This window comes from Mytilus edulis, chromosome 10, assembly GCF_963676685.1.
Source record: "Mytilus edulis chromosome 10, xbMytEdul2.2, whole genome shotgun sequence".
NCBI lineage: Eukaryota > Metazoa > Mollusca > Bivalvia > Mytilida > Mytilidae > Mytilus > Mytilus edulis.
In genome coordinates this window covers 36,657,468-36,729,556 of record NC_092353.1, presented here as the reverse complement: position 1 = coordinate 36,729,556, position 72,089 = coordinate 36,657,468, and the positions used below count along the sequence as shown (strand labels likewise).

General features: G+C 34.1%; 1 protein-coding gene and 1 long non-coding RNA gene across 2 annotated transcripts; one reads left to right on the top strand and one right to left on the bottom strand.

The window, feature by feature from the left end:
- Positions 1-9,958: 9,958 nt before the first annotated feature.
- Positions 9,959-11,680, bottom strand: LOC139491049 (uncharacterized). The gene is made up of 3 exons (XR_011656454.1): positions 11,614-11,680; positions 11,029-11,096; positions 9,959-10,266 (listed from the first exon to the last, which is right to left on the bottom strand). It is a non-coding gene; the product is annotated as an uncharacterized lncRNA (long non-coding RNA).
- Positions 11,681-44,653: 32,973 nt separating this feature from the next.
- On the top strand, positions 44,654-62,432 carry LOC139492743 (uncharacterized). The gene is made up of 2 exons (XM_071280895.1): positions 44,654-46,163; positions 62,242-62,432. Exons 1-2 carry the CDS (start codon positions 44,654-44,656, stop codon positions 62,430-62,432), a joined length of 1,701 nt encoding a protein of 566 aa, XP_071136996.1.
- The last annotated feature ends 9,657 nt before the right edge of the window (positions 62,433-72,089 follow it).

Sequence of the window (72,089 nt, the reverse complement as noted above, 5' to 3'; positions counted from 1 at the left end):
TCAAATTTTAAAACACTTTAAATGAATGAATTGTTAAAGAATAATTCCATGGGACAGCAGTTAAGTTAGCGCATTAAACATAAAAAATTATAGAAAAAAGATTTCAAACCATACCTGATTCTTTTGACTTTTGCATATGATATAGCTGTTCCCAGTAATCTAAAATATTGTTTTGAATTTTTATATTACTTCATGAAAATAGCTTTTACGTTTTTATGAACTATTTTGAATCGATAGTTTTGTTCTCAGGTTGAAACAAATATATTTTGAATTTTATGTAGATTTCTGTAAGTACTATTATATAGTACAATCGATCTCTCAATCGATTTATGACTTTTTAACCGCGGTATACTAATATTGCCTTTATTTATATAGACGAATCTTTTGAACTACTGTTTATTACATAATGAAATGCTTTCCACATACTACTTCTGATGTCTTTACATCGCTTAAATTTGTTTAGGTAAAGACATTGATTTTTAAAATGGGAAAGCACATTATTCTTATTTGCTGTTAATTGACTTAGATCTTGCTTTCAATAACATTGTTGTTTGTGCTTAAAACCGGACTATCGTTTCTGATCAATTGTAGTTAAAGTTTGCTGTAATGATGACTGAATCATCATTGTTCGTGAGACAAATAAAGGGAGCCAAAACAGATATGTATTACCCCACAACATTCTGTTTGTGCTTACCCAAAGTCAAGAGCCTGAAGTCTAGTAGTTGTCGATAAGTGATGTTTGCCGCATTTGGTTTTCGTTGAATGTTATTAGCTAAAATCAGCCTTTTTTTTTTTTTATCTATAGTGAATTATTGCACGTTTTTGTGACCTTACGCCACGTATTCCTAACTATATTCATTGTTGAATGTTCGCATTGTAACCTGTAGTTGTTCATCTTTGTTCGTTGGTCTTTGAAAAGGAAATGTCTGATTGGCAATAATATTACACCTCCTTATTCTTAATTCAATTCAATTTTAAGTTAATGTAAGGTCGATATACTAAAAAAAAAAACACCCAAAAACAAGCTTAAGTGATTTTTCACACAGACTACATAACAATGTGTACGCACCTATATACACAAGTCATATACAGACGGCATACTTCAAGACTTTTAATGCATGGTATTAAAATAAATATAAATAAAAACTAACAATAATGAACTTAACAATCTTAAAGTTGTGAAAAGTTGAACAACCAGAACCAAATATAAAAAAGAAAATGTGGTATGATTGCCAATGAGACAACTGTCCACAAGAGACCAAAATGTCAAAGACATTAACAACTAAACTATAGGTCACCGTACGGCCTTCAACAAAAATCTTTCATCAACAAAACGCAATATGTTCATTGAATTCCAATTCAGTAATAATAAAGAAAGACTCCAGTATTGCTTCGATTGATTAACCAAGGAAGTGATGCTTATAGCCACCCCTACACATATACACTCACAAAAACAAAACCAAAAAATCATTTCATTGAATGTTATTAGCTAAAATTAGGCCAATTTTTTTTTCTATTTTAAATATGTTTCAAGTGTTGATGTCAATAAGCCTTTTCTACCTTATTATATTGGTTATTGATCATCGAAGGACGTATGGTGACCTGTAGTTATGCATATTTTTGAACTTTGACAAAGACAAAGATTTGAAGGACAATTTATAAACTTTATATATACAGTGATTGCACAACAGCAGAATAAATCTCTAAATTATCAATTAGCCTATATAACAAAACAAAAAAGAGAGAACAGTTTGAAGGATAATTCCTAAACTTTGTATAGGGGTTAGGGAGCTCATTCAATATTGAGAAGCATTATAGAGAAAAGATTTCAAATCATACCTGATAGTTCTAATTTTTGCTTTTGAAACTGCTGATCAAAGATATCTAAAAATATAGTGGTAAATTTGTAAATTAATAAATCTAGCAAATAACTCTTTTTATTATATACTTAGTAGTAAATACAGATAAATTGTATGTGTAATACAATCATTGGCAAGCGTGCTGTATCAGCCTCCCGTGATGATATCGATATCAGCACGGTTGGAAAAGCTTTATCACACCTTTAATCTGTATGACGTCACGTCATCGATTGCAGTCACTGTTGCAAAGGCTTTCAAATCCCTAATCTGTATGACGTCATGTCAAACCTATAATCTGTATGACGTCATGTTACATAAAAAATATCTACTTGAGGTATATATAATAAAGTGTATATGATATGGCTTTTTCAATATCACACACCATATAAAACCCTCAACCAATATAATCCCTCGAGCAGAGCTCTTGGGATTATATTGGTGTCTCGGGTTGATACGGATGCGATATTGAAAAAGCCATATGAAATTCTCTATTTATTACATTGGTTGCAATAAGTTACATTGATTTCCCAGTTAAATAAAAACCGATAATTTCACATGTGAAATAAACGTGGTTATTTCACTCTCTGACGTCATACAACAATAGGCGTTGTCAAGACGTCGATAATGGCGGATCAAAACAAATTGTGAATGCGTAGAAAAAAGATATAGTTCATTACATGTTTTACATTAATTCCTTAAAAAAAAGCCATTTGCCAATGTAATAAAAAGAGGAACTAATTAAAGAATTCAAATAGAGAAAAATATTCAACTCGTGACCGAACAACACTGATAATTAACTCATGCGCTACGCGCATTCGTGAATTAATGTGTTGTTCGGTCACTCGTTTTTTTTACATTACATTTCTATTGCAAAAGATATGTTTGCACTACAGTATTGACTTGTTTTATAAAGTATCACTTTTCACTGACATTAAGCTTTATCCTTTCGAGGTTTATTGATGGTTATTTTAACTTCGGAAAACACAGTCTTCGAATGGAATTTAGCTTTACGATGAGTTCAACCTTTTTCCAACTGAATAGAATGAAATTGAAAACAGTGTGGCTGTGGCCATTGATTGACACATTAAATTCATCCATTGACTGGGACAATTTAGGTGAACGTTTGTATGTAACGACCACTGCTCACTATGTACTTTTTAAAGACACTTAAACTACTATGGGGTCACCAAAGGTTCTCAACACCTTAATAAAGTAATTCGAAAAACTAATCAGAAATAACACGATGTTTTGATTTATATCAATTATATAAATATCAATTATATAAATCAAAACATAAAGGTTATTCCTGATTAATTTTTTGAATTATTTTATAGTTAAAGGCGTTAAGAAACCTTTGGTGACCCCACAGTTTAAATGTCTATCGTAGGTACGTCGTGAACAGTGGTCGTTACAGACAAACGTTCACCTAAATTGTCCCAGTCAATGGATGAATTTAATGTGTCAATCAATGGCCACAGCCACACTGTTTTGAATTTCATTCTATAAGTTTGTACTAATATTGTACTGTTAAACAATTTTGTTTTGTATGTGCTGACCATAGTCAGGATGAGTGTGGTGTTCGTCGTTGGGCGCTGTCTGTCACATTTGGTTTCGTTGAATGTTATTAGCTAAAATAAGGCCATTTTTTTTTCTATTTTGAATCATTTCATGAGTTGATGTCTAAAGTTTTTCCTACCTTATAATATTGGTGTTGCTAAGTTATGAAAGACGTATCGAAATTAATATTAAACAAAGTAAAATAGAAGCAACAGTTGTATACCGCTGTTCGAAATTCATAAATCAATAGAGAAAAAACAAATCCAGGTTACAAACTAAAACTGAGGGAAACACATCAGATATAAGAGAACTACGACACAATAGAAACACAACACTAAAATTTAACACACACAGAAACTATAATATAACAATGACCATTTTCTTGACCTGGTACAGGACATTTTAAGAAAAAAAAATGATGGGTTGAACCTGGTTTTGTGGCTAGCCAAACCTCCCGCTTTTAAGGCGATATTAAATATAACACGAAATTGACAACTTTACATGACAGGACTACAATACAAATAAATGGAAGAACATACAGGACAGAGAAATACACAAATAAACAAAAAACGACAATGCAATACTCATAGAAACAAACTATACGATAACAATTGTCATTTTCCTGAATTGAAACAGGACATTTGTTAGAACAAAGATGGTGGATTGAACCTAGTTTTGAGGATAGCCAAACCTCGCACTTTTATGGCAATGTTAAATGTAACTCTGAAATGACATCATTACATAACAGGAATACCGTACAAATAAATGCAAGATCATTCAGGATAGAGAAGTACGCAAATAAACAATACAATATTGTACATTTCGACAACGAAACAACAGAAACACTGAAGTGCACAAAAAATAAACGACGATGCAACACAGATAGAAACAAATTATACAATACCAATTGCAATTTTCTTGACTTGGTACATGACATTTTATAGGACAAAAATGGTGGGTTGAACCTGGTTTCGTGGCTAGCCAAACCTCGCACTTTTATGGCAATGCTAAATTTAACATTTAAATATTACAATATTACATGCAGGACTACAATACAAATAAATGGGAGAACATATATGACAGAGAAATACACGAATGGTAGCTATCAAAGGGTACCAGGTTTATAAATTTGTAATAAAATTCCTAAAATTACTGTAAAATAAAGGCGAAAATACTAAAGAGATATCAGAGTTCATCAGTCGATGACAAACGGACAACAGTATGTAGAGAAATATGCAAAAACGACAAAAAGACAAACAAGAGTCTAAAGAACACAACATGGAAAACTAATGACGGAGTAGCATAAATCCCTCCAAAAAACCGGCTGTGTTTCCACTGTAAATTCTTGAGCACCAATTTTACTTATTTAACTTATTTTATCAACATGCTTTTAAAACTTTATAACATGGCGAATGTCTTTTTTAAGTATACTAATTTAAAACAGATAAATAATGGCCTTCTGTAAATATATCCCTTCACCACGTTTTCTTTTAAATTAATGTTTAATATAAATATAAGTTCTATATTTTACTAACGTGTGACACGATGCTGCATTGCGGAGGAATTTACGAAGAAAAGAAGTTACATATACTCCAGAAGGATAAAGCAAATCCTTCCAAATATGTAGAAATCGTCCTATTGCTCATTTGTTTTCTTAAATTGTCCTGTACCAATTCAGACAAATGGCAGTTGTTATCTTATTGATCGTTATGTGTGTGTGTTGCATTGTGGTTTGGTTTTTGTTGCATTTCAGTGTTTCTGTTGTTTCTTTGTTTTCCTCTTATAGTTGATGTGTTTCCCACAGTTTAAATTTGTAACCCGAATTGGTTTTCTTTCAATCGATTTACGACTTATGAAAATCGGTATACCACTGTTGCCTTTATTCATGTCAGTACAAATTCTATGAGAAGTCTTTTTCGTAAATACTTCACTTGAAATATGCCACTTAATGAAAAGTTGAATGACACATTCTCGTGTTGTTTAAAAGAAATAAATGTCGTTTATATGATTGCTTTATTAAAGAGGAGATACTAATGATATTGTTTAGTTGAGAAAAATCTGTTTTACACAAAATATATTTGATAATCTTTAAAAAGAAAATCTAATGAAAAAAAATAGCAGAACAAATAAAAAACCCATCACAAAATACAATATACAATGCATACGCTTTACACCACATGAATTGCTGAAAAGACGATACCACGTGACAGTGATTATGCAGCTCGTATGAGATTCGTAAATAATCAAAGCGAAAGCACTTCAACCCATACCTTGTAGCTCCTGGAATAACTTCTGCTTCTTGTTATCTAAAACATTATTCTAAATTATAATTCTTATGAATTCAGGAAGATAATGTTGAATCTAAAGAAGTTTCAAAATATTTAAAAAAAAAGAAACCAAGTGATTTCACCAAATTTCAATTGAAGGTTATTTTGATTTTGTTTCTTGTAATTTTTCGTAAGTACTATCATAATTTACAAAAATAAATGTAAAATATCTTCCCCTACATATTTTTTCTTACTGCAAAAGTGTCAAGTAACAAAAGGTAATTATTTGTACATACTGCATTTGACGTCTTCATACTTAATTTGTTGTTGATGTATTTATTGATATTGTAGTGTTTTTTTAAACATGGTCTTCTTAGAAGGCGGAATTGAGATTTTATATATCTGTCGAGTTATGCGGGTACTCATGGTACTGTGTGTCTCCATCATATTAAAAGATGATTTGAAATGATTGCGTAGTAAGCTCTTCGGTGTTGACATACATATCAATTATATGGTCATTTTTATAAATTTGTTGTAAAAAAACATTGAATTTTTCGAAAAACTAAGGATTTTCTTATCCCAGGAATAGATTCCGTTGTTTGGCAATTTTTTTTAATAGATATATGAAGGACAATTCTTAAATATTATTAATAACATTGCTGGATAAGAGAAACACAAGCAACTAGAAATTATTTAAATTAATCAGTCAAAGATATACGGGGACCGTCATTTGTTAAATTCTGTGTCATTTGGTCTCTTGTGGAGAGCTGGTTCATTGGCAATCATACCACATCTTCTTTATTATATAAACAACATCATGTGATTTGCATTATATTGTATGAGAATGCATAAAAAATAAAATAGCAGAACAAATAAAAAACCCATCACAAAATACAATATACAATGCATACGCTTTACACCACATGAATTGCTGAAAAGACGATACCACGTGACAGTGATTATGCAGCTCGTATGAAATTCGTAAATAATCAAAGCGAAAGCGCTTCAATCCATACCTTGTAGCTCATGGTATAACGTCTGCTTCTTGTTATCTAAAACATTATTCTAAATTATAATTCTTATGAATTCAGGAAGATAATGTTGAATCTAAAGAAGTTTCAAAATATTTAAAAAAAAAAGAAACCAAGTGATTTCACCAAATTTCAATTGAAGGTTATTTTGATTTTGTTTCTTGTAATTTTTCGTAAGTACTATCATAATTTACAAAAATAAAAGTAAAATATCTTCCCCTACATAAAGATTTTTGTTCTTACTGCAAAAGTGTCAAGTAACAAAAGGTAATTATTTGTACATACTGCATTTGACGTCTTCATACTTAATTTGTTGTTGATGTATTTATTGATATTGTAGTGTTTTTTTAAACATGGTCTTCTTAGAAGGCGGAATTGAGATTTTATATATCTGTCGAGTTATGCGGGTACTCATGGTACTGTGTGTCTCCATCATATTAAAAGATGATTTGAAATGATTGCGTAGTAAGCTCTTCGGTGTTGACATACATATCAATTATATGGTCATTTTTATAAATTTGTTGTTACAAAACATTGAATTTTTCGAAAAACTAAGGATTTTCTTATCCCAGGAATAGATTCCGTTGTTTTGCAATTTTTTTTTAATAGATATATGAAGGTCAATTCTTAAATATTATTAATAACATTGCTGGATAAGAGAAACACAAGCAACTAGAAATTATTTAAATTAATCAGTCAAAGATATACGGGGACCGTCATTTGTTAAATTCTGTGTCATTTGGTCTCTTGTGGAGAGCTGGTTCATTGGCAATCATACCACATCTTTTTTTTTAAAATAAACAACATCATTTGATTTGCATTATATTGTATGAGAATGCATAAAAATAAAACGTTCTCAGGTGACCCATTACAGTTCAGATAGTTTGTGCGACAATTTTCATTCAAAATATTTCAAAACAGTGATATTAGAAATGATGAACTATCTAAATATTATAGTTTACCTTTGGAGAAGCACACAAAGTAGTTTTGGTCATTTAAGTGGTGAAAGTAGTAGGGTGTGAGGAGTTTTAGGCACCCCAAAAACGCAGGGCGCGAGGGCGCAGCCAAATATGGCCAAGCCCCGCCCCTTTATCGAAACGTCCCCTCCGGTTGATCAAATATGGTCAGCTGACTAGGACGACTGACCATATAAAGAAAACATGTCCAAATAAGGTCAACACTTTATTTTCACTCAGAAACCGAGATAAACGCACATGACCATATAAGGAAATAAGTCAGAGTATCAAATGACCATATTAGGAAAATATGTCCAAATAAGGTCAACACTTTATTTTCACTTAAAAATCTAAATAAACACACATGTCCATATATGGAAGTATGATATGACCATATAAGGAAAATATGTTCAGACAATGTATGTCATTCAAAAATCAACCTCTTGAAAGCGATGGAGAGGGGAGGCAACTGGGAAATGGGAGATAACTCTAGACGAACCGACATTGGTCTATGATGTTTTATGCAACCACAAAAACGCAAGGCGCTAAGGCGCTGACGTCATATGAACAGTATGACTCACGTAGATCTTTGCCAATTCTAGTATGAAGGGCTATATATCAAAACGGAAGCACCAGATGTCGGAGTATGACTCTTGGACCACAATATGATGAATTCCATATATGGAAAGCGACCACAATACCCTATGACCATATATGGAAATTATGACCAAATTTGGTAAGAACCTTATTTTCACTCAAAATAAACATACATGACCATATATGGAAATCGACAAAACAACCTATGACCATATATGGAAATCATGACCAAATTTGGTAAAAACCTTATTTCCGTTGAAAAATCAAAATAAAATACATGACCATATATGGAAACCGACCAGATACCCTATGATCATATATGGAAATGATGACCAAATTTGGAAAAAACTTTTATTTTCACTCAAAAATCAAAATAAACATATATGACCATATATGGACAACAGGTCACGTGATCGTATCGAGGAACGTTAACTCTGGTACAAAACAAGAGAAGCAACTCTGTATATATATCTCTCGTGGAGTGACAATTCAACGAGACAAGGTCACGTGATCGTATCGAGGAACTCTGATACAAAAAAGGGAAGTAACTCTTCATGATGTGAACATCAATCACCGATTAATCGTATCGTGTTCGGGGCAAATAGAAAAAATACTAACGCAGATGTCAGTTTCATATATATTTATTACATTCATTCGTACAATGCAAGCAGTTTGTCGTCGTTACTCATCAAGACTCTAGACGAAAAATCTTTCACAATGTCTTCCATGCTAATGTTTCTATATCTCATCTTCACGAAATGTACACAGTAGAGTCCGCACGTATCGGATGATCCCGGTTGCACTTGAGTCGTACTGAATCTGTATTGAGGTCCATTGGCGATGAGCACGTTCCTGAAGCGACGAAGGTAATACTCCGGAGAACGTCCGAACGAATCGAAAAATTCGACGGGTCCCTCTCGCGGGAAGTGGAATGCCACCCAGTGAATGCCCTTGCCGTCGCAGTCGTCCGTGTTGACGACGAAACTGCGGGGCCTGTTCGAGACTTCATCCGGCAGTTCATCGACACAACACACGGTCGCCGGCAGGTCTTCGAGATAACACTCCAGTTCGTATCCGTAGGTTCCCTCCACGCCGTCGTCTTCCGTTCTGCATCGTTTGGCGGATGGTTCGTCGCCACAGTCCCTCTCTTGATGGATCGCGAGTCCGCGGGCGTGCGCAAACACCAGTCCGCTTGCGCGGCAAGCCATCAGGTCCGATTCGCTTCCGACGTCTTCTTCCCCGAATTCCATGGTGTTCGATTCGCTTCCGGTGGAATCGACGTCTTCGTCCTCGGCTTCGGCGTCGTCCTCGCCTCCGCCCAAGACGTCGCTACGTAATCTCAAGTGTTCGGGTGTAGCGGCCTTCAGATCCACCAGAAGATATCCGAAGGGTCTCATCGTGGCCTCTCGGAACGTTTGCATCAAGAGGTGTCTCTGATTCGGATACATCTGGGTACAGATGCGCATTAGTTTTTCCATAGGCCGTAATGGTAACGTTTTCTTCTGTTGCTCAGTCCATATCGTTAACTTGGATATGTGTGATGGCTCGTTTCGAAGCTGAGACATTTTGACATATGTGGTTAAATTTTCGGGGTACGAAGTGAGATTACTTTTTCCGTAAATTAGCAAACCCCGAGTATCCTTTTGTGATGCGGCTCCTCATGGTAAATAATCCCATTTTTAACACAAAAAGTTCTTTGAAAATTTAATACTTTGAACACATTTAATAGCTCCATAGATTTTACACATTTATTCTGTGTTCCCCTACTTTCTAAATTAACTCAAATGGTTAAGCTCAGTCACTTGTTTATCATAGAAAAGTGTCAAATATCACTACACAGAGAATTTTTGTTTACACGTGACTTTTGAGTTCCTCATTTTAAGGCGCATTAGGGATCTTGTCCCATATTGAAATCCATACTTCTGATTTTTTCCAAATATTTTTATGTGATCTTCATCGGTATAACATTCTGAATAAATCTGTGTATTTTTGTCCATTTCTGAAAAAAAAATAAAGTTGTTTTAGCACTATAAGGCAATGACACTTTCGTCGCTATATTCATTTATTTTGAATACAATGAGTATGTATAAGTAATTTCTTCCAGAATACCTTCACTAGTCAAAACAAGGACAAAACTTCTGATTATAACCTCTTATTACAATACACAGACCCTGTTAAAGCATTCTACAAAATTTTCTTGTGCCTTAAAGTGCATTTTGACAGAGAAATTATGCAAAAATGAAGGTTGTATAAAAAAAACCCCACCAAAATAATTATTCTTACTAGTGGAAATCTGGTATTAAATACTGTTAAAACCACTCTAAACTACTTGGAAATCATCCATATCATATAATTAGAGTACAATATAGTGCAAATTTTCAAAACTTGTCCTTTCACATAATTCTATTTGAGAAAAAAATGTTTTTTACATGTATTTCAGTGAAAACCTTTTATCAGTGAGAAATCCACAAGAGGTATTAACGGAAACATTGTGACATCACATGTATAATGGCGTCATTAAATAACGACAGATCAAAGTAGTGCTAAATATAGTTTGCAGTGTTACATGAGAAACAGTTGCCGCAAGATTTAACTCGAAATATTGAGTCGTAACGATCTGTAACTAAACCTTTTCATTTAATACCAAGACCATAGCAACAGTTTTCATATAAGCATATTTTTAACATACCGACTGTAATTTCAATTGCACAAATATCATAAAAAACAATTTAGAGCTTGCCTAATAAAACAAAATGCTTACCAGTTATTCAGGACTTTTTAAAACCTCTAGTTTGCCATCTCAGGTTGAAAATAATGATACGTCTGGAACTGAAATAAGACCAAAAAAATACTCAGGCTTTGTTATCATTTGATTTAAATACATAAGTATTATTGAGAGAGAAAAATCTTATTCTTGAAAGTTTAATCACAAAGAAAGACAAATGCTTCTCGCTTGTGGCTTAGCCACCTCCATTTAAACCTTTTGTATTAGAAGCAATGGGTAGTATCTAACTAGCTTAATAATTGAATAGGTGCAGAAATATTGTTTTCAAAAAAGTTTGACCCTCCCCCTTTTTCAGTGCTGAGAAATGACAATATCTTTTGTTTTGCTCATGTGCATTAAAAATAATAATTCATGATTTTCTTAAAGCATGTAAATGTTTTTTCTGTTTTTTATGCATATGATATCTACTGACCAGGGGTCAAATCATTGGTTAAAAGCACATGCGATGATGTATCTCACTTTACTCGTATGAAGTGTGTTATCTCCCTTGATTATCAGGTATTCCTGTAGACCAGAGTGATAATTACATAACAAAGACTATATTGTGTCATGTTTACTTACAATTTAATAATATTTAAAAGTTATTTCTTGCCTTTTCAATGTAGCAAACAAATTCCTTTCGGATCTCTCGGAAGTAAACAAAGTTATGATTGTGCCTAAAAAAAGTGTCCAGCCCCGTGCCAGTAATGTATTTTAAAAGCAAAAATTTCCTTGAGTTTTTGCTGATCATTATCAATAATATTTATCTTAAACCATTTATGATAACTAGGTATAAATAAAAAAATACTAACCATAATTTTCGGTGGTGTACAGGTGAAATCATCCATAAATCAGTCCGACAACTTCTGGAATTGAGCTTCTAAATTGGGTACAGATGCGCATTAGTTTTTCCATAGGCCGTAATGGTAACGTTTTCTTCTGTTGCTCAGTCCATATCGTTAACTTGGATATGTGTGATGGCTCGTTTCGAAGCTGAGACATTTTGACATATGTGGTTAAATTTTCGGGGTACGAAGTGAGATTACTTTTTCCGTAAATTAGCAAACCCCGAGTATCCTTTTGTGATGCGGCTCCTCATGGTAAATAATCCCATTTTTAACACAAAAAGTTCTTTGAAAATTTAATACTTTGAACACATTTAATAGCTCCATAGATTTTACACATTCATTCTGTGTTCCCCTACTTTCTAAATTAACTCAAATGGTTAAGCTCAGTCACTTGTTTATCATAGAAAAGTGTCAAATATCACTACACAGAGAATTTTTGTTTACACGTGACTTTTGAGTTCCTCATTGCAAGGCGCATTAGGGATCTTTCCCATCTGTCTACCTAGCGTGGCGACGGGCTGGCGATCGACTGGATTGTCGAAGAGGACCAGGTAGTGACAGTTTCTCCTCTGAGTCGGATCCTTCCCGAAATACAGGTTCTGATTCACAGCCACCACCGACAGGTTCCGATGATGCGATCCTTCCGTGAACTAGTCGTTGATGCGACGGTCTTTGGCCGAGGTCGACATCAGGTCGTCCAGCACGAGTAAGTTTCTGGTCCGTGCATCGAAGAAGTGATCGGCTTCCAACTCGATCGGGATACCGCGAACGAATTCCACGGTGGGCACCACCGTCTTTCGAACCTCGTCGTAGAGGGGTTGCCATCGTCGGTACAGCCAGACGATCCTTTCCGGCACCGGGTTGCACGTGGATCTTCGCAATGCTTCCTTCACGAAAAACGTATTGCCGCAGGAGGTCGGACCGGAGACGATCATGGTGAACGGGTGTTGAAAACGAAAACTTTCTTCCGTTGCATTTTGCGGTGGCGGCGGCGATGGTTATAAGAGGAAGAGGATCGAATGCTTAATCAAAACCATGGACGAGTTTTACTTATTCGTCAATAGTGGAGAATCGCTCCAACTTTTTCCCCAAAATAGGGGAGGACAGTTCAGAATACGTTTACCTAGATCACACTTAATGAAAGGAACGTGGGAGTGTGCTCTGTTGGAGATGACCTTTGTACCGGCTTTTGAAACGTCTACGCAGAGGATGTACGTGTGTTGCGATCTGGTAAGGGATTAATCTTACGTCAGAGACACTTACCTGCCACTGCTTCAATCCGTAGCCATCAGAAAAGAAAAGACCACGGAGATAATTTTCGAGAGACCGCTCTACCTCGCGTCGAGGGGAGGCGAGATGGAAATATTAGAAATCACCTTGAGAGACGACCGACTTCGCGTGTGCCGTTGCAAAGATGATCACGTGTTCTGCTTGCTTCATTTCCGACAAAAGTTATAAGAGGGAAAGTTCCACCCTTGAAGTGAGGATGGAGTGTCCTAGCTGTCAAAGAATGTTTTCGAGAAGAGACGTCATGTTGAGACATCATCGAAATAAGCATGGTACTAGCGTACCACCGCCGCCACCGCCGCCATCGCAAAATGCGACGCAAGAAAGTTTTCGTTTTCAACACCCGTTCATCATGATCGTCTCCGGTCCGACCTCCTGCGGCAAGACGTTTTTCGTGAAGGAAGCATTCCGAAGATCCACGTGCAATCCGGTGCCGGAGAGGATCGTCTGGCTGTACCGACGATGGCAACCCCTCTACGACGAGATTCGAAAGACGGTGGTGCCCACCGTGGAATTCGTTCGCGGTATCCCGATCGAGTTGGAAGCCGATCACTTCTTCGATGCACGGACCAGAAACTTACTCGTGCTGGACGACCTGATGTCGACCTCGGCCAAAGACATTCGAATCAACGACTTGTTCACGGAAGGATCGCATCATCGGAACCTGTCGGTGGTGACAATCCAGTCGATCGCCAGCCCGTCGCAACGCTAGGTAGACAGATGTATCCGAATCAGAGACACCTCTTGATGCAAACGTTCCGAGAGGCCACGAGGAGACCCTTCGGATATCTTCTGGTGGATCTGAAGGCCGCTACACCCGAACACTTGAGATTACGTAGCGACGTCTTGGGCGGAGGCGAGGACGACGCCGAAGCCGAGGACGAAGACGTCGATTCCACCGGAAGCGAATCGAACACCATGGAATTCGGGGAAGACGTCGGAAGCGAATCGGACCTGATGGCTTGCCGCGCATGAGGACTGGTATTTGCGCACGCCCGCGGACTCGAGATCCATCAAGAGAGGGACTGTGGCGACGAACCATCCGCCAAACGATGCAGAACGGAAGACGACGGCGTGGAGGGAACCTACGGATACGAACTGAAGTGTTATCTCGAAGACCTGCCGGCGACCGTGTGTTGTGTCGATGAACTGCCGGATGAAGTCTCGAACAGGCCCCGCAGTTTCGTCGTCAACACGGACGACTGCGACGGCAAGGGCATTCACTGGGTGGCATTCCACTTCCCACGAGAGGGACCCGTCGAATATTTCGATTCGTTCGGACGTTCTCCGGAGTATTACCTTCGTCGCTTCAGGAACGTGCTCATCGCCAATGGACCTCAATACAGATTCAGTACGACTCAAGTGCAACCGGGATCATCCGATACGTGCGGACTCTACTGTGTACATTTCGTGAAGATGAGATATAGAAACATTAGCATGGAAGACATTGTGAAAGATTTTTCGTCTAGAGACTTGATGAGTAACGACGACAAACTGCTTGCATTGTACGAATGAATGTAATAAATATATATGAAACTGACATCTGCGTTAGTATTTTTCTATTTGCCCCGAACACGATACGATTAATCGGTGATTGATGTTCACATCATGAAGAGTTGCTTCCCTTTTTTTGTATCAGAGTTCCTCGATACGATCACGTAACCTTGCCTCGTTGAATTGTCACTCCACGAGAGATATATATATACAGAGTTGCTTCCCTTGTTTTGTACCAGAGTTAACGTTCCTCGATACGATCACGTGACCTGTTGTCCATATATGGTCATATATGTTTATTTTGATTTTTGAGTGAAAATAAAAGTTTTTTTCCAAATTTGGTCATCATTTCCATATATGATCATAGGGTATCTGGTCGGTTTCCATATATGGTCATGTATTTTATTTTGATTTTTCAACGGAAATAAGGTTTTTACCAAATTTGGTCATGATTTCCATATATGGTCATAGGTTGTTTTGTCGATTTCCATATATGGTCATGTATGTTTATTTTGAGTGAAAATAAGGTTCTTACCAAATTTGGTTATAATTTCCATATATGGTCATAGGTATTGTGGTCGCTTTCCATATATGGAATTCATCATATTGTGGTCCAAGAGTCATACTCCGACATCTGGTGCTTCCGTTTTGATATATAGCCCTTCATACTAGAATTGGCAAAGATCTACGTGAGTCATACTGTTCATATGACGTCAGCGCCTTAGCGCCTTGCGTTTTTGTGGTTGCATAAAACATCATAGACCAATGTCGGTTCGTCTAGAGTTATCTCCCATTTCCCGAGTTGCCTCCCTTCTCCATCGCTTTCAAGAGGTTGAATTTTGAATGACATACATTGTCTGAACATATTTTCCTTATATGGTCATATCATACTTCCATATATGGACATGTGCGTTTATTTCGATTTTTGAGTGAAAATAAAGTGTTGAACTTATTTGGACATATTTTCCTAATATGGTCATTTGATACTCTGAGTTATTTCCTTATATGGTCATGTGCGTTTATCTCGGTTTCTGAGTGAAAATAAAGTGTTGACCTTATTTGGACATGTTTTCCTTATATGGTCAGTCGTCCTAGACAGCTGACCAGATTTGGTCAACCGGAGGGGACGTTTCGATAAAGGGGCGGGGCTTGGCCATATTTGGCTGCGCCCTCGCGCCCTGCGTTTTTGGGGTGCCTAAAACTCCTCACACCCTACTACTGGTGAATATGCTTATAGAGCATCGATCGATTAACTTAAAGAAAGGTATGACAAAAGTGAAGTTATAGATAACGTCTTAATCAAGAAAGCCTTTGATTGGTCAACAATGAGAGCTGGTGATTTGAAAGTTTTAGATAATTTATCACTCTTTTTTTTTTTTAAATTGAGTGAGAAAACGCCATACATATGGACAACAAAGTTCTGTCATATTCCTGATTTGGTACAGGCATTTTCTCATGTAGAAAATGGTGGATTTAACCTGGTTTTATTCTTAGCTACACCTCTTACCTGTATGACAGTCGCATACATTTTTTGTTATATAGACAATGATGCGTGAACAAAACAAACAGACATAATAGGTAAAAATGTCAAAAATAGGGCTACAGCATTCAAAATTGAGTTATTATTTGAAGTAAAATAAAAACAGATAAATGTGTAACCAAACATTTACCATGGCACAATAACACAATGACGGTATATATAAGTACAAAGCCACGTCATATGTAACAAAGAAACACAAAAAGGCATATAGACAAAGGATATATATTAGCAAAAATGAAACACAAGAATACAAAAACTATCATAGAACAATAACACAATGACGGGATGTAAAAGTACAGCCCTTTACTAATTTAACTTAATTAGGAACGCTAAAAGACTAATAATTGAATGTAACGGATGAAAGAACCGAAACAGTAGAGATTATAGTATTTGTCTCTGAAAACGGACCAAAAAAATATTGAGAATGAATTGCAGCATAACACGAGGTGCAAAATTCAGGCGTTTGAACTCAGTTTCAGACTGGAGGAGGAGTTAGATACTGAAATTGATACTGCTTTTTTTAAATATAAAATGACATAGTTCCTCGGGGGGAAGTGGGAATGTTCAAGCAATTTAGTAATAGCATCCATGAATACACTATGTACCAATAAAGTGTCACATTTGTCAGTAGAAAACTGTAGATGGAATTGATTACAAGACAATGAGATATTTTTCAATTTCCTGAAATTACAAACCATACAAACAGGTGTATACTTCCGTAAAAGAATCTGAATATACAGTCCGTTCTCATTTTTCCCGTAACTATCGTGGACCTGGTCACCCAACCGCTCGCCCGACCGATACCGGCATACTATTAGACAAGTTTTATCATACCCAACTATATCAGTCATATCCAGGACCGATAACTCTGTCGATAGATAGTATAGGGTATACAATATTGTTGAAATCAGAGCAATCGTATTATAGGTCTCTGTTTAAATGTAATCAATAAATTATTTTTTACACATGTTAAAACTTTATATCGATTCATTGAATGCCTGGATTGAGCTTAAAATATTGTATAAAAAAAATCTATTAAATTATATGCAATGAAATCTCGTTGAATTTCCTATAAAATAAAAAAAAATCCATTTGAATTAAAATTTGAATCATAACATTTCTTTAAAATGATTATGGAAAAATAAAAAATATTTGAATATCTTTTAAACAAAAAATATTTTTTAAAGACATTTTCATAATATTCATATTTTCTTAAAGTTTATTATGATAGATACTTCTTCTGATTTGAAACGGGAAATGAAGAGAAAGTTTATTTGTACATTTATGAAAACTTATGTATATCGCCAAATTTAAACTCTGGTAATACATGTATACACAGGATGTTTAATGTCACCTGGTTGCTTTTGGTTTTCATGTCTACCTGACAATATATTGTTATGTAACATAACAACCCAAGTCAGAGTTCACCTGTTCTGTGAAGGGATGAAATTTTAAAGGTATAGAATATTCATCTATATTAAAAGTTGGGCATTGGGTTTTTTTACTCTAGGGATGAAAATATTTTTTGCTCTAAAAGCGATGTATAAATATATTTCCAAAGAAAGATAAAATATACAGAAAAACACCTTTGAAAAAAGAGGAGAAAAATTTTATAACAATTTTATTGTAAACTATTTTCTGGTAACAGTATATCCTGGATATCTGTCAAATAAATGCTCCCGTGTCACACTTAAAATACTTTGTTTTTTATCAAGAAATTTTGAAATCAGTCATAACGAAATATCACCAAAGAAAAGAACAGAAACATCAGAGAGTCTGCATGAAAATATTAATATAATCTAGGAAATTCTTATTATACAAATCCTTGATTTGTTGCAACATTTCCATATTATGGGATATACATCATCCGCCATTTTGAAAAATCGCGAAAAATTCCATTTTTAAATAGACATTTGACCGACTTTGACTTGAATTTAAACTGTTTTAAGTAGTATTCTTCGCCAGATGTATGTTTAAATATACTTTTAACGATTCGCAAAGTTTGTTTTTAATGTACGAAATTTCTTTATTTGTTGTACAAGTAGACACTGGTATCGGTAATTTAGCATGGAGGCAACGGAAAAATGACTAGAAAAGAGAATGTTTTTACAAGTCTAAATTGACCTTCTTTAATCAAAAATTAAACTGTTGGGACCAACATTGTTTGATAGAAATATGTTTGAATATCAATGATTGATTTGCAAAACTTAGAAAACGGGTCAGGTTTATGAGAAAATTAAACATTATTGAAGCATCTATGCTTTTTATATGGGGAATATAATACAAAATGGCGGCTTGAATACGTCACAAAAGTCACGTGATGTCTAACTTTGTTGGATATGATAACATATACTAACATAGGAATAAGGAACATCATTATGATCTTCAGTATACTTTTCAGATATTAATTGCCGAATATTAGACATTATATCTTTAAATATAACGTAAAAAGAAAGAATAGAAAAAACAAGAACGCAAATTCAATAAGCGCCAGGTAGTTTCATATTCCGGAAACGGTTTTCCGATGTGTGTTTGACATTAAACATGTCTGAACTCTCTCTCTTCCTGTTTAACGATTATATAAATTGACATGTTTTACTATGTTAGTCAATAAATAGACAATATCTCAAGTCGTACATTTGTGTAGTGATTTTCCTTATTGGCGTGGTGGCAGCGAGATAACGTCCCACGTTCTTCGAACAAATGTGTGTAAGTCATTCTGTACTAAAAACATTACTGTGAACGCAATTGAACGACAACCTAAATATTATTATAAACATAAAATTGAGAAAGGAAATGGTGAATATGTCAAAGCGACAACCACCCGACTATAGAGCAAACAACAGCCGAAGGCAACCAATGGGTCTTCAATGTAGCGAGAATTCCCGCACCCGTAGGTGTCCTTCAGCTGGCCCCTAAAATATGCATAATAGTACAGTGATAATGGACGTCATACTAAACTCCGAATTATACACAAGAAACTAAAATTTAAAATCATACAAGACTAACAAAGGCCAGAGGACAGGCGCAGGCGCAAAATTGCGGCGGGGTTAAACATGTTTATGAGATCTCAACCCTCCCCCTATACCTCTAGCCAATGTAGAAAAGTAAAAGAATAACAATACGCACATTAAAATTCAGTTCAAGAGAAGTCCGAGTCCGATGTCAAAAGATGTAACAAAAGAAAATAAATAAAATGACAATAATACAGAAATAACAACAGACTACTAGCAGTTAACTGACATGCCAGCTCCAGACCTCAATTAAACTGATTGAAAGATTATGTCTTCATCATATGAATATCAGGTACAATCCCTCCCGTTAGGGGTTTAGTATCATACTATCATAAAATATATGAGAAGAACATAACCCGTGTCATGCCAACAACTGTTTTTTTTTAGAAATAAATGTGTTTAGTTCCGATGCAAAGACCCTATCAGTGAATCAATGTTAAAGCCAAAATATGCAATCTTTAATGACCTGACAACAGTATCGTAACTATATCCCCTTTTAATAAGTCTATTTAAAGGTTTTGTTAGTTTCTGAGGAGAATACTGACATTTTTGTGATTTATAAAGAATATTTCCATAAAATTTTGGATGTGAAATACCTGAACGTATAAGATGTCTGCATGTTGAGTTATATTTACGAATTATTTCCTTATACCGGTGATAAAATTGAGTAAATGTTTTGACCAGTTTGTGATATCGAAAACCCTGGTGTAATAATTTTTCAGTAATACATAAATTTCTCTCGCTAAAATCTAATACATTGTTACATACACGAGCGAATCGTACAAGTTGAGATATATAAACACCATAAGATGGTGACAAGGGAACGTCACCATCTAAAAATGGATAATTAACAATAGGAAATGAAAAATCATCTCTTTTATCATAAATTTTTGTATCAAGCTTCCCGTTTATGATATAGATATCAAGATCGAGGAAAGGGCAGTGGTCATTGTTATCATTAGCTTTATTTAAAGTAAGTTCTACAGGATAAATTTCTTTAGTATACATACTGAAGTCGTCATTATTTAGAGCCAATATATCATCCAAATATCTAAAAGTATTGTTAAATTTTTGTATCAAATGTTGTTTTGATGGGTCTTTGCTAATTTAAGTCATAAATTGTAACTCATAACAATACAAACACAGGTCCGCAATAAGTGGTGCACAGTTAGTCCCCATTGGAATTCCAATAACTTGACGATATACGGAATCTCCAAAGCAAACAAAAATGTTATCAAGTAAAAATTCAAGTGCATAAATAGTATGAAAGCATGTCCAATTGACATAGTTCTTTTGTTTATTGCTACTAAAAAATGATCTAAAAGAGTTTGAACATATGTACTCGCATTCCGACTTTTTAAATGCCCAGTTAATTAGGGATGTGAATTTTTTCTTAATAAGAATATGAGGCAAAGTGGTATATAGGGTAGAAAAATCTAAACTTTGAACAGATTCAAAATCACCAATATATGCGTGCAATTTATCAAGTACTTCCAACGAGTTTTTGACACTCCAAAAGTAATTAATTCCACTATTTTCAAAGGCCTTATTTGAACAATTTATTATCAGGTTTTTTATTGTACCAAGTGTACTAGTAAGTAAAACAGACAATTTAGTAGTTGAACAATGGCTAGAAGATGAAATAAATCTATATTTGTAAGGTTTTTTGTGCAGCTTCGGAAGCCAGTACATAGTTGGGACTTTCATTGTGTTTCATGGCTAGCTCCACCCGGGGACCGCAGCAGTGATGCTTAACAAAGATTGAAACTGTGAACACTTTTGAAAACTGGCGCCAGAACCTTATATATACATTATCTTTAGACAAAAACTTTGCACCTTTCCTTGTGTCTGGAACAAAACGGGAAAAGAAAACAAAAATCAAAGAGCTGAAGAGCTCTGAGGGAAAAGACGGCAATTGTTTATTTCCTCTTCTTTTTTAGGGGGGGGGGGGGGTATCTCTGGGTATCTTTTGATAGTCCACATACAAAGAATGAACAAAAAAAAACCCAGCTAGAACATGTAGAAAGGTTGACAATAGTGCAATTAATTGTTGTTTGATGTTATTTCCTTTCCTAGAAAGTTAAGAATTCATCATGGAGTCAATTTGGACCAATGGAAGAGATCTGCACCTTCTCAATCAAACCATTTGATTAAAGTTGAAAGTTAATTATGATCTAAAATCAACTGAATTCTATCATTTAACAACATTTTAATTGTGTACCACTGAACAGCAGGATAGGGTCATTCTCCATTTGTTGTGACAGTACTTTCAGATTTTTAATCTTTTTTCTCAAGAAAGTGAGGACTGAAAAATCTATTTAGTTTTAAATTTCCATTGATAAAGTTCCAGTTACAACTCTCATCACAGGGATACATGTACTTATAAAAACCAATATGATTGATATAAGCTGTGTGAAGCTTGTTTTCAGATCCTACATTTCGATATCTTAGTAAATTTCATGAATAAACAGGTTTAAACTACAAAGTGAAACATTTTTAATTTCTTAAATTTTTCACCGTTACAATGATTATGTTAGTACACAAATTTTGGTTTAAATGGCTGACTACTTATCATATACTTAATGTCACATTTTAAGTGTTCAGATACATTTACTTTTACAGAAAGAATAAAAACTGCCGTTTCTCTCCCCAATCTCATGTATCCCCAGTAGTTTGACCTAGAAATTAAATCATTGTATCATGTTGATGTTTGAATCATCTACAGAAAACATACATAATTATGTTTATTGTAAACAAATACCAATTTTAAATTAGTGCATGAATTCTGAGAATGATTTTAATATTCAGTAAAGGATATCCCTGCTTCTACGTAGTGTGGCATTCAAACACTGACGTCATTACAATAAAAATTAGGTTGGATATATTTAGAATATTTCTAAACATAGATTTTTCCGGATTGTAAAAGAAACGTATATAGTGTAAGGGAGAGCTCAAAATACAACAATTTCACAAGAAACAGAAGGGAAATGTGTGAAAAAGTGTTTAAATTCAAGCTTTAATTTTTGTGTCTCATTCTCATCAATCTCAGAGATTTTTTGTTTTTTTTTCCAAACTCAAAACAAAACTATTGACGTGAGGGCTTGTCACTCTGGCCAACCCCATAGGGGATTGACGGCTTGAAGCCGTCTTTCCCCAACAACAACTCACAGGGGGTTACCGTTTGCAAATGATGGGGAAGAAGTCTCAGAAGCTAACAGAAAAACACGAGAGCAAAAGGTTAGCATGCTAGAGCTTATGTTAGGAAAGATTGCCAACTACTGCCCAATAATTTCAAGGAACACCATTGTTAAAAACTCCACATCGATCGACGACATTAGGCAAACCATCCGCCTACACTATGGTTTTCAGATTACGGGTGCACATTTTGTTGACTTTGATGCTATTCACTATGATCCAGGCGAGAGACCTGAAGATTTGTACCAACAGTTAATGGCCTTGATTGAAGACAGTCTGGTAAGAAAAGATATGGGTATAAATTACCATGATGAAGACATAGAGGACGACGAGGAACTATCACCTACCTTAGAAAATCTCGTGATATTGACATGTCTTCGTCTCATCCATCCTGAGCTACCTAAACTTATAAAACAGAGATATGGTACAGAGCTTCGTGCAAGAACACTAGCATCTATAAAACCAGAAATATCACAAGCTCTAGAACCACTTTTAGAAGAGTTACGTACAACAGAGGACGCCAAATCCATGAGAGCAGCCGTCAAACGCTTTCCAAAGACAAGACAATCTTCGTTTGTGCCCCGCTCAAACTTCAAATCATGTCCACTGTGCAAATCAGCAGGACGACCAGACCGTCATTTTCTTAGTCAATGCACATACTTACCACAACAAGATCGACAATTTATGGCTTAAGCTCGTGCTGTATCTGAAATTCATGATGTTGATGAATGTGATTTAGATAACCATGTTGATAATGATTCAACCTTTTCAAGACCAGTTCCCTGTAGCATCTAACAGAATTCAGATTCAACAATCATCTTATATTGATTCTTATTATGGCCACAATCCTACAAGACTTACCATTGACAGTGGTGCTACTGGAAATATGATACGTGCCTCCACCGCTACCAAACTTAACGCAAAAATAACCAGCAGCTCACAGTCAGCCCATCAAGCAGATGGATCATCACCTCTAACTGTTGTGGGAGAAACTAGACTTACATTTACGAGAGATAAACATCAGTTGTATTTTGAGGGACTAGTAGTTGAGAACTTAGATTCTGACATCTTAGCTGGTATCCCATTTATGGAGAAAAACGATACATCTATTCGTCCCGCACGCCGACAGGTACTTATAGGGAATGATTGTGTTTATAAGCATGGTTCATCCGCTAACGGAACTTCTAATTGCGCTGTGCGCAGAGCACATTTGGCACGAGCACCATCCGACGCCACAACTATATGACCAGGAGACTACATAGATGTAAAAATACCTACAGACATGGTTTCAACTGATGACATATTTTTCATCGAACCTCATAAAAATGATTCTTATGAAAATCTCAGTTCTTGGGCTAAACCCAGCCTAGTTTCTAGCGTTGCAGGAAACCTACGAATACCTAAAATCACTGATGAACCTCTCGGTTTGAAACGTAATGAGCATTTCTGCAATGTACGTTCTACATATTCACCGGATCTATACTATTAAACGAGAAGACCTCATTTTGTGTGTCGCTTCTCTTCCTCCCACAATAAATTAATCATCATGTCTCTGTATCCTATAGGTACCATGCATAGTCGCATTTGTTATCCATTCTTATGACTATTCAGTGTGGGTTATTTTGGGAGAAAAACGAAAATAAATGCATCCGAATATTGTTTCCGTCATCAAACCGACTTTTATGTTTTATGTTAGACATGACTTCCGGTTTTTACACTGAGAACCAAGCGTAACAAAAATGAAAAATAAATCAGCCAATCAGAGCGTTGGCCATATCGTGGTTTTTATATCGTAAGAACCACTACTATTATACCTCGGTTTTAACTTACACATAATTTTCATAAATACTCAGACGGGAAAAGGACAATTATATTCGCGTTTATCTGCATATAAAAAAGAAGATGTTGTATGATTGCCAATGAGACAACTATCCACAAAAGACCAAAATGACACAGACATTAACAACTATAGGTTTTTTGTTTAAACATATTTTATTTGTTAAAGTACAAATTGGATAAGACACAAGTCAAACAGACTTATGAAGTCTTCTCCATTTAACATTTATAGCAATATAATACAAAAATATATGTATGAGCATGCATGTATAGAATGGTATATCTATTTAGTAAATATATATATAAATATGGATCAAAAGACGGAAAATTGAAGAAAAAGAAAACAATAATAATACAGGAAAAAAAAAATAAAAAATAAAAATATATAAATAAATAAATCATTATTTAGAAAACAGAAACACAAAAAAAAAAAAAAAATAACAAAAAAAAAACAAATAATAATAAAAAAAAACAAAAAAAACCGAAAAAATAAAAAGGACAAAAAAGGGGAGAAGAAATTTTACTTAGATGATGATGTGTGTGCGATCATGGTTTGCTACCTAGACAATTTGAAATCTTTCCGAACTTTTTTAAAATAAACTCAAAGACATTTTTGAAAATGGTTTGGTTTTGCTCTAGAGAAAGAAGACAACTACCCGAGGTAAGTAGTTCTATGTTAATTTTACAATCATTTGGAAGCCAGCGCAGACTTTCAAACATTTTATTTCGTATGTCTGAATATAATATACATTTAAAAAAGAAATGATAGGAATCTTCACGATTAACACCACAGCGGCAGGAAGGGTCAGAAATAATATTGACCCTATATAGATCATAGTTTAAGGATGATGCAAAACATCGAAGTTGGGTGAGAATTATATTCAATTTTCGATTTCCAAATTCATATTGCTTCGGTACAAATATATTACTCTGAGGATAACGGTTTTTTAGTTCAGTTTTAAATTTATTAATTGATTCCACATCACGAGTTGAATCCTCAAGATTATTCCAAAGACGTATGGTTGATGGAATAAAAGAATCATTAGTTAATGCTAGTCTGCAGAATGGAATAATGATGTCATTTCCATTACGTAGAGGATAGACCATCATACTTTGTATTTTTTGGGGAATTAAATTTGACAAATATTCTGGAACATTATTATTTTGAATATTATAAAACATTTGGATTTTTCTTCTCTCTCTTCTTTCAGCTAATGTTTCCCATCCAAGTTCTTCATAAATAATCCTTGAGCTTGTGAATATAGGTAACCCCGTAACTATCCTAGCAGCTTGGAGCTGTAATTGCTCCAGTTTATTGACATAACCTACCCCAATATTTTCCAAAACCTCACTTGCATACTCAAATAAAGGTCTTATAAAAACTAAATAGAGTTTTCTAAATTTTTCCTGCTCAGTTTATATTTCAACTTCCTTAGCATATTTATATGTTTAGACGTGCTTAAGATAATATTATCAACGTGGGCATTCCATTTAGAATCATTGCTAAATGTAACCCCTAAATGTTTATGAATATTTGTAATAGGTATATTTTTATCATTGAATATAAAGTTCATTTCTGGGGTTTCAACATTAGAAAATAACATAATTTCTGTTTTATCTGGATTAAAAGACATTAACCATTTTTTGGACCATTCGTTCAGCTTTTTTAGATCATCATGGTTTATCACAGTTTCTATCTGAAAAGCATCACGATCCGCACAGCTAAACGATGTGTCATCTGCGAAGAGTCTGCACAGAGAAATAAGTCTTTCTGCAATATCATTAATATATATTATAAAAAGTAATGGTCCAAGGACCGACCCTTGAGGAACTCCAGCTGAAATACTGCAAAGTTTTGAAGAAGATTGCTTGATAACCACCCTTTGTTTTCTATCACTTAAGTAGCTTCTAAACCATTTTAACAGATTTCCATTTATACCATAAGCCTTCATTTTATGTAATAAACCATCATGCCAAACTTTATCAAAGGCTCTAGAGAAATCGCAAAAAACAAAACAACTTATCTCTTTCTTTTCAAGTGAGTTCAATATGCAATTATATATTTCTAACAGTTGGTGAACCGTTGAACATTTAGGAAGAAAACCCGATCGATACTCATAAATTAATAATAAATTCAACTATAGGTCACCGTACGGCCTTCAACAATAAGCAAAGCCCATACCGCATAGTCAGCTATAATAGGCCCCGATAAGACAATGTAAAACAATTCAAACGAGAAAACTAACGGCCTTATTTATGTAAAAAATGAACGAAAAACAAATATGTAACACATAAACAAACGACAACCACTGAATTACAGGCTCCTGACTTGGGACAGGCACATACATAAATAATGTGGCGGGGTTAAACATGTTAGCGGGATCCCAACCCTCCCCCTAACCTGGGACAGTGGTATAACAGTACAACATAAGAACGAACTATAAAAATCAGTTGAAAAAGGCTAAACTCATCAGATGGACAAAACCACAAATAGACGTGGCCGGGTACTTACACATCCCGACACAAAAAGACGCAATCAACAGATCTGAGAGTACTCGCAGTTATATGACAGCTAGTTCAAAGCCACTAACAACTAATAAAAAATCATGCATCTAAGACTAAACAATCAATCCGTACACATCCAACATCCAATGGATTTAGCGTAAAGACGTCATAAACAGCCAGAGAAAAACACGACCTTGTGCAATGCCAAGTTACAGGTATCGACAGATTGTAGATCCATGAATATATTAGTTGCATGTATACTATGCTATACTATACTATACTATAATATACCACTTTAATATATAGAGACTCTAGTATTAATTGCAGTGAGTTTCCGTCATCAAACCGACTTTTAAGGGTATACGATACAGTTTTGAACCTGTATTTACAAGTTGATGAAAATTTGCATGTAGGCTATTTTTTATCTGATTAAATCAAATATGTAATAAAAAATATACCTTCATGTGCTACTTTTTGAGTAAAATGAGGTCGAAATTTTGTATATTTGCTCAAAATTCAGATTTGTGTCCGCATTTTCTTTTTCGAAAGAAAGACATAACTTTTTTGTTTTAAAAGATAAACACAAATTGTTTTTTGTTAAATAATCGGTAATTTCTGTATTTTATAAGTATCATTAAAAATTATGCAATTTTTATTCCGAAATAACTCTATATTTATCAAATGTTCATGAATAGAGGAAAAAACGTCATTTTTTGCTGCATGTTTATCAAAATTAAAAAAAATGCGCTATTTACAGTTTTATAAAATTTGGGTCACATAATCTCCTTGCAAAATGAAACAAATTGCTGTTTTAAAAAATAGGGGTCCATGCACTCGTTTTCAAATTAAAACAGTTTGAATTATAAAAATCAGTCGAAAAATGCATCTTTTCCCGATATGTCATAGTTTGACGTCGCGAAAATAACATTTTACGTTAGCAACGTCATTACCTTCCCTGTAACTGTATCGTATGCCCTTAAGTCGGACATGACTCCCGGTTTTAACATCGAGAACCAATCGTATATGATAGATAAATAAGCCAATCAGAGCGTTGTCCGTATCCTAATTTTTATATCATAAGAACAACTAATAATATACCTCGGTTTTAACTTGCACATAATAAGTACTCGGACGGGGACAGGACAATTATATTCGCGTTTATCTGCAAATAATGGAATATAACTGAAAACAAAATAATATCGGACTTTGAAAAAAAGAGAGGGCTTTGCAATATTGCTTTTAAGTCAAACAGGACTTCCGGTTTTAAATTTGCACACAAATTCATAAGAGTACTCGGGAACAGGACAATAATTATTGTGTTGATAGAGATTCCATATAATATAGCAGTGATCGCCTAGGAGAAGAAATTGATAGTTAATGGTAAATACACTTTATTTATAGTATACGTAACTATGTTCATAATAAACAGAAACGCGACAATAATAGAGAAAAAAATGGACTTTAAAAACAAGGAAGAGAGCTTAAACTGTTTCCAAGTACCTATGAATTTTGATACCCTTTCTGAAATTCTCCAGACATGAAATCTTTTACTGAAATTCTCCAGACACAAAATCTCGCAAGCTCTAAATGCCCGATTTCGCGGGTGTGTTCTAGTAATATTGAAATTAAAAGCCCGGATCATACAGTTGCTACTAAATCTCAACTCAATAAGGCTCAAGTACTACATTCCGATCTTGTTCGAGTTGATCCGGATGGTCTATTACAACCATGTATTAAGGAAAAATTTAAATCTTTACTTAGACAGTATGACAATGTTTTCAGTCCAACGTTAAAAAGCTACAATGGAGCAGTTGGAGCTCTGGAAGCAAAAGTTTACATGGGACCAGTTCAACCTACACAAAGAAAGGGACGGATACCACAATATACAAAAACGCAGCTTGTTACTTTACAGAAAAAATTCAATGAACTCGAAGACATGGGTGTGTTTAAAAAACCAGAAGATATAGGTGTAACAGTAGAATATCTTAATCCATCTTTTCTTATCAAAAAACCGAATGGAGGTTTTCGACTTGTAACAGCATTTGCTGATGTTGGCCGCTACAGTAAACATCAACCCTCATTAATGCCAGACGTAGATTCTACACTTCGACAAATTGCTCAGTGGAAATATATTGTGATTTCTGATTTGACTAAATCTTTTTATCAAATACCGTTACATGTCGACTCGATGAAGTACTGTGGTGTCTCAACCCCATTCTGTGGTGTAAGAGTATATGTGAGATCTTCAATGGGGATGCCTGGATCGGAGACAGCATTAGAGGAACTTACTTGCCGTGTACTAGGCCACCTAGTACAAGAAGGAGTCGTAGCCAAAATTGTGGACGATCTATATTGCGGCGGCAATTCACCAGAAGAACTTCTTACTAACTGGGAAAAGAGTGTTACAAGCCTTACAGAAGTGTAGCCTCGATTTATCAGCTACAAAAACAATCATTGCACCTAAACAAGCTATAATTCTCGGTTGGATTTGGGAACTTGGATTAATCCGTGCAAGCCCTAACCGCATTGCTACACTTTCAAACTGTCAGCCTCCAAAGACCGTACGTGCACTTAGATCATTTGTGGGTGCCTACACAGTGTTGTCTCGTGTAATTAAGAACTCTTCTGGACTTCTGTCACTTCTTGAAAACGCAGTAGCTGGATCTGAGTAAAACGATACAATATTATGGACCGAAGAGCTTAACTCAGCCTTAACAAGTGCACAAAACGCACTTTCGACCAATCGTTCGATTGCTCTCCCTCGTCCAAACGACCAACTTTGGATTGTTACAGACGGAGCTTTAAAAACATGCGGACTTGGAGCTACTTTAAACATTAACAGAAACGACAAACTTCCTCTTGCTGGATTCTTCAGTGCGAAACTTAGACAAACTCAACGCCAGTGGTTACCGTGTGAAATTGAAGCCTTATCAATTGCAGCGTTTATCAAACATTTTAGTCCGTACATTATTCAATCTTTATCTACAGCATGTGTTCTAACTGATAGTTAACCGTGTGTTCAAGCCTTTGAAAAGTTATGTAGAGGTGAATTTTCATCAAGTCCTCGGTTTCTACTTTTCTGTCGACTGCGAGTTGCTTCCAAGTATCTATAAGACAATCATGTTTCTGGATTGGCAATACTACCATCTGACTATTCAAGCCGTAACGCACCCAATTGTGACAATCCCGCCTGTCAAATTTGCAATTTTATACATCTTCTGGAGGAATGCGTTGTGCGTCACGTAACAACTACAGATATTCTAAACGAATCAGTAAAGCTTCTCTTTACAAGCAGAGCAGCATGACTTTCAAACCAGACCGAATGTTCTGACCTCCGGCGAACGGTTGCTCACTTACGACAGGGAACCAGACCCTCTAAGAAACTCACAAATATAAAGGACATGAAGCGCTACCTGAATGTAGCTTCGTTAGCTAACGACGGACTATTAGTAGTAAAAAGAAACCTTCCGTTTACACTTTGTCGTGAATTAATAGTTGTACCGCGGCAAGTATTAGATGGATTAACTACTGCAATTCACATAAAACTAGACCATCCGTCATGTCACCAGATGAAGTCCATATTACAACGATACTTTGACGCATTAGACATGAACAAGGCTATCGAATCTGTAACTAGTAGCTGTCATCAGTGTGTTTCATTGTTGAAGACCCCAACGGTCCGCGAAGAGCAGAATTCAGAAGATCCACCTGAAACTGTTGGTTCTTCATTTGCCGCAGATGTCTTAAAACGTGAGCGTCAGATATAGTGTTTGTTTTACGAGAATGTGTAACTTCTTACACCTTTACAAAACTATTAGATACCGAGCGCCATCACGATTTACGAGATGCAATTATTCAACTGCTTGCTGAAGTCCACCCTCTAGACGGCCCATTTGCTGTTATCAGGACCGACCCTGCATCTGGTTTTAAAACTTTAGAAAAGACGAATTGTTAGCTAGACAACGCATCACTCTAGAATTAGGCCGCCCCAAAAATGTAAACAAAAAACCCGTTGCTGAAAAAAGCTATTCAGGAACTAGAAGATGAAATACTTCGTTCGAACCCGTCAAGCCCAGTATTAACACCATTAACGCGTTCCCTTGTCACAGCTCGACTGAATACACGTATTCGAAATCGAGGATTATCCGCACGTGAAATGTGGACACAGAGAGATAAGTTTTCCAAATACCGCTCACCGATCAAAACCTTATTATCGCCCAACACTAACAAAGATTAAAGAATATTCCACACAGCGAAAAGAAATTCAATGACTATGTTATGATCTGTTATGTACTGAGTGAGTGTAATGGAGAGATTCCTAATTGTATTTAGAACAGTTCATTTTTATTTAGTTTTACTTATTGCATTAAAGGGGCAGAATAATCCCCAACACCAGAGGGCAGTCTACCCTGTGAAGGGTTCATAATTGTATAAAAATAAAGGGGGAAAAAAGCGATAACGCCAGGTAGTTTCATATTCCGGAAACGGTTTTCCGATGTGTGTTTGACATTTAACATAAACTCTCTCTCTTCTTTTTTTTAAAACGATTATAGGGAAAACGGTATAGTATCAGGCCTTTTGTGTACCCAAGGCAGGTGAAGGAAGTCAAATTAGGAGCGCTGTGATTGGATGTAAGGGTACCATATATTTTTTTATTTATCTATGAATAACTGCACGGCCGACACTCGGCTAACCGAGAGATTGGTCGGTTAATCCATATTGAGTATGCGGCTATATGGGCGATTGGTCTGTTAATCGGGTTGGTTATACGTCTGTTAAGAGTAAAACGCTTAATTTAATGTTAAACTCTATTAAATATACAGATTTTTGGCATGTTATAAGAACCAAATCAAAAAAAGAAAAGTGTCTGACAAAATGATATCTATCATAGAACATTTTGAACTTGTAAAAACATTTCTTAGTGTGCGCAGTTTTCAGTAAAACTAAAAGGTGTCGCGCAAGTATGTAGTATTTAAGAGATAACTGTATTGTATTTGAAGCTTTAAGGACGTCCATCGGTAGTTTTACTGTCGCAAATAACACGTTCTCATCTAAATTTAGAAATTCTCATATGCCACTTAACTTATTTTTGTGTGAAAAGGCTACAACATTTGGGATTATTGATATATTTCGCGTTAAAAACTCACTGTATAGCATTAACAATATTTGTTTGTCATCTTTTGGCAAGATTTGTGATCTTTCTTTGTAATTGCGAACCAAAATTTCATCATTTTATCATAAACCTTTTTCATAGGATGCTAGAATGAACTATTTTAACACCAAGGAAATAGTTCAAGTAAATAAACCCTAAAAAGATACTCATTCTGCATTTTTGTTATACTTTTATGTCATTTTTGAAATATATACATAACATAGCATTTATCCATCTTTATTTCAGATGTTTCAATGAAAAGAATGCTAAATTAAGTTTTTTTTCTCTTACTTGTATTTGTCAGGTCTGTATGCCTGCATACCACCCTGGTGTATGCTAAAACCTCACTATATGTGTATACTAGAATTTGTCAGGTCTGTATGCCAGCATACCGACCTGGTTAATGCTAAACTCTCGCTCTATGCATATACTAGCAATTTTCATGTCTGTATGATAGCATACCGACCTGGTTAATGCTAAACTCTCACTCTAAGCACATCCTAGTATTTGTCAGGTCTGTATGCTAGCATACCGACCTGGTGTATGTTAAACTCTCACTCTATGCATATACTAGCATTTTTCAGGTCTGTATGCTAGCATACCGACCTGGTGTATGTTAAACTCTCACTTTCTGCGTATATAAGTATTTGTCAGGTCTGTATTCCTGCATACAAATCTGGTGTATTTAGAACCCTAAATATATTTATTTTGGCATAGTTAAGGTCTGTATGCCTGTATACGAACCTGGGATATGTAAGCCGATTTTTTTAAAAATTTATTTTGGCTTTTTTTTCTGCTAGGTACTTGTATGCCTGCATGGATTCTAAAATTTTATTCTGGATTCATGTTTGTATTGGCAAGTCTGTATGCCTGAATGCTGTATATTTTTACTGTGTAGTAACATTTCTTATTTAATTATGTTTGCATACCTCCCTTAGAAAATAAGGAGATGTGTATGATTGTTAAATGAAAAGGTCGAATTACATGGATGTAAGGAATTCGAATTACTTATGTATAGCCTTCAACTTCATTTGAATTTGAAAGAAAGCTCCTAATTCTTAACTGCAACACTCAGGGGTTTATTCCTGTATACCAACCCGCTTTTCAATAAACCCTTGTAAAACAATGGAATTCATGGGTTTGATTGTCGGCATACCAACGTATAATCCTATACACATTGGAACATAAAACTTTGCATATTTGTTTGACATTTTCAGTTCACGGTATTCTTGCATACAACACTGGTGTACGGTGAAAGCTTATTTTTCTTGCATGGATACATACACGCTTTAATTGCTTGTATACCAATCTATGTTTTATTGAATTGCAGTTTTACATACATTCTAGTATTGTCAAACCAAGCTTGTGTTCAGTAAGCTTGTGTTATTGTGTATGGTTTGCCCCAGTCTTAAATGTCTGCATATTTGGTGGCACTTATTAGATATTAAGCAAGCTGAATGGTTTGCATTCCAACCAGCCTTATATTGTATTCATATTTTGAATTGCAAAACTATCATTTTTCATCATTCTCTAAGTTATAGACTTCAGGAGGGGCGAAAGATACCAGAGGAACAGTCAAACTCATAAATCGAAAATAAACTGACAACACCATGACATGAAATATACAAATTAAAGTACACAAGAAACAGCATAGAAAACAAACACAGTCTGAGCAACACGAACCCTAACCAAAAACTGGGGATGATCTCAGGTGCTCCAGAAGGGTAAGTAGATACTGCTCAAAATGTCCAACAGTGGCACCGTCGGGTTCCTTATGTTTTTACAAACCCGATAACTAGCTTTATACAGTAAGTCAAATTCATGAAACGGGAAGGGGATTGTAGTTATGACGTGAGAAACATATACGATATCATCTGTGAAACGGTTATTCAATAACGGTCAACCATCTATATACTATGGTAACAATTGTGTATACACTGGAGTTGTAAAAACAAATCCTTCAACCAGGAAAGCCAAAGAATTGATGCCTTTTCTAGTGAAGCCATGCATACATTATTAGCAGGAACAGCAAAAAGACTGGTGTTGTTCATTGGTGTCATAGTTTTCTAGGAAGGCATTGGTTTAACCTATCCAGTCACTAAGAAGTGTTACAATTAAATTCATAAGCAACACATAAATAGTTACATGAAAGGTATAGCCAATGTTGGAAAAATGCTGAAACGAGAAATGGAAACTACATATTATATACATATACATATGCGAGTAAATATTTTACACTTCACAAATTTAACATTGATGTGGCGTGGTCAACTACATCAAAGATTTGATGGTCAATTATACTTAATTTGTTGAATGATCTTTCATCTTGATTATTAAATGTGACAGTTTGCATGTACGGTACATTAGTTGCACAGTAGAATTGTAATAACATTTGGACGTTTATCAAAGCAAGGTTTAATGTAATTTAAGGACAGCGGTTCATAGCACGATTTTGTAAGAAACTTTTTGCATTGATCACGTATATTGGTGTAGTAGCTTGAAGTAACAATTAAGTTGCGATATAGATTATAATGAAGTAACATGTTGTTTTATAGAGTTGGAACTAAGTAACGTTTTGTATTGGAATTTATAACTGTGAACCTGGGCTGTGAACCTTTTAAATATATCATATATATACATGTACTTTTATATGATTAAACATGTGAACATTAAACAGACTTCGTTACTAGTATATAGACGGTAGTGAGTCTATATATATATGGTGAAATATTTAATAGCTATTTCCTTATGTAAACGGGCAAGAAGGATTAGATCCCAGATACATATATATCCAAAATAATGACTGTCCAAAATACACAGAACAAAGACCCGTTTAGCGTTACATTTATATCACAATTACTGATTTTAAAGTTTATATGAACTAAGGGTTCTTTATAGTGGTTGAATTGAACTTGTTCCCTTGAAAAACAAATTGTCGCCATGCATGTGATTGATTGAAGATCAATGAAATATGTCATTTCCTTAGTAACATTCATTTTCCCAATTTGAACACTCTTGACAAATAGACAAGATGCAAATTATTGCAAGAACATAGTGATTAATTTAAGTACTTCATCTTGACAGTCACTGCATGATTTTCAAAAAAAAAAATAACTTACAAGACCAAGACGACCCCCTACTGACGAAGTGGTTGTCTTAAAAGTTTACATTACAGCAATTTTGCACCTGTCCTAACTTGTAGCAAGGAACCTCTGGCCTTTTATTTTTCTTATAATGAATTTTGCGCAATAATTGCATGCTTTGTAAATGACACAAAAATGGAAACAAACTACAAAACCTTCAAGACACAGACATTAATATACTTGATTTTTTTCAAATTGTCGAGTAAAAAATGCTTCTTTTTCAGAAACGATTTTTAGTGGCAGGAAACGCCGGCCAGAATGCAGGATTTTAACGCTATGAACCCCAGAGCTTGTGGGGGCTCAAGGCGGCCCCCATACCCTCTGCCGTAAGACGCTGGCGGAACACTTCCGTGTCCCATATGTCTAATTTGCCAAAAAATGTACCATTATTTATGGGCCTGATACGCCTATGTATTAGTGAAATAAAGTATCTGAAGTATCTTAAAACAAGATCTTCATAAATTACCCTGTTACAGTATTGATTTAAACAGTCTAGTGGCGGATTAAGATATTTTCATAAAGGGGGAGGGGGTTCCAGCCAAGGTTCAGTAATTCCTATATAATCAACCAAATTTTTCTCACAAAAGGGGGACAGGTACCTTTTGTATCCGCCTATAGGACCCAGCATGAAAAATAAGAAATAATAATGTATAGCAAACAATTTACGAAAAAGAAAAACCGGACTTGGAAAGGCATATAAAGACTATATAGTGTGGCCGGTTTTAACATGTGAGCGCTCAGCTTCCCCCTTTTTTTACCTGGGAAAGTTGTTTCCCTAAAAGTTGTAAGAATAAGACATGAATATCCAGAAGTTTCATAAGGGGGATGAGATAGGGAGGGCACTGCATGACTTCTTTAGAGATGGACGCTTCAGTACTGTTTCCCTCAATAAATCAACTAAAGTTTTCCCACAAAGCACTGGTATAGCACCCCCTTATATAGATTCTACCTCTTGCTACATGTGAACATGTTCAAGTCGACCTCCAAAAAAGAGGGTGTTGAATGAAATCGTGAAAAAATGTACAAAAACAGCTAGGTTTACTTACCATAAATATATCCGACATTCTATTTTGCTTCTGGTTTATTCAAATCAAGATAATAGAGCGTATTTTTGTCCATTTTCTTCTCCGTGAGGGGAACTCCTTCATTGATCATTCAAATTGTTTACATTTATAAATGACGTCATCTAGATGGAGTGCGTGACTCCGCAGATAAATAGTCCTTTTTTCTTTGACTTTTTAATAATTACCAATAAACAAAACACCGGTAAACAAAACAGGTTGTTTTGTAATCAATTGCTATTATTCTAATTAAGTGTACTGGTAAGTAACTTGTGTAAGTCAAGGCTATCCGTCTATATCCCTCCGCCTCACGTCAGAAGGTCCCTGACGTCATATAAATTTTTGTCAACAACTTCGAACTTGGAACCTTGTACAAATTATGATCGCCTCATTTTTCCGTAATTTTAATTTGCAAACAAAACAGATAACTGCTAGGTCAATAAAGCGATCATAGTCATGGAACTTGAGAATTTGTTTTCATTTATAGATTTACAACAGTGAACGCTTTACCGGTTTGCCTTGCAAATTAATCGGCGCTTTTCTGTTTACCAACGGGAGAAAATAAAAAGGTCAGTGGTAGGCTTTTAGTTTAAAAAAAAACTTGAAATCGGAAATAAAGTAAAACCACAACTATACTGACGTAAAGGATTTTTTTAAACACCCAGGTTCGTATGCTTTCATACAGACCTGTGAAATACAACATCTGATTCAATATTTGCTGTTCTGCACACACCAGGTGCGTATGCTAGCATACATACCTGAGAAATACAATCATGTATTAATTAAATGTAGACATTAGCATACACCAGGTACGTATGCTAGCATACAGGCCTGAGAAATGCAAGTTAATTTATTACAATTCAGTTCAGCATACACCAGGTGTTAAATATGCCAGATTCACGATTTCCAAGTGCTTGATAAAATAAAAATGTGTTTTTTCCTTTATTTTTCTCTTTTTGCATAAGTTTGTCTTATGAGCAATAATTCGACCTATTTGAGTACGAATTATGACAAATTACCGTTAATGAGAATTTCTAATTTTAGATGAGAACGTGTTTAATTTAGTTTAACTGGCGACTAAGGAATCCGACATTTTGAATTTCGAAATGTACTGACATGTTATTTCTACAATAATAAACAAATAACTCAATTGTTGCGCCTTAAAATCTTCTTTTTATCAAATTTTATTACATTCTGAAGCGACACAGAAGCCAGAAAACGCCCGGTGTTTATGTTTGACACCGGAAGCATACCTATGACGTCACGTAGTGTAGGGACCAAAGAAGATAACATCTTTTCGCGGAATTTTCTTTAATGAAGATTTTTGAACAGATATATCATGTTAAGGAGGGGTTTTTGCGAAAAATACCAGTCGAGAGAATGTTAAATTTCGAGAGCCGTAAGGCGAGGGAAATTCATTCTCAAGACTGGTATTTTTCGCAAATACCACTCAAGAACATGCTATATCTGTTTAATTACACCGTATGTCTAAAACGCATTGATGATCGTGACGTTACAAGCGTCCAGTCGGATAGAGTATTTTTTGGCAAATACCACGGCAGAGAGGGTAAAAAAGGCATATCCTTTTTGCATATACCCCGGCAACGTTAAAAATGAACGATATTCATTTGATAGCAGTAAATTGGTGAAAAATACACTGGCTATCAACCAATCAAAACCCAGGATTCCTACATAAGGTGTAATTAACACTGAAATTATGATTGAAATTTAATTATGAACTTGTTTTGTATTAGAATAGAGATAACTGTATTGTATTTGAAGCTTTGCGGACGTCCATCGGTAGTTTTACTGTCGCAAATACCCGTTTACCTGTCTCCGCTCATATTCTATAGGGCGAAAACGCGAAATCGTAAAAAGGCGAAAACGCGAAGTCGAAGACGCGAAAACGCGAAGTCGAAAACGAGAAATCGGTTTCGCGTTTTCGACTTCGCAATTTCACGTTTTCGCCATATTATAGAATATGTAAGGCGAAAACGCTAAAGCGCTAAAACGCAAAATAGCATTAACCTGCCACCATAGTTGTCCGCATGTAAACTTCTAGAATTTGTCACCAATATAAGTACATCGCAATCCGTTACTGTTTCAACAGCCATCGGTGTTTCATGTGTTTATTCTTAAACAAGTATTATGTTTCTCGTTTTTAGCAATGCATCACTCTCTACTGTCCTTACATGTTGTTCTATATTCTGCGTTTCCATCCAGATTCTCGTGTATACCATGAGGGTCCGTATAAGGGGAATTGTTTATTTCTGTATTTTTTAAATTGTTATGTTATTTTTTTTCTACATTTTATTTATCTTACTCATTATTCTTTCTTTATTTTTCATATTTTGTCATCCCAATATATTTTACTTACTGATGTTTAGTTACATTACGACGTTTATCTCTGATTTATATACTGGTTACCAATGTAGATGACAAATTTGTGTCATTCATGACAATTAAACAGAATCAACATGATATATGCGATCATACTTGGATGAAATTAATATTACTTTAATATTACACTTTTTGAAACCATTTTTATCAATTTTCAATTTCGTGTGTTGTTTCCGTATATGTTATGTTTCATTGCTTATGTGTTGTTTTCGTATATTTTAGCCGCTCGTCTTGAGACTACTCATTTGATCCGATAACACCCCATATAGCAATAAAATTATACTTTTATTGCCATTCATAACTCTTAACAGACCAATTAACAGACCGGGTTTTATACATCCAACCCATTAACAGACCAGGTTTTAAATAATGTCACCAAAATACAGATTTTCGTGTAGATTTTTCACCCAATGATATCAATATGGTTAACAAACATAATGCTTTTCTTTTTCGATGTTCAAAATATTGAATGTACATTTTATGTGTGTAAAATGTGTATAAATTTATTGATGAGTAACCCGCCTTTTCATTTTATAGATCGTACATCGAAGCTAGAAAAATAATAATTACACCACTGAATTCAGTACATTGAATTGTTTTGTTAGACATGAATACTTTTTATGATGAAAATATATTTAGAAAGTTATACAAATTTAAGAAACATGCTGAACTTTCAATGATTTTCTCGATAACACCTGATTAACAGACATTAGCCAACCCGATTAACAGACCAACCGCCGATATAACCTCATACTCAATATAGATTAACCGACCAATCTCTCGGTTAGCCGAGTGTCGGCTGTGAACTGCAGTATGTATATTTACAATATAAATTTTGAACCCTATTGAAATATTTTCTAGAGAATTATTCGAAAAGACTTCCAAAATTTCATAAATTTGGTGCAAAATAACGGTGGGCATGGATAACATAAACAAGCTCCGTTGGAAGTTGGTCATGATACTATTTGGCTTTAATTTTTAAAACAGAATAATAAAGTACTAACACAACATATAACTGTTTTATCCAGGTTTTTATTTTAAAAAAAAGTGGTAAATTTAGAAAATGTTACTATTGTCGCCTATGGCAGAATAAATAGTACCGTTTTCCCTATATAACTTGGCATGTTTTACTATATAGTCAATAAATAGACAATATCTCAAGTCGTACATTTGTGTAGTGATTTTTTTTATTGGCGAAGTTCATACCTTTTGTCAATTGTCCACCATTTGTTGATATTGTTTCACAGTCTACACTTTTCTTTCTACTTTTAAACTGCCCAATATTACACTTACAGCCTTCTTCGCGACACACACAAACGCAACCAATACTAGCAAAGATACCCATTATACTTCCAATTATAATAGCAACTTTCTCAGCAATTGATCTGTAATAATAAAAAAAGAAGCAGATTTAAATAATTAACCGATTTATTTTCGGTTTGCTTACAATTATTTACCTCACATATTGTTCAAAATAATAAGGATTTTTTTAAGCCAGGAAAAGCTGTTTTTGTCAAACTTATTTTGAGTCAACAACCAGACGTAATTTACCATAACGAAGGAGACCCCATAATTTAAAAAAATATTATTTATCAACAAATTAAGAGGAACACTCACCATTTTAAATATTTTAGATAGTTCAGGAGTAGTTAATAAGGGATCTACCATTTGATTTTTATGGGGGGGCTAGGATGAAAAATTTTGTCCTGCATTTTTTTTTAGCTGTAATCTCTGTCCTGCCTTTTTATTTTTCACTCCGTTCGGTCCTGCCTTTTTTTTTTTAGTTTATCCTGACTTTTTTTTACCTACATTGTCGTCCTGACTTTTTTTTTATGCAAGTGTCTCATCCTGCCTTTTTTTTTTACTCAAAACTCCTGTCCTGCCTATTTTTTTCAAATTTCATCCTAGCCCCCCCCCCCCCCCCCCCCCCCCCCCATAAAAATCAAATGGTATCTCCCTAAGCAATCTGGTGAACCTCTGTACGATCACCGCAAATAATTGGATTACATTGGATTACAAAATAACAGACACTTTCGAACTATTTTTGTCTTAATGGTTTTGTCAAGGATAAGTAAGATATCGAGAACCGATTCTGTTAGATATAGGTTCTTAAAAATAGTTCCAAATGGTGAAGTTGAAATCATCCCTTCGTAAATTTTACGGATGCCATCATGAGTTGGTTGACCGTCATGGAATAACCGTTTCACAAATGATATCGGATATGTTCCTTACGTCGGAACTCCAATCCCCTTCCCTTTCATGAATGTGACCTACCGAATTAGACTATTTACCGGATTTTTTATAACATGATCAACACGACGGGTGCCACACGTGGGGCAGGATCTGCTTACCCCCCCGGAGCACTTGAGATCACCCTTAGTTTTTGGTGGAGTTCGTGTTGCATATTCTTTAGTTTTCTATGTTGTGTCATGTGTATTATTGTTTGTCTGTTTGTCTTTTTCCTTTTCAGCCATGGCGTTGTCAGTTTATTTTCGATTATTGAGTTTGACTGTCCTTCTGGTAGCTTTCGTCCCTCTCTCTTCTTTTATTTAAAAAATGCACGTTAGCAGTTCCCATCGACGTCGACTACATCGCAAGAAGAGACAATATTGTACAAATATTCCGGGCCTAATGGCTATTTAAAAAAAAACAATGGCAGACATCATCTGTTTTTTACCTGTAAAATTACATCAGATATCCATTTTGCAACAGTAAGTATACAACCGTGTAAAATTCCATATTGCTATTTTTATGGCCCCGCAAATTACGGGCTTTGGACTTTGAAAAAATTGTTGAAGATCACAGTTATACACACTTTTTTCTATACGCCTTCAAGTTTTGAGTTGATTTTTGATATGTATGAATAAAATCATGTTTGTGTCAACATGCATGGGTTGTTGAAATTGTCAATTTTTTGAGACGGGGCCATTCGTGTCGTTTTGACACATCTAGTTTTAAATTGTTTTAAAAAAATGACTCCTATAAAGATCACAAAAAAAAAGGTTTTGAAATTTTTAATGATCATACTGTAACTGAACAGATTCCTGACTATTTTGATATTCCTGATTTCTCTATTTATGAGAAAATCCGAATAACATGATAGTCATACATTTTGTAACTATGTACTGTATACCGAAGCTGTAAAACACCTTACATATTACATATATTTCTTCGTCTTCAAGCAATTGTTCCTCTATTGAATTTTCTTTTCTATTTATTAGAACCATTGATTAAATCCCGTAATTTTGGCAATATTTTGCATAATGGAATCTCCCGATTACTTGATCTGCAACTCATCATAGTAGACTCAACATCCGTATAACTGTTATTTCAAAGAACTTTTCATTTCAAAGTCCAAAATTTTGGCTAAAATGGGCGAAGCGAAAAAACCCGCTAACTCAATCTGTAAATCATCATACTAAAAAAAAGAAGCTCAATACGTATGTCCAGGCTTATAGAAAAAAAGCCCGTATAATAGAATTTATGATTCAGCATAAATTCGGTTATTATAGTGTAAGCAATGCGTGTCATTGACCGTGCTACTTTTTGTCTAATGTGGGTTATCATTTATCCGATTGATCACGCGCAGTATGACTGCGAATGGAATCTTTTCAATAGCTACATTTGACGAAAGCAGACGTATATTTATTTTGAGGATTTAAATAAACCCACCCACCCACCGCTATTTGTTTATAATATATTTGGACAATTTTTGCTGTGTCTTGATGTATTTTTTCAGAATGTTCCTGTTACAATTAATGTTTCGAGACGTCAACTAAGCAGTCAACTGTATATGGAGCGTATCAGTGAGATTGCAGATAATGGCGGCAACTAGTAGGACGTGAAAAGTACTAACACACATTTTGTACGAAATGTGATATTTTTATGTGTGCCTTGGTAACGAAATTTACTAGAATGTATTCCTAATATATGGTACTATTCAGACTTTCATTGGTATGTCACTATATGCGTTAATTACTGGAAAAATATATGATTTGTTGATTCAACCCTAGTTATAAACAAACAAAATGTCCGCCACAAGTGAATCAAAATGTCAAACTCCTGAGTCTTCAAGCCTTCTTGGTGGTAGTAACAGAGGTAGAAGTTCCTCGAGAAAACGTCAATTATCTTCAACATCAGAAGACCAAATGAAACCCCCACCAACCCGTCAAAGATCTTTATCTGTTCAACGTCAATCTAAAGTACAGTCGAGTGGTCCCCCATCGAGTCCAGTTACCTTCAAAACTCATGGTGAAAGCTTTAATATGGCAAAACTTGTTCAAACAACCTTATTGAAACCTGATGTATTTCAATCTATTGTCAGTGAAATAAAAACAGAACTTATTTCAGAATTAAAAACATCTTTAAAATCAGCTATTACTGAAGCCATCCAAGACGCTATCAAACCACTAAATGCCATTATTAATCAACAACAACAAAAAATTACATCCTTAGAAACTGAAAATACTCAACTAAAAGAACATGTTGACAAAGCACTTTCCGATGCTAGTGAAAGATATGAGAAATTTAGAAATTTGGGCACTGCAATTTTTAACAGTATGGCTGAAAACAAGGGTCTAAAGGAGGAAGTGGCTACTCTAAATGCCTATATTGAAGAACTTGAACAATACGGTCGCAGAACATCGCTCAGATTTCATAACGTTCCTTTGAGTAAAGAAGACCTCCAAAATACAGATGATATTATAGTTAATATGGCCAACCTAAAACTGGGCATTTCACCACCTCTCTGTGTCAATGACATTAACAGGTCTCACATCATTGGTAAAATTGAAGATGGGAAAGCGCAACTCATTTGTAGGTTCCGAAATTGGAAAATTAAAAACTTCATCTATATGTCCAAAAAGAAACTCAAGAACAATTCGGCTCAAATATTTATCACAGAAGATCTAACTAGAGACAGACAGGAACTCATCAAAAGGCTAAATCAACTTAAAAAAAACCAAAAAGATTCACTCGTTTTGGACCTTTGATGGTAGAGTATTCACAAAGAAGAATTCCGGCTCGGACAAAATCTTAATAAAATCCTTTCAAGATGTTGAAGATCTTAAGACTGAATAACTTGTAACAAATATGAAAACTAGAACGACTGTTACCATTGTTTCTTATCTGAATTAGTTCTGAAATAACATATTATTATCATCTTATTGACATTTAGTTGTACGCAAATACACAATATAAAGACAAACAAGATATATGTAAAGTATTATTTCTATTTGTAGACATTGATAATAAATAAATTAACTTACCTGTAACGAAATAAATGAACAAATTCCTGAATTATTAATCAACGATTCTTACCACGTGTAACTGTTTATTTACCAAAACTGTTCAAGCGTGTAAGGTATGTGACCTCAAAAAAAAAAAAAAAAAGGTTCACTCGAATAACAATGTTGAGTTGCAAGTAACAAATACGAAAATCTAATTCAAAATTAAAAGTTACACTAATTTTTTCTTATTCTGTTCATTCAAAAGAATTAAAATATTTAGTATGTAGTATTTTTTTATACTTATTTTTCTTTGCGCTATGTAAAATCGTACAACAATGTGTTGTTTTAGGCTGTTTTTTTTTACCTTTCTTTTTCATTACAATTGGGAAAAAAAATCAGATGTATCATGCATTTATTTGCTTTCTCTATTTTTTATCAAAGTTTACTCATCAAATATTTTTTCATCCACAGCCTGTACATTTATTCTCACAATCTAAACTATTGTACATATGTTTTGTTATGTTCTTGACTGGAGTGACGAAATATTGTTTAGATGTAGTTATTGTATTGTTAGACCTGTCGAATTCGTGTATAACTATGTTTGTTTTTAACAATGGGTAATGATATTCAAGCTTATCGCTCGTCGATAGGTCAATTCTACTGTAAACTTAATTCAGTATTCTGTAGGAAAATGATGTATTTAAGAAAAAGACACAATTATTTATTTGAACTGTTCTTGCTTATTATGAAATGCAAATGTTTGACGTCGGTATGCTATTCTATATATCTTGATTTGTTTCTATTGAAACCAATGTTAACATTTGTGATATTATTATTGATAATGCTAAGTAATGATGTAGAAGTTAATCCTGGTCCTTTAGGTGGTTTTTTCTCAATTTTTCACCTTAATATTAGAAGTATGCGTAACAAAGTAGACTATGTTGAAAACATTAGTAATGAAGCTGATGTGATTTGTTTAACCGAAACGCATCTTGACGAAAATATAAAAAATGAAGATATTCTTATTGAGGGTTATAATAGAGATCCTTATAGAAAAGACCGCAATAGCTCAGGAGGAGGAATTATAATCTATATTAGTAAATTTATTCAAGCCAAACCGAGACCCGATTTGGATTTTGATAATGAAGCATTATGGCTTGAAATTACCTTCCCTTCTAACAAATTACTCCTTTGTGTTGTATATCGACAACCTTCAAACAACAATACTTTTTGGGATAAATTTCATGAATCTATCGAAAATGCAATGAGCTATACTCCAAATGTTGTTATAACGGGTGATGTAAATGTAGATTTTCTTACTGGCCATTCACATAAAATTTTTGATATTATGAGACTAAATGGCCTTAAAAATGTTATAAACGAACCAACCAGATTTTGTGCCACACGCCAGTCCTTGTTAGATCCTATTTTGGTATCAGATTCATGTGATGTCTACGATTCCCATGTAATACAAATAGATCGTACGTATAGTGATCATGACGGAACTATTATATTCTTGAATAATCTCACTAGGTCACAAAATAATACTACTTATAAAAGAATGATTTGGGACTATCGAAATGCCGACTTCGACAAATGTAACGAGCTCATTGCTACTTTTGATTGGGAATCAATAATTAATGCTGAAAATAGTATGGATCAAAATTGTAAAAATTTTACAAATAAATTTCTTGAATATATTAATGACTGTATCCCACAAAAAGAAGTAACTATACGACCAAATGATAAAATATGGTTTAATTCTGACCTACGGAGAGAAATACGTAAACGTGATAGACTACACAAACAAGCTCGTAAGTCCAATAGTATTCCAGATCTGAATAAGTATAAAAAGCAAAGAAATAATGTGAATAATTTAAAACGAAACACAAAAGATCAATTTTACTTAAACGCAAATAGTTTGTTGGACGAGTTTGCATCTGGTAATTCTAAATCGTATTGGTCATTAATGAAAAAATTAGCTAAGACATCGGGTAATTCTACTCATATCACTCAACTTAAAAATGAAAATGACGAATTAGTCACTGAAAATTACGATAAAGCATGTCTTTTGAATAAGTATTTTTGTTCCATATCTACTATAAATGAAAATAATGATAAATCTCCAGAATTTCTGACTAGGTCAAATTCTAAAATAGATATTTTCTTTATAAACTCAAATCAAGTCATTGATATTTTGCAGACTTTAAAATTGGGAAAAGCATCAGGTAATGACTCAATTAGTCACCAAATGCTAAAAAAGACAAGTTATACTGTCAGTGTACCCTTAGCATTGTTATTTAATTTGTCATTTGAAAAGGCAGAGTTTCCTAGTCAATGGAAAACAGCTATTGTCATGCCGTTATTCAAAACCGGAGACAAATCACTGGTTTCCAATTATAGACCAATCTCATTATTATCAGCAGTGGGTAAAGTTTTTGAAAGAATTGTGTTTAAAAATGTATTTAATCACTTAATAGCAAACAATTTATTATACAAATTTCAATCAGGTTTTATTCCAGGTCATTCTACCGTTCACCAGCTAATAGAAATTTACTATAGGATACGCATGTCACTTGATGATCGCTGTATAACATCTCTTATATTATGTGATATCTCGAAAGCTTTTGATAGGGTATGGCATAGTGGCCTCTTAATAAAACTAAAAGCGTATGGTATTGATGGAAATCTGTATAAATGGTTTGAAAGTTATATTTCAAATAGAAAACAAAGCGTTTTTGTTTCAAATGCCTATTCGCCTTTTAATAATACTAATGCAGGAGTTCCGCAAGGCTCTGTATTAGGTCCCCTACTATTTCTTATTTATGTAAATGACATAGCTGATAATTTGACAAGTCTAACTCGATTGTTTGCTGATGATACATCTCTTTCTTATTCCAGCAATAATCCTTACACTATAGAGGATGTCTTAAACAGCGATTTAGAACAAATTTCAGTATGGTCTAAAGATTGGCTTATTAACTTTAACCCTAATAAGACAAAGGCTATGATATTCTCCTGCCATACTTCCCCAGATGATATTGAAATAGAATTTCAAAACCAATTAGTAGAATTTGTCTCCTGTCATAAACACTTAGGGATTACTTTTGATTCCAATGGTAAATTCCATACACATATAGAAAATATTTTAAAGTGTGCAAGCACAAGATTAAATGTTCTTAAAAAATTGAAATATGTATTGAATAGAAATTATCTTGCTCGTATATATTTAACTTTTATAAGACCCGTTATGGAATATGCATGTGAGTTATGGGATGGTTGTACTCAACAAGAAGCCGACAATTTAGAACATGTTCAGTTAGAAGCAGGGAGGTTAGTAACTGGGTTGCCCGTGTTTGCTAGTCGGGAAGCTATATATTTTGAAACTGGCTGGCAATTGCTTGTAGACAGAAGAAAATCCAGAAAGCTCAATATGTTCTATTCTTTACATAATGGGACTGCCCCTGATTATCTATGTGATTTAATGCCCCCGCTTGTTGGTCAAGTATCTAACTACGATTTGCGAAACAGTAATAATTATGTAGTACCCGGTTATAGACTAGACATAACTAGAAAATCCTTTTTCCCATCCACTACTATTGAATGGAATACCCTTCCCCCCCGACATACGTACGTCCAAAAACATAAATATTTTTAAACGAAAGATGAAGTCCAAATTGATACAGCCACCTTCCTATTTTAGTTGTGGGGATAGAAAACTTAATATCATTCATACACGTTTGAGAAATATGTGCAGTTCTTTAAATTCAGATTTACATCGTGTTAATATTAAACCAAGTCCCGCATGCAGCTGTGGCCACCCTGTTGAGGATAGTATACACTATTTTTTAGAGTGCGCTCTTCATAACGAAGCAAGAGAAATACTGTTTTCAAAATTAGAAAGTTATGCTATATCCATTGAGCTTCTATTAGCTGGTGACGGTGACCTTTCTTTTCAGCAAAACAAAGACATTTTTGAGTCCGTACAATCTTATATCAGAATAACACAAAGATTTAAAACAATCAATTAACATTCTAAATTTCTACTTTACAACCTTTCACTCCAGTCTAGTTGTTTCATTATTATTCCTTATTATATTGTATTTTTTTTCTTTTTTCTTTTTATTTCTAATTTTTGTTTGAAGTATGTATTACATGCATTACTACTACTATGTTGTATTTTTTCTTTTTCGCCATTATCTAATGTACTTTGTGTTTATATTTATATTGGGAGAGGACGTCTCTAATGTTGTTATAACTTGTGTCCAATCCCTTTTGCTACTTTTGCAAATAAAATATGTTTAAACTAAAAAGCGTATCAGTTTGGTATCCAGTGCACTTGTCTTAAGTCCGTATTTTGCTAGTTGAAGTTTACCATCTTAACGTTATGTGCGTCTTCCGTTTCAAGACTAAGTATTTTAGAGACATTTCGCTGCGTTTACTTTAGATATGCGTCATTTTGTCGCATATTTCAATTAGCATCCAAAACATTTGATATTGGGGGTCTCTGTATCCCAGGACCATCCACACAAAAAATAATGAATCTCTGTATCCCAGGATTCATTTTATTTTATTTGATGCTTTATTTATTGTAAATATTTAGTTATCTGTCTAGTTAGTTATCTAGTTATCTTTTGTAGTCTGCCAATATGAAAGGTGACTACGTTCATTTAATTATCTATCTGCTTGCTATATATATATATAAAGCAAATTTACAGATCTAACATTGTTGGGTTGATGTTTAGACGAGTTGTATATACATTATGTACACAGCCATGTATCACCATCATTGATGGCGATCCGATGGATACATCTGTTGTAGGGTTGTCACTGACTCAGACGTACTTATATATATATATAAGTCTGAAAATTACACCAAACAGTGTTAGAGTTAGATTTTATACTGACAAATTTTTGTCCGTCCCTCAGCGGGATTCGAACTCACACCTTTGATACACTACAGCACCAATCGCTTAGCCTCATGTCCAGCGCTCTAGACCACTCGACCACATCCGCTATATAAAAATATAACTTCAATAGTCGTAGTGTTACCTTGTCACGGAAGGTGAATCTAGAGATAGACATGAGACACGTGTTTTTTAAGCGTGTGTAGATGTTATATTATCATGTTATATTATGTTAACATCTACACACGCTTAAAAAACACGTGTCTCATGTCTATCTCTAGATTCACCTTCCGTGACAAGGTAACACTACGACTATTGAAGTTATATTTTTATATAGCGGATGTGGTCGAGTGGTCTAGAGCGCTGGACATGAGGCTAAGCGATTGGTGCTGTAGTGTATCAAAGGTGTGAGTTCGAATCCCGCTGAGGGACGGACAAAAATTTGTCAGTATAAAATCTAACTCTAACACTGTTTGGTGTAATTTTCAGACTTATATAAATATTTGCATTAACCTTGTATCTATATCACTCTTAGATCCAGTGGACATGTATATTGTATGGTTTGTCACTTGTTTAGACTTGTTTGTAAAATATATATATATAAATAAGGTAACACATGGCCAGCGAAAGCTCTTTTTTTGAGAGCCCAGGTGGTCGTGTGGTCTAGCGGGACGGCTGCAGTGCAGGCGATTTGGTGTCACGATATCACAGTAGAATGGGTTCGAATCCCGGCGAGGGAAGAACCAAAAATTTGCGAAAGCAAATTTACAGATCTAACATTGTTGGGTTGATGTTTAGACGAGTTGTATCTTAACTGTTTATCTAGTTATATGTGTTTATAATTTTGTAGTTTGTAATAAAGCTGTGGCCAAATACTGCCAAAACTGTGTTTCTGATATTTGCGCATCAATAATAACTCATCTGATATTAACAACGTTACTTTTTTAAACAATGTTGAATTGATTTTAAGAAGAATACCAAAAAAAAAAATATTAAAAAAATAGAGTTTTAAAAAAGTGCCCCTTCTCAACTCTTATTTCCTGTTCATATGTAATCAATCATCAGTTTTATCACTTCATCAATTATGTGCGTTACATGCATATTTGAATTGAACCATCTGTGAGATATAATGTTTAAATTGCGACTTTCATTTTCGACCCCTTCCTACAAAGTTTGCGAAGAGTGTAAATGTATGAAATTTGACCAACATAACTTATGTTTTTATTTTAATACAAACGGATTAAGGATTAAGAAAACTCAAGCAATTTTATGCGTGTTGTTAACATTATTTATCTTTTCAGTATGTAGTATTAAAATTCCTATCAACTATGCATTTTTTTTTAATGAAATTCCCCAAATACAAGTGCGGACACTAAAATATGTCTTTTCCTTGAAAAGTTGGGTTGGCACCGGAGAGATACAAGTGTTTAATTTTATAATACACCTTTAAATGTAGTATGTACAGATATATAAATAATTGAACAACTTCAGCCTGTGACATGAATTAGAGGTTGAGACTCCAGAAAATGTTGAAAAAAAATTATGGCAGTTTCTGTCATTCAAACTCTAGTGTTATGTGTGTGTTTTTCTGAACCATATATTTCTTCGTTTTCTTTGACTAATGGCTGTCACTGTCTGAACTTATGGGTTTTGGTTTTGACCAATCCTTATTTTCCTATTTGTAGATTTGTTTTTTTGCTTATAATTATAATTTGTACTGTTTACAATTTCAATTTATCTGCGAAATGTTTTGACCAACACATTCAAATAGTAAGCATCGTCCAGCTATGTAAAATTAATGAGAAAACAGATTTCGAATTACTGAGGTTTACTGTAGTAATTTTGCATTTATACATGAAAAATTAGGCACATAGTTGACATTTGTGCCATTTCTGAAGGGTAAGCAGTAGGTGCTTTGCTTATTAGAGTGATTGAAAGCAGTTATGAAAGTGAATTCAACTTCAAGTTACTCTGTATTGTTATTATCTGTGTAACATGTAAACATCTCATTTGTTCAAGTTAATGGTTTGAATCAAAAATGGGTTTTTTAAGACTGTTTGAAAAATTTTCAAAACCATTCTGTACCATTTGGGCTGATCACTTGTGTAGTTACGGATCCAGGATCGACGAAAGGTGTGCAATAGAAATAATAATTACACCTCAGTATGTTTTTTTCTCTATATAACAAATAATGAAATAATTGTGCTATTTCATTCCACAGACTATTGCCAGTCAATAGTTTTAAACAGTCGGAAAGCAAACCCTTAGAAACGACCGTTGTTGCTACGTTCTTAGGTAGCAATACACTGACAGTTAGGAGTTCAGTTTCGCATTTTGGCCCCGCTGGATTTTTCAAATATGAAAGTTATTGTGTAATCAAACTCATTTTTAGACAGCTGAGTACTAATTTAGCCTTCAAAGATGGTTTATAAGATCATCAAGATGATTTTTTACGTGTTTTATTGGCTATTTTCTGTTTGACTCTCCGTATTTTCATATCTAGACCAGCCATCGGTCCAGAAATTAATGTAAAGTTTGCAAACACTTTTTTTCTACACGAAGTTTTTGACGCATTTTTACAAAAAAATGAGACGAAAGACATATGATTTTCATTGGATTAACTGAAAGATATATGTAAACAGCTTCAGAAAAGGTATTACTTCCAGCGATTATAATTCTACTTTTAGTCAAATTTTAGGGAAATATGTGACATCTCCCCCCCCCCCCTTTTGCAAGATTTTAGTGCAAATAAATGCAGATTGTTGCCATGAATACATTCAAAAGAAACTATATTTTACCATTTAATATACTGGATATAAAATCTATGGAAGATTCTGATTACATACATATGCACATATATGACACAAAAAGTAAGCTTAATATTGCAAGAAAGCAATGAAAAGGAGATCGTAAAATTGATGAGGGCATATTTTGACATTTTTTCCTAACTGTTTATTGCTACCTTATGGCATACTTACCAAGCTCAGAATTGTATAATTTAAGACTCTCCATACCACAAAGCTATTGATATTTAGACTCAAAATCATCTTCTGATGGAATTGAGTGTTTAAGAATGACAATATATGTCAATTTTATTGTTTACACTACTTAGCAACCAAACTTAGACATTTTGACACAAGGCTTATATTTGTACTCTATTTGCCTAACCCTTGCTTCTAAAGGATTGCGCTATATGTAGTAGCCTAAGTATTCAACGCTATGGAAGATTCTGGTTACATACATATGCACATATATGACACAAAAAGTAAGCTTAATATTGCAAGAAAGCAATGAAAAGGGGATGGTAAAATTGATGAGGGCAAATTTTGATATTTTTTCCTAACCGTTTATTGCTACCTTAAGACAACAATGGGACTGATATTAAAACCCGCCATTCTGAAATTGCGTTAATTTCGCCGAAAAAATAATTTGGCGCCAATTTGGAAATTTTTCTTTTTTCTGTTACTTGCCATTAGGGTCACGCCGTTGATCGTCGTTTATAAATTATGCGAAATTGTCTATCATTTTTTTCTTTATTTTTCACAAATAAGCAAAGATTATATATGAGCCAGTCCATGCGAAAAGGTACAAAAAGTCCTTTTGGTAAACTTTACAGGACACGTTATCAAACTTTGTTTGAGTATTTTTGAAAAACAATTTTATCCGAAAAAAAATTACATTAATGTAAACATTCATAAGATTGTCAATTCTATGCCGAATTTGTCAACTAAAACAGAAAAAGACGTAGAAATATCTGAATTTTTGGTATTTGAGCAAGTGTAAAATCATTTGTTCCCCGGACTAATGCTATACCGACCAGAAACTTAAAAATTTATGACACTACAGAGACAAAAGTCAATAATTTCCGTCAGTTCTACATGTTTAAAGAAAGTAAGACAACATTAAAACATGAGGGAAAATACAAAAACTATGACATCTTGTGTTTTAGAAATTGAAATTTAAGTTAAGTTAAGCTATTTAATATTATATAAATCAACCTTATTTGCACGGGATTGGAACCGTTGCCCGGTTTGATTGCATAGACATCCGCATCGTAAGCGAGAGCGTTATCCCCACTGCTGCCGGGGTTAACATTATCAATTGGCAAATCAAGCCATTTAAACTGTACTTTGAAAATGATTGAAATATATGAAATAATTCACTAAAAATCTTGATAAAACTAAAGGAGGGGGGGGGGGTGTCTCAACACTCGCAGGTGCGTGTAGCTCACAGCTTGATGATACGAGGGAAAGTAAATGTGTTTTATAAATCACAAGTCTACTACCAATAATTATGCACACTTTTTAGAATTTCGTAAATTTTTCGTTTTTGTACCTTTTCGCATGGACTGGCTCATATACTATACAAAAAAAAAAATGATAATATGTATCTCAAAGTTAAAAAAACCCACCCCAAGTCTAACGTTATATCACCCCTTAGGAAACCCTGTTTAAACTAAATTCCAAAATAAAGACATTTTTTGACATTTTAGTTTTTTTTGTCTTACACATCGATGATGTAAACTTGATCTGAACGCAATGTACATACATTTAGTGTGTTTGTTTGAAAAAGCAATGGCGAGTTTAGCTGTGAATATTTGACTGGATTAATTATTCTTTTTTTTAAGTCAGTGAAATGTTTGATTTAACTAAATGTAAGTAAGGAAATCTTATACTGTCTGTGCACAACATTAACTGCTTTTAAGATGACTAACACAACATTCATTCATTGTTTATAATTATATATTTTTTTTTGGGATGAAGGAATTCTGCAATGATAGTAAATAAAAAGTATTGTCCTACATTTGAACTTAAAATAATCTCTTCCAGACTAGCATTTTAATCACTCTCATTCAAAGCATGGTCATACTAACATGAAGTGTGACTTACTTATGACTTGTGATCTAAAACATAATTCAGTGTTGACTTAGCACTCAGAAACTGCTTTGAAATGTAATTAAGGAATGACTGTAATATTTTTTCTGTCTATTCGAAATAACATAAAAAATTTCACTGTGCTTAAACGGCTGTGGGTTAAGTTACCCACAGCCCAAGATGGCGGACTCTAAACTTGTCGATATTTAAGTTCATACAAAATGTACCTTTTGCGACGTTTTTCATGCAGAATGTAAACATTTATAGGATTATTGAATAAAGAAATAACTAGCAATTACCATAAGTTTGTTAATATAGAGTTCACTAAAGCGCAAGGCCAACTTTAAAAAAATGCATAAGACGTCCGTAACTTTTTGATCGAAACTAAGCAGACTGTCCGTAACTTTATTTTCAGATGTGGGTAACTTTTGATTTAAAATTTTAAGAATTATAATTTCAACAATAAGAAGACTATTAACATCGTATTTGTAACCTTCACGGCCGTTTATACTACTCATTCACCACCAAATGTGATTTTATTAACGCATCATACTTACACCACAGAGGTTTTATGTGGGGTTTGTGGAGTGGGGTGCTCATTTTCGCCATATCTTTCAATATTTTCTTCAGTTTATGTTCAGGTCTTTATGTTTTTGAAGTATACTGATATTTCTTTATGAAGATAACTTCAAATGCAAAATATTCTTAGCTTGAAAACGTGTTTGTTTTGAGTAAAATCATCTGAAAAGTTGGATTAAAGGGTGTTTGAAATTTCGTAATTTTTTGTCAAGGGGGGACACATATTCGCCGTTTTTACATATCTATTTAATACCAAATAACTGCAGCTTTAAACAATATTTATCAAATAAATTTCATTATAGACGAATAGCAGACATTTGAAAGGTGTAAAAAACTGAAATTTAGGGCAATCAGTCAAAGAATTACTAAGGAATGTTTCTTTGAAATCGTTTTTGTCATTCAGGAAATTGTGTGAAAATCGTTGTCTATTTTTCGGTCCTTTGCCGTAAGTGCCGAAATTTAGTCTCATTTTCAAAATTAATCCTATTTGTTATAAAAATATAATTTAACGACATATTTATTCCATTTCAACCATCCTTTGAAGTTTTAACACCTCAAAATCATAAAACGGCGAAATTGTGTCCATGGCGAATATGAGCGCCCCACTCGATCCTGGTTATGGTTTGAACTTTTATTAACTGATGTGCGTCTTATCGACATTTTCGATTCGCACAATGGCTTTGTCATACTCTTAATTTTTTTTAGTTTAATTATCTGTTTGCGATTAATTTTCACCTCTGTTTCTTTTTATGTGTATTTTGATGAATACTCTTTGACGCGGCTCGGTATTTATACATCCCACCAGTAAGTTATAGTGTTATTGTTTTTTGAATACGTTTCCTAGTATGTTTTTTTTTATTTATTTCTCTTTGTATGTTATCAGGGACTGTGGGACTGTTAAACTATCAAATTACCCTGTTGTTTTAGTTATTTATATTTTCATATACTATTTATAATTTTTACACTATGTTGATTGCTCTATTCCTTTTATGTCACTGAATTTTAACTATTGTGTCTTTTAGTTTAGTTCAATTTAATGAAATTTAATGCAACTTGCATACAAGTGAAATATGCAGCTAGCTGTAAAACTAGGTTTTATACATTTTTACAAAATGTCCTTTCTTCAAGTTTTTCATTTACTGCAAATCTAATGCATCGAATGCAACAGGCCACTATAAATTCTAATCGAATCGTAATGTCATTGGACTTAGAATTAAGTGATTTTTTTTTAAATAATAGAAATGAATATTTTTTTTAACATAATCGTTTTTGGCTGAACCTTTGATAATTGTCATGTGATTGGGCAATTTTGATCCCCCCTCCTCCCTCAAAAAAATAATAATCCCGGATTTACGCATGATCTATTCTTGTCATTGCTGGCAGAAAATCAGTTAGTGCATACACGCCACATGCATGTGTAAAAAATACTTGTGTAGTCGACTTGTTCAAAAATAAAAATCAACAATGATGTTTCAACAGATTATCTGCAATGGTAGGAAACCACCCGATTTGGGTATCCCGACGTTATAAAAAATCAGACCCAAGTTTAACGGATTTATCGTTATTGTTTTCATATTATTCCAAATTTTGTCTTTCATTCTAATTCAAATGAATTATATCATACTAGAGATGTACTTCATTTCTGATTATGTATTCGATGCAACCTCTATCATAAGTAAAACATTACATCCACGTATGTTGATTCTTTGAAAGTTACGGACATTCCTATTGGTATAATGAAAAAAGTTACGGGCAAGTTGTTTTTAAGTTACGGACAGCCTAAGCGTTTTTTCAAATCGTGCTGTGATCGTTTATTTTGTAAAATTTAATCACCTTTTAAGTTTAGAGGTTTCCCTAAACAATTAATACAACTTTTTAATTCAGTGGTTTAATTGATGCATCCATGGTATTGTTATTCTATAGAAGAGAAGACCCTAACCGACGCAAGGCGGCTCCATCTTGGGCTGTTACCCACAGCCGTTTAAGCACAGTGAATTTGGTGCACACTGAATAACGCGCGTAGCGGGTTATTAAACAGTGTGCACCACATTTTTTTAATGTTATTTCGAATAGACAGAAAAAATATTAAATTCATTTCTTATAATTTAATTCTAAATTCCATTTTAAACCGTAGAAAACCATGAAAAAACGTTGATGACGTCACGGTCACATGACTAAATTATGTCTATGGGCTCATAACAAAATAACGTCAGCCAATCAGAAGACGCGTTACATCCAAAATTAAATTATATATTATATATAATAATATGATATTATGCTAAGCAGATAAACATCCGAATTACACCTTGGCATCCCAGCAATCCAAGTAAAACTGGCAAGATGAGCACCAAACCAAATAATTCCTGAATGCTTTCCTTATTTCTTTTTTTGATAACACACAGATAACTTTATTAAAATTGATACACTATAGATTATATCACTGTAGGTGTGAAATTCAGTATCAGATGATAACAATTGGATAGTTTCCTCACGTATTTCCAATTAGAATTCCTTTATATTTCCCGGTTGCCATAGTAACATTTTATAAAGATATCATTTCACATTAACATGTTTCATTTAATTGGAAAAGGCTATTTAACTTTGTATGTGTCACTATACCAAAATTTCCTAGTCACACTCTACCTCTAGGTCACAAATTTGTAGATTTTTGATTATTTTTGGTTCGCTCTTATAACTCGTAACTAAGAAAATATTTTTCCTCCGATACTAAATGTAAGGTCATGATTGAAATTTTTTTGTCGCTTCAATATTTGCTCTTTAGCATTAACAAATTATTTAAAGATAAACTGAATCTGATCTGTTGCTCAATATGGGTCTTCATATAGTAATAAAGCATATATCTTCGTTTTAAAAACAAACGGATACTCACAAAGCATCGGCAGCTCCACCGGCAGCACCTCCTCCCGGAAAAGATGTAGTATTTGAAACCGAAGGAAGGGTGTCATTGTCTGAAAAAATAATAATTAAACAATTTGAAACTAAACCTGCAGCAACCAGTTTGAGCTTTGTAAAAATCTGTGAACTGCCTTGCTCTATCCTAATTTAAAGTAAAATGTGTGCATGTAGTTGTTGATTTAGTATTTAAAATGTGGTATTGTTAGATTTAGATTGATACACAATGAATGTCTTAGACTTAGAATATCAATGTTTGTATTCATATTAAGAAGAACTTTTCTGAAATTTTAAACTGGCGGTTCTTTGTTTAGTTGTCAATGTGTTTTTGATATGGATTGCGGTTTTCTAGCTTTAACAAATACATATCACGTGATATTCGTATCGCCGACAATTTACCACAAAGCTTGCAATGCGAAGCAATACTATATAATGGTAAACAGCAATAAATATTTAGTTTCAGTGAAAATGATGTTGTTCTACTTTAAGAGTGTGCGTTACACACCAATGCTTTCATTTTTTTTTTCACTTTACTTGTTGAAAATTAAAACATCTACTAATGGACATATCTCCTGAGGTGTGCCTCTCTGAAGATGTGCCTACATTGGCAGAAGTTATAAAATACAGAAAATGCATTTATGTAAACATTGTATTATAGGAACATTGCAGAATAACAAAGCAACGCGTATAAATAATTGATATTCCAATATTGAATTTCAGTGTGAAATGTATGCATAATAAAACGAAAGTGAAAACCAAAGCGTTGAAAGTGCAAACCAACGCGTTTCATACGATATGTTCATACCTCCAATGACAAGAACGGGCACTCATACTTGTATTGTTAGACATTATAATTTAATTTCTATGAAGGAATGAGAAGAAATAAAAAATGGTGGTGGTGGTAAAAACAAAGGTTTGAGATAAAAGAGTCTAATATTATTTTCCATTATAGGATAACTTTAAGATCTCCGGTTTTTTTTTTACATAAGCTTGTACCATAGTTGTTTACATCTTTAGCGGTCAAATTCGCATATCGATCAAGTATATCAATTTCGATTTTTAAGAGTTTTGTAATAGAAATTAATGAAATAAAATAAAATCATAGTTCAAAACAACAGATAATTGATATAAAAGCTTTCGTTCATTAAGTAAAATTCGTAAACGATTTACCCTTATTTACAAATATATAGACAAATAATGTAATGATCTGATAACCCTCGTACGTACTTTATATAAACCTCTGTATGCCACGTTTACGCTTACTGTAATACAAATACATATCTATTTTCTACACTAAAGCATTATAACAATAACAAGTGAACTTACTACAATCGCCTAAGAACAGTACAATATGGTCCAAAGCAATATCTCCGTTGTAACCTTTTCCAGCAATACCATTAAACACAATCTAAAAAAGTTCCAATACTAATTGTCACAATAGTTCAGTAAGGGAGCAACTGTTTAACTTCAAAGGGAGATATGGTTTCTATCTTAGTCAGATTTTTTTTCCGCACGAACATTTTATTCTAGTTTTTCGACGCTATCAATCACATTATTTGTTTTTTAAATTTTACACTATAAGGTATGAGTTAATCTGAATTCGGAATATTTTTTTATCATCTTCTTGACCACCATATTATTTTTTTTTATGAAATTGGAGATTTGAATATTTTTTAAGGAAAAAAAAAAACATACCACCACCCCACTTTTGAAGCTGAATGGTCAATCCTTAAGTCGTAATCTATTGGCCAATATTCGAAAAAGAAACATTGGCAACGAGACAAGGGCAACAACCTATCCCGGGGAAAAAGAATGATGTGACGTACTCTTAAATATATGATCAACAGGGGTTTGATCAGGGGTATGGCACTGTTGATCATATTTTGAATTTTAAATTTCTCATTGATTTGTATTTATTTAGAAGGAAAAAATTGTATTGTGCCTTTGTTGATTTTCGTAAGACTTTTGATTCTGTTAACAGAATATTATTATGGAAAAAATTGTTACGCAATGGTATAGATGGTAAATTACTGATTGTATTACAAAACTTGTAACTTGAATTCAGAAAACTGATAACAAAATTTCGATTAAGTGACCATAATTTATTAATAGAAAAGGGAAGATACCTTAAAATACCAAAAAAAGAAAGATTATGCAAAAACTGTAAACAAATTGAAGATGAAATTCATTTCTTTTTATATTGTAATAAAAAACATAATAATAGAAAAGTTTATTTTGATTTTTTGATAAATGAGAACATCCACTTTATAAATTTAAATGACATAGATGAAATAACATATATACTCAACCCAATTTCACACATTTCGGTAAGTAAGGTAGGATCCTTTTTAAAACAGTCTATTGAACTGAGGACAGGGGACTCTAAAAATATTTACTTTTATTGTGTATATTAATGATCTTGTTATTTTTTATTTTCATTTTGTTATGTTGTGTCACATACTATAAACATGTAGTTTTATGGCAATAAAGATTTGAATTGTATAAAAATGCAAAATCTTGTGTAAGAGATGGATCTAATTCTTCAGATTTTTTAAAATCTAATATTGGTGTGAGGCAGGATAAAAACCTGTCGCCCCTATTATTTTTCTTTTTCTTAATGATTTGAATGAGTTTATGTCACATGTTTATAGTAGTCTGAATGATGTTTGTAATATGTCTTATTTACTGTTTGACAATGATGATATTGAAGTGTATTTTAAATTGTATCTGTTGTTATATGCGGATGACACATTATTTTTTTCAGAATCTGCAGTTGAGTTACAATCAGCATTGAATGCAATGTATTTATATTGTGAAACATGGAATCCCAAAGTTAATACTGCTGAAAACCAATGTTGTTATATTTTCTAAAAGTCGACAGGCTGAAAATGTTTATTTTATATATAATAATGACCGTTTATCTGTTATTGATGAATTTCAATATTTAGGTATTTTCTAGAAAAGGTACTTTTCATGTAAATCTAGACTGATTGAACAAGCCAGAAAAGCAATGTTTCATGTATTACGTAACGCAAGAAAATTGTATTTATCTATAGATGTATTGTTACAACTTTTTGATGCTATGGTTGGCCCTATATTGTTGTACGGTGCAGAAGTTCGTGGGTATGAGAAAAATGATGTTATTGAATCATTGCACTTAAAATTTTGTAAATATATAATGAAAGTTAAAAAATGTACACCTAATTGCATTGTATATGGTGAACTAGGAAAAGCACCAATGTCTGTTAATATTAAGGGAAGAATGATTGGTTTTTGGAAACTTATACTGGCAAAAAAAAAAGAAAATTTCTCGTACATTGTATGAAATGCTATATAAACTTGATTCAGGTGATGTATATCACTCTAAGTGGTTGAATTGTGTAAAAGATATATTATCTAAATGTGGTTTTATTAATGCCTGGAATAAACAATATATAGATACAAACTGTCAGTTGTCTAAAAATGTGAAACAGTATTACCCCAATTTTATTTGTAAATGATTGGAAGGCTCAGATATTTAATACGTCAAAATGTTTAAATTATAGAATGCACAAGTCTGAGTTTGGTTTGGAAGATTATTCAACTTACATTGCCTTTTGATTTAAGAATTAATGTGTGTGAATATAGATGCAGTAGTCATAGGTTACCTATTAAATGTGGTAAATTTTATAGCAGTGAAAGATCGTGACTGTGGTCTAGCGGGACGGCTACAGTGCAGGCGATTTGGTGTCACGATATCTCAGTAGCATGGGTTCGAATCCCAGCGAGTAAAAAACCAAAGCAAATTAACAGATCTAACATTGTTAGGTTGATGTTTAGACGAGTTGTATATATGTATAAAAATTGCGGTTTTTATCCAACGCAATCATAGGTTTGAACGAAGTTTTCAATTTAGACTCGTTTATATATATATATACAACTCGTCTAAACATCAACCCAACAATGTTATATCTGTAAATTTGCTTTTGCATATATATATATATATATAGATTACAAATTTTAAACTGCACAATGTATTAGCAAGACATGATCGTCAAATAAGTCAACGGGCCGAATTCGTCAAACGATTCCTCATTGAAATTATTGCTCTTTAATGATGATTTTTAACCGGATTTTTGTGACAAAAATGTCGGTTATTTAGTTGGGGATGTACGGCGAGCGGGCGGGTGGGTGGGCGGCAATCAAATGTTGTCCGTGCATTAACTCATGAACCGTTCAACCAAAGCTTTTAAAATTTTGATATGTTGTTACTGACAACTAAATAAAGGTCAAGTTCAATAATGGCGATTTTGACTTTTACCGTTCAGGAGTTATGCATCTTGAAAGATTGAAAAATGGAGTTTCCATTCGTGTCCGTGCATTTACGCATGAACTGTTCTACATAAGCTTTCCAAATTTTAATATGTTGTTACTGATGACAAAATGGAGGTCAAGTTTAATAATGGCGATTTTGACTTTTACCGTTCAGGAGTTATGGTTCTTGAGAGATTGAAAGATGGTGTTTCCGTTCGTGTCCGTGCATTTACGTATGAACTGTTTTACCAAAGCTTTCCAAACTTTAATATGTTGTTACTGATGACAAAATAGAGGTCAAGTTCAATAATGACGATTTTGACTTTTACCGTTCAGGAGTTATGGTTCTTGAAAGATTGAAAAATGGTGTTTCCAGTCGTGTCCGTGCATTTTCCCATGAACCATTCAACCAAAGCTTTTGAAATTTTTATATGTTGTTACTGATGGCAAATTAGAGGTCAAGTTCAATAATGATGATTTTGACTTTTACCGTTCAGGAGTTATGGTTCTTGAAATATTGTGAAATGGCGTTTCCATTCACGTTGTTGCATTCACTCATGAACCATTCAATCTCAATTGTTTGCGTTTCGCCTTTTATCTTTAAAATACAGAAGATATATAGACAATTTAAATAACAAAGATGATCAAAACAAACTATAACTCAAATGTTGCTAAAATCATTAGAAGACATTTAATCACATTAATTGCTCTTTTGAAATCTTTTTGTGTTTGGGCTGAAACTAAAGAAGATGAATCGCGGGAAACTGATTTTTGTCATTAATCATCTATTCTAATCCACAATGTTGGAGAGTGTTGAAGGTGGACATTGATCTAGGTGTGCGTCACTGGCTCTTTAGAGCCTCTAGTTTATTGTTTTCCAAACACTGAAATATGTGTTGTTAAAGTTTTAAATTTTTTTTATGTATATATTTATTTTTTAGTTCAGGCATTTCCCGTAGCAACAGCTCTGGCATATTCAGAGATAATATCAGAAGAAAAGATAGTCATTACTGCTTCTAACGGAATTTTCAAAACACCTGCAGATGGTTGGATTAAGGAAGGTCGAACATATTTTGTAATTGAAGGTAAGCTACGGCAAGATTGTCCAAGTAATTTTGTGACCCTTGAATAGACTTTCGTCGATCCTCGATCACGAAGCAGCATTCCGTGGATCTCTGATGGTTCCGTATGATACCGTCCACAGACACTTGTTGACTGGATCGGATCAGCACCCCCTTTTTAAAGAATTATGATATTCAGTTGACGAATTGTTATATCCCCGTTTTCTGAGGTGCGTTTTTATTTCTTCTCTTCTAATTTTGTAATTTTTATTTCTTCTGTTGAGCAAATTCGTTTAACAGAAATACCGAGTCCATAAGGTAAAGAGATAGCATTTTTGACGGAACTTGGATGGCTAGATGAAACATGTAGGTACTTTTCCAGGACATGTTCCTTTCGGTAGGTGAAAACCTATCTTCTACCGAAAGGAACATGTACTGGAAAAAACAACAAATCCAAAATTGCATAAAAAAAGTCTTGATCTTTCAATCTACATCAAATTTATCCTAGAGTAAGTGTATAATCCAATCAAATCATTTTATTGATGTAAAATCCAAATATTGAATTGTTACCAAGACAAACATGACACTATTTACAAACATACAATATTTAAATGTTAACAACATTCATTTTCTATAAGACTATGTATATGAAAATATAGATACCATAAGAGGAATCTGTGGGAACGTTTTGTTTTCAACATGTACAGAGGGCTCAAAGTGTCAGTTTGATATTCAAAATATATTACAAAACACTACCTGAGTCCGCTTAAATGACAGTGAAACTTCCTGATACATCAAAGTCAATGAAATGTAAGTTACTGTTAGGCTAGGTATAGATATAAAAACTAAAAAGATCTCTGAAACAAAAATCATTTTATCACGGGATAGGGCAGGGTGCATTAAATAGACCTTTCTTTTAGCATATATATATATATATATATTATTACTACTTAAACTAGGGTCCACAAGAAGCATATAGAGAATTCGTGCTAATGAAAAAGAACATTGAATAGCATATGTAAATATAGATACAAATAAGAAAAACTTGTGAAAACTTCTTGTCTTCAATATATGTCTTCAACAGATGTATCCATCGGATACATCTGTTGTAGAGTTGTCACTGACTCAGACGTACTTATAAATATAATTATTTTCTGTGACTGTATATTACATTAATTTGTAGGATCCTTTACTATAGATAATTTAGCTGATCTGTAATAATAACATCTTCATGCCTTATATATCATGTACTGTAGTACGCCGCTAGATTAAAACTGACGAGGAAAGGTAACACACGGCCAGCGAAAGCTCTTTTTTTTGAGAGCCCAGGTGGTCGTGTGGTCTAGCGGGACGGCTGCAGTGCAGGCGATTTGGGTAACGATATCACAGTAGCATGGGTTCGAATCCCGGCGAGGGAAGAACCAAAAATTTGCGAAAGCAAATTTACAGATCTAACATTGTTGGGTTGATGTTTAGACGAGTTGTATATATATATATATATATATAGTAGTGCTGTAGTGTATCAAAGGTGTGAGTTCGAATCCCGCTGAGGGACGGACAAAAATTTGTCAGTATAAAATCTAACTCTAACACTGTTTGGTGTAATTATCAGATATAAGTACGTCTGAGTCAGTGACAACTCTACAACAGATGTATCAATCGGATCGCCATCAATGATGGTGATACATGGCTGTGTACATAATGTATACACTGATCTGTAACAATAACATCTTCATGCCTTGTATATCATGTACTGTAGTACGCCGCTAGATTAAAACTGACGAGGAAAGGTAACACACGGCCAGCGAAAGCTCTATTATTTTGTAGAGCCCAGGTGGTCGTGTGGTCTAGCGGGACGGCTACAGTGCAGGCGATTTGGTGTCACGATATCACAGTAGCATGGGTTCGAATCCCGGCAAGGGAAGAACCAAAAATTTGCGAAAGCAAATTAACAGATCTAACATTGTTGGGTTGATGTTTGGACGAGTTATATATATATATATTATTGGGCTCTCAAATAAAGAGCTTTCGCTGGCCGTGTGTTACCTTTCCTCGTCAGTTTTAATCTAGCGGCGTACTACAGTACATGATATATAAGGCAAGAAGATGTTATTGTTACAGATCAGCTCAATTATCTATAGTAAAGGATCCTACAAATTAATGTAATATACAGTCAGAGAAAATAATTATATTTATAAGTACGCCTGAGTCAGTGACAACTCTACAACAGATGTATCCATCGGATCGCCATCAATGATGGTGATACATGGCTGTGTACATAATGTATATACAACTCGTCTAAACATCAACCCAACAATGTTAGATCTGTTAATTTGCTTTCGCAAATTTTTGGTTCTTCCCTTGCCGGTATTCAAACCCATGCTACTGTGATATCGTGACAACAAATCGCCTGCACTGCAGCCGTTCCGCTAGACCACAATATATATACAAATCGTCTAAACATCAACCCAACAATGTTAGATCTGTAAATTTGCTTTCGCAAATTTTTTTGTTCTTCCCTCGCCGGGATTCGAACCCATGCTTCTGTGATATCGTGACACCAAATCGCCTGCACTGCAGCCGTCCCGCTAGACCACACGACCACCTGGACTCTACAAAATATAAAGCTTTCAGTGGCCGTGTGTTACCTTTCCTCGTCAGTTTTAATATAGCAGAGTACTACAGTACATGATATATAAGGCATGGAGATGTTATTGTTACAGATCAGCTCAATTATCATTAGTAAAGGATCCTACAAATTAATGTAAGATACAGTCACAGAAAATAATTATATTTATAAGTACGTCTGAGTCAGTGACAACTCTACAGCAGATTTCTGGATGCATCAGCTACGTACTCTTGAACCTGATGGACTTAATGAGAGGGATGAAAAACATTTCTACCCAAAACCAAAGAAATAAATCATGAATTTCATTCTATTTAACTAAAACAACTATTTGTTTAGATTTAAAAATTGTTATGTACAATAAACGGCAAAAATATGTTTTATAAAGACCATCAATCAATATGTTAAACTTTTACACGAATTTCTGTCCGAGATCGGGATTAGCGTTCTTAATCATGTTAGGCATGGGTCGATTTTTTCGTAAAGTGCCTGTAAGGTGGGTTCTCTGAACAAGGAGTGTTCTTGCAAGATTTAAGGATGAGAAGAAGTTGTCCGTAAAAACATGATACCGTTTATTGAGCAGATCAGCAGATAGTAACAATTTAACTACCATGTTTGTTCCTTGTAACGTACCAACAGGGAGAGCGGGTTCAAAAGTCTTGCCGAGATAAATGTGCATTTGTAAAACGTATCCCGTAACAACTTCAGCGAGAACCCGAAATTTTATTCCGAAGCGAGATCTTTTGCTCGGAATGTATTGCAACATTGCAGTTTTACCCTTTGTTCTGACCAACGTCTCTTCGACTGACAACTCCCGTCTCGGTCTATAGTAATGCAGAAATTTTCGATTTACGAAGTCAATTAATGGTTTAATTCTTGGAGCCGGGTTGTAGTTTTGGTTATTTCTTGCCGGGATCTTTTTACAGTCTACAATATGTAAGAATCTCAAAACATTTTGAAAGCGATTGCGGGCAAAAATCATTCTAAACCATGGAGTAGATTGAGACATGTTTTTTCGATTCCAATATTCTTTTATAGAGCTTTTCCTATTTAATCCCATATTGAAAAGGATGCCTAAAAAAATCCTTGAACTCGGAAATTGTTAGCTTTCCTTCTTTTCTCCACTGACATTTCCTGGAAAATCTACCAGTCTGGAGTCTAGTTCTGTCATACAGGTCTGAAGAATATCTGAAAATTAAAATGATTGTAATTGAGAGTTTATGTACAGTTAAGTTTAAAAAAGAATGAGAAAAAAGCACGCTTATAAGCCTAACTTACATGTATGCACAGAGGAAATAATCCTAATGTAAGCCGTCTTTCCCGTTTGCCAAGTTTTATGTCCGTCGGAAAGAATTTTTAATAAAATAATAATTTTAGCTAACAAAATCATTCTATGTTAATTGTCACATAAGTGAAAACCCATCCAAAAACATATTTTATTCAATTTATTGGTTTATTATCACTCGTTTTTCCCGTGAAAAACTTTTGTTTTTATTGACTCGGTCCTTTTGTGTGTTTTTTTTGCTTTCAATAATTAAAAATAATCGATCGTCTTTCCTGCAAAAAACTTTTCCGTTGGTTCCGAAACTAGAAATCGCTGAAAACTGAGTAATAAGAAAAAAATCTCTGAATAAAAATCTTTCGAAATTTGCCGTACCTGTTTGTTTGCTTCACAAATTCTTTTATCAGATCCAATGAAAAGAGCAGATAAAGGTAGAGAATAGGAGGTGAATCTCTAGCTGGCATCCTGATTGGTCTCTGGTGGAAACACACGGAACCAAATTGGCTGATTTCCCGGTGCGGCCACTTTTGACAGTGTCGCTTGCCGTAGGTTTGGTTGTGACGTCACATACTTTGTGACGTTAAACCAAATTCAAAAATTGGGCTGGGCCGATCTTTGGCACTCAAAGGGAGCATAACAAGATCGGCCAAATCGGCCGTATGGCACATAGGAGGTTAAATATTTTAAAAATCTAAATGTCCCGAGTGTAGAAATATCGTAACATACTTGTTACAGCGGTGGAATCTATATTTCTTAACATTAAATTCTTTTATAGATGCAAGGATTTGTTTTGGAGGTTCGGCTGCACCTGCAGAAACCATATTACAAAAATATAACCTTATTGATCCTTGAAACAAACTTATTCTCAATTTAGCACTGTAGTAAGACCCTTTAATATTTACTTCATCATCATTAATTTGATTTGAATGGATTTATACATCACTATTAAAATATGTATTGATATATAATTATGAGCGCTTATAGCTCTTCGCCTGTCGATACGTTTATTTGGCATTTTCTAACTGTGTTTGACACTACAATACATGGGTTTGTACTGAATGTTATTTTATGGTTTGAAAACAAGATAAATTAATCCATTTTTATTGGCGTTGAACTATCTTTCAGTTCCTGTGAGATTTGCTACTTTTGATCTTTGTATTATTTGTTAGTTGAATGCCATGCTTCGTGCCAATCTAATGAATCAAACTCTTTTATTCTTATGTTGTGATATCACACTACTGTCACAGGTAAGGGGATGGTTAAGTGCCCGAAAACATGTTTAACCATGACAACACATTGGCAATAATATAAAAACGCTAGTTTTGCTATCAATCCCAATATTCTCTTACCAATTAGCACATCTACCAGAAGTATTAAAAAATATGGAGAACATTCACTATATCAATAGTCTCTATCACAAACAAGACGGAAAAAGATGTGTAAAACAAGTAATATATCATGACATAACTTAATAATTGTTCTTTCCCAAAATAAACGTTAAGTTACCTATTTGACAAAAAGAAAACTTAATTTTGTCTGGAAAAGTTATCTGTCCGATTCAGATAAAAAAACAAACCTGAAAATCATTTGCAGGTTGGAAATACAGTTCTTTGTAGTGCCATTTATTTCCTTGGTGATTTGACTTGTTGAATATGATCTGATTTGATCCTGAAGTATTGAGAATCACCTGCAATTCTCCGATACTGTCGCCATACATGTGGTAGAAAAAGGACAAGCACAGCTTGGTGTCTGCAATAACAAGTTTTGCAAGCTTGATGTTTTGTTTGCCTTCATTTTTGCATTTGCAATATAAGTTATAAAATCAATGTGGAAACCATCTCGTACTCTTAAGGACCCATGTACATATAATACATAAAGGTTTTCATTTGTTCAGAAATTTTATTTGGAAATGCAAAACAATGACATCTTACAACAACTAAAAATTACGTGTACCGGAATTCCTTCTTAAAATTCAATTGTTTGTATTATCAGGACAAGTTCGAATTTTGTGCCGGTCTGGTCATTTTGTGCAGAGTTATTGTTCTTGAACTTAGAAAATTCAATCAAATAATAAGTTTTCCGCACTTTTTTAGTCATGTTTGAAGATATTGATTTGAAAATTGGTATATTGTTTTATCATGACAAGTTTCAGATCAAGTTCAATTTTGCTCCGGTCTGATAATTTGTGCAAAGTTATAGTCCTTGGACTTAGAAAATTCACTTAAACAAACAGTTTTCAACACTTTTGTCATGAGTAAAGATTTTGACATGATATTTGTTATATAGTTTACACCATGACAAGTTATAGTTCAAGTTAGAATTTTGTTCCAATACAATAAAATTTTACCAGGTAGTGGACTATGTATTGCCAGGCAATACTGACAGAATGCTTGTTTTAAAGAATATGATCTTGACCTTTGACTTTGATTTCAAGTTCCTGCTTATGGCACAAGGACATTATTTCAAAAGAATAAGTCTCTATGAATTACAGTTTATGAGTTGCATCGACATACCATTTATGTGGAACACATAATAGGTAATAACACTCACATATAACCGTTGCAACCTATTGAAGACTGTTGTCTAGTTGACTGAGGGACTGATTTCTAGGTTGCCGAGTAGCCTAGAGCTCTGGACACAGTGCAGGCGATGCTGTATCGATATTCCAAAAGCATGAGCTCAAATCCCGCCGATGGATTACAAAAATTGGCTTCCGTAAATTTGCACATTTAACATTGGTGTGCTGATATTTAGAGTATATATTATATATGTATATATATATATAACAAAAAAATACAATAAAATAATCTATTGGCGCTGGTGTATAATCAGAAACAAGGATAACGACGTATGTTTGTAGTCTGTGTACTTGTATGGATTAAAAAAGCACAATACTGTACCTGCATTAAGAAAACTAGAGATGAGACGGGCATTTCTACCAAAAGGCTTAGTAGTCGTTTCAATGTACATGTAGTACTTGCCAACAATTGCATAGTTAGGTCCTGTATCTTTTGAAGGTGTTCTGCCCTGTAAATTAAACGTTTACAGGTACTCAGGGAAAATGGTACACAAAGAACGATTCTATATCATCAGGTAAACTTGTCATGACAAAATTATCAATGCATTAGAACTCAAAAACAGTTTCCCCTTTACACAGAAAATGTCTTTGCCGGGATGATGAGATAAAAAAATACGTTAAGTTCTTTTTATTTATTCAAAAGATTACAGTTAATAGATTTTCAATTATGGAAATCTCTGATATTTGAATGTTAAAGCTTTGACTGAATAACGTAGTACTGCTTCAGTACGCACTTTAATTGATATTGCATTAGTTATTCACTACTTGAGTTCCATGGTGAGTATTTTGGTCTGTAAATTAATTATGTATTTTCTACTTGCATGAGCAACAAGACGGGTGCTAATTATAGATTTAGAACTGTTTACTCTACCAGAGCACCGGATTTCATCCCAGCTTTTTGGTTGGGTTTGTGTTGCTCAGTTTTCTCTATGTTTTATTGGGTTATTGGTGTTTGTTTCTTCGTTTTTCTTAATGACCATGGCGTTATCTATTCATATTAGGCTGATGATTTTCAAACGCCCCTTTGGCATATTCATTCTCTCTTTTAAATTACTGTAAGTTATTATTTTATTTTTATCTTATTTTGATCAATGAGCATTCAATAATCCAATTAGGAACTGCCAAATCCAGCAACATTTGAAGGAGAAGGGAGAACACAGATATTTGCAGTCAGAAAATTTGATTTCAGCTGTTGTTCAAATTGTTTCTCATAGAGAAAACACAATTTAAATAAAACAGGGACTGTGACATCAGAAAACTTGTCATAAATCCTCTTAGAGTACCAACAAATTACTGAAAAGGCTTATTGGTGTTGTTCCATTTTTCAGTATTACATTTCTGTAAAGGTGGATGGAATCCTCAGTGTTTAAGCAGGCATCTACCACAATCGTGATCAATTATACGAAATACCATACTAAGCATACAATTGAGATCATCCGGGTTTACGACATTTATTATACATTATTAAACTGTTAAAGTAGAGCATTAACTGGTAAATCTAAAACAACAAAACATACCTTCTATGATAAAGGTAGCACAACCAATACTCTGTTTACTTCGGTAACCATTCTGATTAAAAGGTATTTCGCACGTTCATACTATTTATGTGCTTTTTAATTTGCAATATGCATGCATTGAAATTTTGAAATGACTTCATTAGAAACATGTTTCACTGAATTCATTGATGCATATGTAAAAACATATGTTATTACAAAAACTAAGGTTCCTATACACAATTTTTCAGAGTTTTTCAAAAGAGCGTCAACTTGTACAACTTTCCTAAACTCTACATGTTTTGCACAACTATGTTTTCGTATGTTTTCGATCACGCCATTGTCAATAGAAGTTTTAAAATAAATCTTGTCTTTATATGCTTAGGTTTCCCTACCGAAGCTCGGTAGTTCTTTATGGACACTCCGATTTCCTCCATCAAGAAAATTGACCGCCTCGAAAGAGCACAATAGTTCTTAAATTGGCGTTAAACATCAATAAATTAATCAATCAATTATGTGCATATAACGATTAAAAAGTTATGTCTCTGTGGAATACACAAGTAAAGAGAAAGGTCTTTAACAAGAATAGTTTTTCGTTAAAAGATTTTATTATTGTTTTAAACACTTTAAAGATAATGTTGTCTCATTTTTTTGCAAAACCGTGCTTTCTCCTTGATGCACTTACAGTTAATGTTATTTTTAATGACGATAATTTCAAACAAGAGTGCACACGCTGAAATGTCTCGCCTTCTATACTAATCATTGATATTATGTTGATAGTCCTAAGTATAAAGCTAAGCTTTATTACAACTGTCACATAAACTTAACATTAACCAAGATAACTAAACAAAGACCAATGAAACTTGAAAAAGAGGTCCGATGAACCATGCCAGGCAGACAGGCACAGCTAGTAATGCTTCTATACAACATATATAGTTGACACATTACTTATAGTTTTAGAAAAATAGACCAAAACACAAAAACTTAACACTGTGCAATGAACCGTGAAAATGAGGTCACGGTTAAATAAAACCTGCTCAACTGACATAAAGATCATAAAATATTTCCATACACCAAATATAGTTGACCTATGGCATATAGCATTAGATAAAAAGACCAAAACTCAAAAACTTAACTTTGACCACTCAACCATGAAAATGAGGTCAAGGTCACATGGCATCTGCCCGATAGACATGTACACTTAACAATCATTCCATACACCAAATATAGTAGACCTATTGCATATGGTATGAGAAAAACAGACCAAAACACGAAAATTTAACTATAACCACTGAACCATGAAAATGAGGTCAAGGTCAGATGACACCTGTCAGTTGGACATGTACACCTTACAGTCCTTCCATACACCGTATATACTAGCCCTATTGCTTATAGTATCTGAGATATGGACTTTACCACCAAAACTTAACCTTGATCACTGATCCATGAAATGAGGTCGAGGTCAAGTGAAAACTGTCTGACAGACACAAGGACCTTGCAAGGTACGCACATATCAAATATAGTTATCCTATTACTTATAATAAGAGAGAATTCAACATTACAAAAAATTTGAACTTTTTTTTCAAGTGGTCACTGAACCATGAAAATGAGGTCAAGGACATTGGACATGTGACTGACGGAAACTTCGTAACATGAAGCATCTATATACAAAGTATGAAGCATCCAGGTCTTCCACCTTCTAAAATACAAAGCATTTAAGAAGTGAGCTAACGCCGCCGCCTACGCCGC

What these genes read in the sequence shown, in the direction of transcription:
- LOC139492743 (XM_071280895.1), top strand. Translation starts at nt 44,654, where the DNA reads ATGCGTAACAAAGTAGACTATGTTGAAAACATTAGTAATGAAGCTGAT. An exon ending in CTCATTATTATCAGCAGTGG is followed by an intron (nt 46,164 to 62,241) that starts GTAAAGTTTTTG and finishes TTTATTTTTTAG; the next exon opens with TTCAGGCATTTCCCGTAGCA.